This window comes from Lactuca serriola, chromosome 8 (assembly GCF_051521515.1).
Source record: "Lactuca serriola cultivar US96UC23 chromosome 8, Lser_US96UC23_V15, whole genome shotgun sequence".
In the NCBI taxonomy this organism is placed as follows: domain Eukaryota; kingdom Viridiplantae; phylum Streptophyta; class Magnoliopsida; order Asterales; family Asteraceae; genus Lactuca; species Lactuca serriola.
In genome coordinates, this window is record NC_136415.1 from 34,246,742 (window position 1) to 34,318,830 (window position 72,089).

Sequence of the window (72,089 nt, forward strand, 5' to 3'; positions counted from 1 at the left end):
TACTTGCTGTCTACTCAACACTAGCATGTAATTTTCATACATAGAAGCACATAAAGCAGGCACATAAGGCATCACTCCTAGATCCTTAGTCCTAATCTAGCATGTTGTTCTACAAAAGCTGATAAACATAACATAAACTTGTATGGGTACTTTGGGGAATACTTACTTGAGCTTGGCCGGTCGCACACATCACACACTTAGTTCTTTCTCAAAACTCTTTTCTCAATTTTTTTTGAAAACATTTTCTTTTAGAAAATCTTTTAATCCCTCGATTTGAGTTTAGACACCCCCGAAGGTGTGTCCGAATCCCTCAAACCAGGGCTCTGATACCAACTTGTTGTTGGAATAGTGTCTAAGGCTGCAACTATATTAGGCAAGTATTTGACCCAGTTGTGCATGGTCCTTTTGGGTTGCCTTCACCATAGCAACTTGATAGGATGATTTATTAAGAGAGAGTAAATATTATTAATATATATTATGAGAATAATATATAAAGAATAATATATTGTTATTTGATTAATATAAGTCATAGAATTAATTGGAATTAATTCGGTGACTTAAAGAGATTAATTAAATAAGAGGGTATAAACTGTCAATTGTTTGATAGTTAAACTTTAGACTGTAAATCCATATAGATATGGATTGGACGGATTCTAAGAGCTAAAGGATAGCTCAAATCGTCCAAGAGTTATCTAAGGAATGGATTTGGATAGCCTTAAGAGAAGATTATCCAATTAGGGTTTAGGTTGTAACCCTTAAGGAGTCTACAAGTATAAATAGACCCTATGGCTAAGGGAAATCGGCACTTCATCTAAAGAATAGAAACCATGGCCTATTTCCTTCCCTCTCCTCTCTCCCAAATCATCCTCGTTGCTATTTGGTGTTTGTAAGCCATTAGAGGAGTGACAATTATGACTCTAGAAGCTCCAAGACAACAAGATCAACAAGGAATTCAAAGGTATGATTCTAGATCTGTTTTATCATTGTTCTTATTCCTAAATAGTCATTAGAAGTCTTGGATTCAAAGCATGTTTAATTAGAAAGCCTAGATCCAAGCATTAGGGTTTTGCATGCGCACATAGGAGAGTTCTTATGGCTAAAACCCATCAGTGGTATCAGAGCCTAGCTTGGTTTTCATTAAATTGTTGCTTAATTGTCTGAAACTAAACTGCAAAATTCGATTTTTTGTGTTTCTGAGTCATGGACTCGGCGAGTTCCAAAGTGGACTCGGCGAGTTGGCTTGACTCGGTGAGTCCCTTTGTGCACTCGGCGAGTCCAAGCGTCAGGAATGGCCAGATTCGGGATTTCTTCATAATTATCTTATGGAAACTTACCTTAATCATATTAGATCAATCCTAATCCAATTTTTTGATATATATGACTATAATCTTGATCTAATTAAAGATATTTATCAACTAATAAAATATTTAATTTCCTTATATGATAATTAATTAATTATTTTGATTATTTTGGTAATTATCTTGAAAGAAATCTTGAATAAATCAAATATAGATAATTAAGAAATTAATTGTTAATTGAAATTATTTGTTATTTGATCCTCCATGTTTTAAATGTTTAAAACTTGTCCTCAAGTTTTGAAATTTATATTTTGTGATTAAAAGTATTAATTTAGACAATTTAAATTTCAAACCCTAGATTTTAAAAGGTTTAAAATACAACCCTATACTAATATAATATTACAAGAATAATATATATATATATATATATATATATATATATATATATGTATGTATGTATATATATGTATGTATGTATGTATAACTAAATGCTAGTCTTACCGTTAGTAGGCCTCATTCACGAAGCCGATCTATAAGGTTGCGGCCTATAAAATGGCGCTTAATGGGTGTACACTCACACCCACCGCTTGCTTGATCGGTGGAGGGTCGTTAGTCGAACGGATAGGATAGGGCAACCTCATCCTCTCATTAAAAGTATAATAAGTAATACAAAGTAACTACACATATTTTTAAAATTTCCCAATCTTAGTTACTTTAGGAAAAGTGAATTGATGCAATCCCATAAAATTACACTTTGCACCCTTGCTAAGAAGTTAGTGGAGCGTGTGTGGTTTACCGGCACACTAATTGGTTCTAAGCAAAGGTGGCAAAGGGTGATTCATTGTTTATCATAGTTCGGTGGAGCGTGTGTGGTTTACCGGCACATCGAATAGGTGATCGTTACAATGAAGGCACCATGTGAATTTGCATGGTAATTCACACCCGCTTTGTGATCCTCGATATCCCAGTCACAAACAAGAGGGGCATATCGAGATTTAAACATGCCATTGAATAGTTTCAATGAATCTCATCCGAACCTAGGAATTCTCAAAACATTTAGGACTAATAGTTAGGTTGTGTGGTAGAGAATTAGTGAATCGTCATTCACTTACCTTCAATTTATTTGCATGTTAGATTATGGCATCCCTTTTCTAGTATGTAAATGTTATTGTTGGATCCTAGCCCTAATTTTTCTTATTGGGTGATAATTAGGGATTCATATTCTAATCTATCTTTGTCCTTTCTATTTGTAGATGTCGAACGCAAACAACGCTGCTGCTAGTTCTTTCACGTTGATGAGCCTTTGCCAAAAGGTCACCTTCGATGGAACGAACTTTAGCGAATGGATAAGATACATTCGCACCATTGCTCGCTATGAGGATAAGGAGTATGTCCTCAATAAGAAGCTCGAGAAAATCAACCCTGAAATCGCTACTCCGGCTGAAATTACCGCTTTTAAAACTCATGAGCGAGATGCAACGAAGGTACATTGCATCATGATAGCCACCATGAACTCCGAATTCCAAAAGTCCTATGAGGACATGTACCCGTACGAGATGCATCAACACTTATTGGAGAGATACCACCAGAACGCGAGACAAGAGCGTTATGAGATTTTCACTAACATGATCTCCACTAAGATGGGTCATGGAGAATCTCTTACCGTGCACCTGCAAAAGATGCAAAGGTATGTCGACCGCCTTCGCAAGTTAAATGTTGACTTTGGGGAAGACTTGGCGATCGACATGGTGCTTCACTCTTTGCCTCCGATGTACAATCAATTTAGGATTACCTACCACATGAACAACGAGGAGGTCACCCTAAGCAAACTCCAAGGTCTCTTGAGGGTCGCTGAGAGCAACTTCAAAGACAAGTCTGTTGCACCAACTCCCAATCCACCTGCTGCTCCTGTCTTGGCTATTGGTCAAGGAAAGGGAAAGAAGAGGAAGGCTTCGTCTAAGAACTATCGCAAGGTTAAAGCCCGAGATGGTGCCCCTTCTAGTGGGACCAAAGTTGATCGCGCGAAGCCCTGCCCTAACCCGAAGGAGGAAGAGTGCCACCACTGCCACAAGATAGGACATTGGAAGAGAAGCTGCCCAGAGTACCTGCAAGCCATCAAGGAAGGAAAGATCAAGCCATCTTTCACAGGTATATACACAATTAAATCTAATGATTCTAATCATGCTATTTCTTGGGTTCTTGATACCGGTTGTGGTTATCACATGTGTTCTAATGTGCAGGGACTAAGAAGAAGTAGGGATGTGGAGCAAGGAAGGATCAATCTAATCATGGGGAACAGAAGATCGTCGCATGTGACCAAGATTGGAGTGTATTCTTTAGTGCTTAGGAATAATTTATGTTTAGATTTGAACAATTGTTGCTATTCGCCAGAAATGGCTAGAAACATCATTTCATTTCATGGTTTATATAGACAAGGTTTTAGATTTTCTTTTAATAATGAGAATGGTTCTATTTTAGCTTATCTAAATGGTGTCTTTTACTTTGAAACTATACCATGTAATGGAATTTATGAAACTGTTATGATTATTGATAACTTAGGAAATGATGTTTTAAATATAGATTCTTCCACTAGTATGGATAAAGCATCCTTGTGGCATTGTCGTCTTGGACATGTCAACAAGAAACGCATAGCCCAACTCCAAAAGGATGGAGTGTTGGAGTCATTCAACCTTAGGGAAGATGACACGTGCGAATCTTGTTTACTTGGAAAGATGACTAAGTCACCCTTCACGAGTACGTGTGAAAGGGGTGAGGGTCTATTGGACCTAATACATACCGATGTATGTGGACCGTTTAGATCAACCACGAAGGATGGGAACCGCTTCTACGTGACCTTTACCGATGATTATAGTAGATATGGGTATATCTATTTAATCAAGCAAAAGTCAGAAACCTTTGAAAAGTTCAAAGAGTTCAAGAATGAAGTGGAGAATCAATTGGGCAGGAAAATCAAGATGCTTCGATCCGATCGAGGAGGAGAGTACCTAATTCCACGATTATCTCAAGGAGTGAGGAATAGTTTCGCAATTGACGCCTCCTAGGACACCGCAGTTGAATGGTGTGGCAGAAAGGCGTGATCGAACCTTATTGGATATCGTTCACTCTATCATGAGTCGTGCTTCACTACCTATCTCTTTTGGGGGGTATGCCTTAGAGACTGCCGCCCATATCCTTAACCGAGTCCCTACTAAGAAGGTTGCCAAAACACCTCACGAGATGTGGACAGGGAAAGCTCCCTCGTTGGCACATATCAAGGTTTGGGGCTGCGACGCTTTTGTAAGACGAGATACTCACGACAAGCTCGAACCTCGAAGTGAGCGATGTATTTTCATCGGCTACCTGCAGACATCCTTTGGATATCTATTCTATAGAACGAAGGACAATGTTGTCTTTGTTGCGAGGAGATGAGTTTTACGAGAGAGAGAACTCATAGGCCAAGGAGACAGTGGGAGGCAAATTGAGCTTGAAGAGATTCAAGAGTCGATAGATGAAGTAACCTCTACCGCTGGCGCTCAACCCGAGGAGGAAACTCCGGTTGAACCGATTGACGAATCCTTACCTCTTAGACGTTCCGATAGAGTTAGAGTTCATCCCCAATTTTATGGTTTTCATATTACTACCGAAGGGGACACATATATTAGTGATGGTACACTAATAAATCTTGATGAACCTAATAGCTATAAGGAAGCCATGGCAGGCCCGGAGTCTGCGAAATGGAAAGAGGCAATGGATAGCGAGATCCAATCCATGCATGATAACCATGTTTGGAATTTGGTTGATTATGTGCCCGGACGTAAGACCGTTGGGTGCAAATGGATCTTCAAGAAGAAGACCGACGTGGATGGAAACATACACATATATAAAGCGCGATTGGTTGCGAAGGGCTTTACTCAAACTCCCGGAGTTGACTATGATGAGACCTTCTCACAAGTTGCGAAGATTAAATCTATTAGAGTGATGCTAGTTATTGCCGCATTTCATGATTATGAGATTTGGCAAATGGATGTCAAGACCGCTTTCCTTAACGGAAAGTTGGCTGAGGATGTTTACATGGCTCAGCCAGAGGGGTTTGTGGATCCGAAGCATCCGAATAGAGTGTGTAAGCTTGAGAAGTCCATTTATGGACTTAAGCAAGCGTCTCGCATATGGAATCTTTGCTTCGATGAGAAAGTCAAAGAGTTTGGATTTGTACGAAGCGAAGACGAATCATGTGTATATGTCAAAGCCAGTGGGAGTATAGTATGCTTCCTCGTTCTATATGTCGATGACATATTACTCATAGGAAATGACATCCCGACTCTGCAGGAGGTTAAGTCCTGGCTCGGGAAGTGCTTCGCTATGAAGGACCTCGGAGAGGCTTCTTACATTTTGGGAATAAGGATAGTAAGAGAAAGAAGTAAGAGACTAATTGGACTTAGTCAGAATACTTACTTAGAGAAGGTACTAAAACGTTTTAGTATGGAAAACTCAAAGAAGGGAGAATTACCGATACAAAGTAATGCCAAGTTGAGTAAGACTCAAAGTCCGAGTACCGAAGCTGAGATAGCAGAAATGAGCCGAGTACCATATGCTTCCGCAGTTGGCTCAATCATGTACGCTATGACTTGTACTCGCCCTGATGTAGCCTTCACTTTGAGCATGGTTAGCATATATCAAGGGAATCCTGGCAGAGCACATTAGATTGCGGTGAAGAATATCCATAAGTACCTTCGGAGGATGAAGGAATGGTTCTTAGTCCTCGGAGGGAGTGATGACTTGAAGGTGCGAGGGTATAGTGACGCCGGCTTTCAGACCGACAGGGACAATTACCGTTCGCAGTCGGGCTGGGTCTTTACCCTAAATGGAGGAGCAGTGACATGGAAGAGTTCCAAGCAGGAAACCGTAGCTGATTCAACGTGCGAATTAGAGTACATTGCAGCGAGCGAAGCGTCGAAGGAGGCAATATGGCTGAAGAACTTCATCGGTGATCTTGGAGTTGTACCTGCCATAAAGGAGCCCATGGAGATTTTCTGTGATAATGAAGGAGCAGTTGCCTTGACCAAGGAACCGAGGGATCATGGTAGATCAAGACATATCGACAGAAAATATCACTTCATCACACATCGTGTAGAAGAAGGACAACTCGTAGTGAAGAGGATATCATCAGAAGATAACCCAGTAGATCCGCTTACGAAGGGACTGAGTAGGGTTAAGCACTTGCAGCATGCTAGGAGTATTGGGCTGAAGGATGATATTAGCATAAATTAGATAGATAGTATTAGAAACGTGTAATAGATAAATGTAATTAACATTTGATGATTAAATAAAGGAGTTTTATTTATGAGTAATGTTACTGTCTTATGTTAATTGTTTAACTATTTTTCATTTTTGCATGTTTTGACTTCCAGAATAATTGAATTTATTAAGAATAATCGAATTATTCAAAATGTCCACAATCGTTCGTATGTTGGAAGTAGATATGAATGAAGATTGTCGTGAATTGGTGCGTAGATTGTCTAAATGGTATTAGACATGGCAAAAGATTGCTACGACGTTCATGAGTGCTTATGAACTGGTTTTGAGCGTTGGAACAAACCCGTGCTTGCTGGAATCACCTTATGGAATATGATATAAAAGGGTGATCGCAAGACGATAATATCATATAGTCTTAAAACCTAGATATATGGTTTGTTATTTGTTAATTGATTATACATTGATAATGCGAAAACGCATCAGTAACTCGGTGTTATAAAACGCATTGTTGTGTATAGTTGGTTAATGAATAAGTAAATGCATATAAGTCGAAGTTTAATGATAACTTTTATCTAAGAAGGTAAAAGCGATATCTCAGCCGCTCGATGATTTGATTTGACTTATGTGCCAGGCCCGGTCAGAACTGAATTGATGTGTTCGATTAAGTTCTATGTCAAATAAATCAGAGATCGAGAAACCTAAATGCTTGACTAACCATTCCATAGGATTGTCAGCATGATATCTAACAGAGGACTGTACGATCCCTTATCTAAAGGACAAAATTGATTAGATCAGAGTTTGACAGCGTCTTTGAGAGCTACGATTGCAAACCGAATTGTACTTGTGCATATAGTTACTAGACTTATCCAAGTGGGAGACTGTTGGAATAGTGTCTAAGGCTGCAACTATATTAGGCAAGTATTTGACCCAGTTGTGCATGGTCCTTTTGGGTTGCCTTCACCATAGCAACTTGATAGGATGATTTATTAAGAGAGAGTAAATATTATTAATATATATTATGAGAATAATATATAAAGAATAATATATTGTTATTTGATTAATATAAGTCATAGAATTAATTGGAATTAATTTGGTGACTTAAAGAGATTAATTAAATAAGAGGGTATAAACTGTCAATTGTTTGATAGTTAAACTTTAGATTGTAAATCCATATAGATATAGATAGTTAAACTCTTGATCTACTCCACTTCCTTCTCAAATCCTTCAAGAACACACAAGAATGCTTCAAACTCTCAAGGAAATAAGCTTTGAACGGGGGTTGGGGGCTCTGAGGGTGAATGGGGCTGGCTTGGGGCGGAAATGAGAGATTAAATAGGGTGCAAACCCTTGGATATTAGGGTTTCATTGGACAGCACGGACTCGCCGAGTCCATAATATGGACTCGCCAAGTCGCCAACTTAACCGCGTCCCAAGTCTCGTCTCTACTCGACGAGTCGGGCCTCCAACTCGCCGAGTCCAAGACCAAAATACAAAAATACTTAGATAAATCTTGCATACTAGGAACCAGGTGCTACATTGAGGCTTGTGAGAGAGAGGTTATGAAACACAAAAATGGGCTAGGGCTTCACCTTGGAATGTATTGGGCAATTTTAGGGAGTTAGGGATTACATTTATAGTGTGGAATTCCTAGGTTTTCTAAGATGTAAACCCTAATTCACCATGACTCTTCACATTTCATAAGCCCTTTAGACTAAACCTTCATGGACTCTTATATAGGTTAAGTCCATCCCTAATCAACATGGATCATTAGCCTAAACTATAAGCATTACTGATTTACTTAATCAGTCCCCGTAAATTTAATCAATCTCTTTTGATCACTAAATTAATTCTTGATCAATACCAATTAAATAATATGATTTCTTAATTAATATATTATTCATATAATATATTAATAAATCACAAATAACCTCTTTCTCAAATATCCATCCTATCAAATTGCTCCGATGAAGGTAACTCAAAAGGACCATGCTACTATCGGGTCAAGTACATACCAGTTATAGTTATGGGCTTAGACACCTAATCCAACAGTCTCCCACTTGGATAAGTCTAATAACTATAACAGCCAATGCTACTTCAAAATCCGATTAGAAATCGTAGCTCTCAAAAAAGTTGTTGTCGAATTCTGAGCTAGTCAATGACGTGTCCTTTAGATAAGGGATCATATAATCCTCTGTTCTTCAAGATATCTATGGACAAAGACATGGAATAAAGTCATACTCATTGTCCACTAGTTTGTTTCCCGATTTCTGATTTGTTTGACATAGACTACAATGTCTATTGTAAGAGTGTGTATTTTCCCAAATCTAACTATTATTAACCAAAATATAGTATTTACATTACCGTGCACCATATGAATGTTCACGAAGTGAATGTAATGGGGAAATAATAATGTACTGTAGTTTTATAATAAGTGACAACTGTTGTACTAACTACCTTTTACCAAATGAAATTTAAAGTAACATGTGATCAGCCTGTATCCTGCTACCGACTCAATAGTAAAACGACGATGTAAGATGCCGTAAGAAATGACATTTGGCACCCGTAGACTTGCAAGTCCCACTGTAGCGAGCAGCAAGGTGTAGGATAGTCAATCCAGTATAGATCTATACGCAAACTCATACGCTCCCCAATTAAGGAGATTCTGGACACAAAAACGGTCATGGTAGGTAGTGCCATGACCCGTTTAATGGCTCACATAATTGAATGTAATGTATATGTAATGTATGTGCTAGCTGTATTGTGTGTTCTTCCTCTGTCTAGCCTGTATGTTTGTTTCTCATCACTATGTATTATGTTTGTTTCTCATCACTATGTATTATGTTTGTTTCTCTATCTAGCATGTATAGACACATGAATGAACTAACTCGTGGTATGATTCCGCATTCTAGTAAACATATTAGTATCTTCCTAAACTACCCATATGGTAGCTTACTAGTAATATAACTGGTACGTATGAACATGGAAGTATACCCTTGCTACCCAAGGGTATTGAACTGACTGGAAAAACCTTTATGACTATATATGTACACATGATACATAACTAATATTTAAACGACCTTCGGAAGGATACCCGGTACCTTACCAGACCACATCCCAACGGAGAAAAGGAAATAAAGCGGCTAGCCTTCCTAAGTCCTTTAAACATTTCTTATGTAACTATACATACATAGGCATGCAATTGACAATATAAAAGCATAAATAAGTTTTGTAACACCTTTGAACATGATTACTATCTAAGAAAAGGTCGACTTGATGTCAGCCTATAAAACGAGTTGAAAGTATTTGTTTGATAAAACAGTTTAAGTATAAAGAAATATTTGTTTGAAATACAATTGTAAATGAGTTTGAAATGAAACATACAAGGTATAATGAACAGTTTAATAAGGAGTTTTAAACATATAAAATGTTTATGAAAATCATTTGAAGAAAACTGTTTGGTAAAACAGCTAATGAGTAGTAAATCATTTGAATACTGCTTATTAATTACATGTGATTGATATAATAACTAGCATGATTCTACTTGTATCCCCCCCCCCCCCATAAAAACATTTAAAACATTGATTAAGGGGTATGAACTCACCTGTAGTGAGTGGTACGGATGAACTGAAGATGTAGGACTGCTAGGTGTCAAGTGAAGTCTTGAACACACTTTATGATCCTAGTTAACATATAATATCACATATATGTATCCAATTAGCCTTTAAACAACTAATAAACAAGTCAAGACACCCTAGGACATGCTAAACACCTTATACAAGTGTTATAAGTCTCAAGGATTGCATCTAAGTGTTGTAGGGAAAGGCTAGTGTGTTTGGGGTTCAAGGAAAACTCCATTAAGGAGTTTATGGTTTTGTGGTATTAACCAAAAGGGTTTATGGTCGTAAACCCTTGGGTTTACGGTCGTAAGCTCACCCTCTTTGTGACCATTTGTTGTTTGAAGCCTTCTAAGCTAATCCAAGCATTCCTACTTCATGTTTAAGCCTTAGGAAGTGTTTTGTGACATCTATACACTCCTAAATGGAGTTTATGGTCCATGGACCATTTCTCCATGAGTTTACTACCGTAAACTCCTATGGACTAAGGTATTTTGATGTTTTCAAGTCCCAAGCATAACAAGGAATAAATCTAGACTAGTTTCCTAAGCTTGTGAAGGGACTAGGGCCACTTTTACACCTCTTTGGGGTGTTTACGGTTTTGGGAGATCCCCAAACCGTAAACACATATAAATGAGGGATTTTGGTGGTTTACATGTGCTATACACATCAAGGAAGGATTCTAAGTTAATACCCAAGGCTTAGGATAAGATAAAGCACACTTTGGCACACTTTAGCACCTTTATTTGGGGTTCACGGTCCAAGAACTCCTTGGACCGTAAACTCCATGATCTTGGTGTTTTTGGGACATTTTCTTGATGTATGATAAGTTAATAAGTTGTTCGATACACTAGGGTTGGAGTACTTACTAGTTAGAAGCTTGAAAAGGTGCTAAGGGCCCAAGAACACTAGTGTGTGTTCTTGGTGTTTTGGAAATCTAGTCAAAACACATAAATGGATGGATGAAAAGATGTACAATCACTAGATTAAGTGATATACTAACTTGAAAGAGCTAGAAACACTTACTAGATTGTAGATATTGAACAAAAACTTGGATGATACTTGAGAGAGTTTTGGAGTTTACTCTTCAGTTTACAAATGAGAAATGAAGTGTTTTGGGGAATAAACTCATGCTTAAGCGTGAGTTTACGGTTTTTTTTGGGGTAAATTAAGGCCCAAACATAAAAGTTTGGCCGTGAACTTCTAAGCTATGTGGTATTCGCGGTTTTGAAATTTCAAGACTCGAGGCGGCACATCGGTCACCCGATCGTTTAAAGAATAATTATTATAATAGTCAAACTAACTTTAAATTTGTTCAAAACAATTAGAAATTAAATTGACTTATAATATGAAGTGATTGACTTTTACGGTTTGACTGAATGAAAATTTCGGGTTGTCACAATACCGGCAGAAGCGCCTCATAGAAAATGCCTCAATTCTGGAAGCTACGCCTAAGTGATAATATTAACAGTTGCGCTTGACCACTGTGTCATTGGCAACAATGGACTTCATGTTTTTTCCTTAGGATGATCCTTAGGAATGAAAGAACAAGGATTAGCCGATCCTTAGGGTAAATCCTTAAGAAGATAATGGGAATGGGTAATTGGGTGGATTTTTTGATGTTTAAATATAATAATTATATTATTGTGGGTTAAGAACCCTATGTACTCATCAGGTTTCCCAACCTGACCCACTCCAGCTTATTTGTATCACATGTGTCGATACGAAGCTACTTTACACTGAGAGATTTAAAAGAGATGTAGATCACTAGTGTAAATAAATGTAAGTCATGTTTATGCTTATGTTCCTGTATTGACGATGACATCCCAGTATTTGCGGAAAAGTTACATTTTAGTCCCAAGATTTTTTTTTTGAACGAAAAAGTCCCGAAAACCGGCAAAAATTTGCAGTTTGACCCTTTTTGACCGGTTGAAACCGGTACCAAATTAATTTGGGACTATTTCATAAACTAATCCAAAATATTGGGATTTTTCTGTAAACGAAAAATATTAGGACTTTTCTGTAAACAAAAATATTAGGAGTTTTCTACAAACAGAACCCTTATTATTATTATTATTATTATTATTATTATTATTATTATTATTATTATTATTATTATTATTATTATTATATAAATAAGAATACTATTTTTTGAACTTGTTATTATTAATATTGTTATTAATGCATATAAATGCATTAAATGAAAAACTAATATTAATGACATTGTTTAAGGGTTGAGGTGAAGGAGATGGTGATGCTTTTAGCATTGAAATCGTGAATGTCTACTTGTATATTTTTACTTTGTATATGGCCATTTCATATTTGTTATTATTGTTTTCAATTTAGAATATTAATACTTAACAATTTGAAAGAAGTTGCATATTAATAGTTTAATCTCACTTTGTATATAAAATTGTTTAAGGTAGAAGAATTACTTTCCAAATCCAACAAATCCACTACAAACATCTGCATAGGTTACCCATATCAAAATTCAAAAGTATTAATAACAATATTTTGTTTAATAAAAAGTAATAGGAATAATTCAAAAGTGTTAATCAAAATTCAAAAGTATTAATCCAAAAAACATGTCCTATTACATTTTATTAAACAAGATATTGTAATTAATATTTTTGAATTTTGATATGGGCTACCTATGTAGATGTTTGTAGTGGATCTGTTGAATTTGAAAAATAATCCATCCACCTTAAACATTTTTATATACAAAGTGAGAAATCCTTCTAGCTTAAACTATTTATAAATAATTTTACAAATATGTAACTTCTTTTAAATTGTTACGTATTATTATTCTGAATTGAAAACAATAACAACAAATGTGAAATGACCATAACAAAGTAAAAATATACAAGCAAACATTTATGATTTCAATGCTAAAAGCATCAACATCTCCTCCACATTCACCCTTAAACAATGTCATTAATATTATTATTTTTTTCACTTAAATTCATTTATATGTATTAGTAATAATATTAATACTAACAAGTTCAAAAAATAGTATTCTTATTTATATTTCTTTAATAATAATAATAATAATAATAATAATAATAATAATAATAATGGTTCTGTTTGTAGAAAAGTCCTAATATTTTTGTTTACAGAAAAGTCCTAATATATTTTGTTTACAGAAAAGTCCCAATATTTTGGATTAGTTTACGAAATAGTCCCAAATTAATTTGGTACCGGTTTCAACCGGTCAAAAAGGGTCAAACTGTAAATTTTTGCCGGTTTTCGGGACTTTTTCGTTCAAAAAAAAAATCTTAGGACTAAAGTGTAACTTTTCCGTAAATATTGGGACTTTTATGAAGATTTCCATATATATATATATATATATATATATATATATATATATATATATATATATATATATATATATATATATATATATATATATATATATTAATGAGAATATCAAATAAAGTTCTAAAGAATTTACTCATCTTTTATAAACATCTAATTATTTATAAAAATTTCTAATTTTGTAAAATAAAGTTATCTTAACAATACTTTCTATATAAATCTCTTCTTCAAAATTCATAGCAATGTATAAAGAACAACTTTATCATTTGACATTTTTGTTGAAAATAAAAATATGTCCATAACGATTTAAAAAAAGGTGTCATTTTTTTATAAAATTGACCACGCTTAAATATTTTAAAAAATAGTCTTAGAAGTATTACCTTTTTAGATTATTAGTTCAATTAATCTAAACCTGACACCCCATAATAATTCTCCACATTAAGGGGCTGTTTGGCAGGATCTGAATTTTTAAGAGGTCTGAATTTCTAAGAGGATCTGAAATTTTAAGAGCTGAATGTTTAACATGCTGTTTGGTTGGGACCTCTGAATTGTTCTGCTGAATTATTAAAATGACCATTTTACCCTTCTGTTTTATTTTTTATTAAATTCAACTGTTTATTTAGAAAATAACCTAATAAAAATTCTTAATTATGTATTAAAAAAATATATAAACACCATATCAAATCCAAATTTAGCATAAATCAAAATTAAACACAAATCCAAATCAAACATAAATATTTTTAAATCCACAATATCATACTAAAATCCAAATAAAATCCTACAAATTTAATTTCACCCCAATTGATTCGCAATCTGGTCACGTAAATTATCCATGTATTCATTTCCTTGTGAACCCCATTCCATATCGTGTACGTTTTCGCCATCATTTTGTCCCCCTTGTGGTTGAGCATTGTTCTCCTCGAACGTCATAAATAACTCATCAAGAATATCGCATTTCCTTATGAAATTGTGGACTGCAAAACAAGCAACGACTATATCTCTTTGCACTGAAAAAGGAAAAGGATTCATTCGCTTTAGGATTGGGAATCTCGCCTTCAAGACACCGTAAGCACGTTCAATAACATTTCTGAGTTGCGCATGTGCATGATTGAATTTTTCTTCCTTAGTTAACGGACGTCGCCGTCGATAGTCGGCTAACCAATACCTCATGTTGCGATAAGGAGTCATAAATCCATGAGTGTTGGTGTATGCAGCATCGCAAAGGTAATATTTATCTGTACACATGAGTAAAGGAAGTATTATATATAGAAATTTAATATCGTATTTTAGAATAATCTTAAAAAGAATTAAAAACCTGGAGGAGGGAACGGAAAGCCTGAAGTCGGGTTACATGCAACTTCTTTCAAAACTCGCGAATCATGTGTTATACCCTCCCAACCGGCCCATACGAATGTGAACATCATATCAAAATCACAAATTCCTAAAACATTTTGAAAGCATTCACCTTTTCCTCTTCCCCTATAGCGAGTTTGTTGATCAGCAGGCACGACTGCATGTATAAGAGTTCCATCTAGCGCACCTATTGCTTCAGGAAAGATTTCTTTTAGCTTACGATGCCTCTCTAAGGAATTCACAGTTGCATTAGAATTCGTTGGCACTATAACTTCTTTTGCAAAAATCATCATTGCATTTAGCACCTCATGAAAGCATCTATGAACTGTTTCTGTGGAGTGTTGAAACCTTCGTTTGATAATCCTGAACCGTTTATTATGTGCTATAGTTGTCAAGAACATAGCCATCTTTTCTTCAACGCTAATATGCCTACTACTTTGCAACCAATTGTTTCGTCTAAAATGATTGCATAAAAGTACATATGCTTCACGTGAAAGACGCATCAAGTCATGACATTGTGTAGAAGTTCCATGTAACAATTCTTGTGTATGTTGATGATCACTCATTTCCGAATCATTATCAATTGCCCTTCCAATTCTGTTGGATGCTAGATTCAACCAATAGCAACATAGTAACATGAAAAATGCAATTTCTTCATTCGAATCCATAAGCAATCTGTTATTTTGAAAATACATAACAATTATATTAACAACATATAGCATAAAAATTCATCAAGCCATTAATATCAAATAATCTAAAACATCAAGTCATTAATGTCAAGTAATCCAAAAAAACCATCTAGTTCAAACCAAACATCAAGTAATCCAAAAAAAAAAAAACCATCTAGTTCAGACCAAACATCTAGTTATCCAAAAAAGCCCATCAAAACATTCAAAAAATCTACTTAGCGAAACATTCCATAATGTGCTCCAACAGTCTTGACCCAATTCTCACAAATAGTTGGATCAATGGTTAACCACACACGCCTCTTATCCGCACTTTCACCAAAAAGAGCAACAGCAGTAGTGTATCTTGGATCAAATATTCCTCATCCTAACTTCTCCAATTTTTCCATACACGCATCCAAATTTGAAGAAGAATGCTTTTCCATAAATATTTTAGCAACTGCGGCAATATCTTCACCGATTTCAAGCAATCTTGAGTTGGATGCATCTTTACCCTTATCTTTACCCTTGTCTTTACTTTTATTTTGACTCTTTGCCGTATCTGTAGTCTTTTGTTTTTTTGATTGAGCGGATGACTCGTCACTGACACCTACAGTTTTTTGTTGAGTGCAATCGATGTCATCAAAGTCATGCAAACTATAGTGGCTTGATTCTTGAGTAGGACGGGGAAGGGTAGAAGTTGGTCCCCAACTATTTATGCCTGTCGCAGTTGCACCTTCAAACAATTGTGTGCAAAGGTCGGGGTAGGGTAATGGCGTACGTCTCAAAGAATCCACATGTTTGTTTGACTGTTTGAAAAAAAATATTTTATTACTTAAACATGATAATATGTTTTTTTATAACTAAACAAAATACCTTTGATTCTAATTCCCATTCTTCTTTGGAAAGGTTGAAGGTATTGGTTGTTGAATTGTACACGTTGCCGGTTTTGTTTTTTAACTTCAAAAAAGCACCAAACTTTGACTTTAGGTAGTCATAGCGGTTCTTCATTTGTTTTTGGTCCGCAATAAAGTTGTGTTCAATTTTTAATGTTTCAGCTACATTCCTCCAAGATAATGCTTTCAAACTACTCCCTTCCCGCCCATTCACCGTAACTTCACGTAAACAAGCTTCTAGAAACGTTTTTTCTACACCTTCAACCTTCCAACTAATCATATCCTTCTTTTCTCCTATTTCTTTGATCAATTCAACAAAAAAATGCATGTTTTAATAACAAGTTAAGCAATTTAAAAACACATTTTCAACAACAATTTAAGCAACATAAAGGCACCTTATCAACAACTATTTCAACAAAACAAGTGTATAATGTCATGATATAAGCAAGAATATATATGATTTCACTATAACATCAAACACAAATATGGATATTTCTTTATAACAGCAACAAAACTAATGCACATTTCAAACAAATATTTCAACAAAACAAGTGTACAATTCAATAAACAACTATAACATCAAACATAAATATAAATATTTCATGATAACAACAACAAAAATAATGCATATTTTCAACAACTACAACATTTCAACATAATACTCAACTATAAAAACAGTTTAGAAATTGGTATATAAAACCGGTTGTTGTTGAATCACTCAAACTACCACTAATGAAAATACCTTCTTATATGTGAATTTGGATTGTTTTGTCCCATAATTAGGATTTATTTAAACACATTCAACCCACCAAGAAGTGCTTCAACACTTCTCTATATCATATAAAAAAATTTATTTAGATATGATTCATCATGTTTATATATATATATATATATATATATATATATTCAGTTCCAGAACTTAATTCAAAGGCACACCAAGAATTCCTTGAATCAAAAACCATTTTCAGAACCATCTTATAAATTCACGATGAATGTTTAACAGAGCATTCATTCCAAAAACCATAATCAAATTCAAAGCCACCGATCATAGAGAAGAGGAAGAACACCCATTCCAAAAACCCTAATCGAGTTCTCAGCCAACAAAATTGAGCATATAACAGGAAGAAGAGGAGGCAAACACCCATACCTGTTGCGGTCGATGAGTCAATGGAGACGGAAGAGATAACCACCGCCGGGAGCAGCGACGCTCGGCCGTCGTCGACGATTGCGCCGGAGTGATAGCAGTGTCAACGATTCTTCGAAACAGATGGGAAGAATGGAGGGAGGCGCATATGCGAAGTGAAGAAGGAAGAATAGACGGTCGATGAGTCGATGTGTTTAGGGTAAATTAGGACTTCATTTAATATCTGAAAAAATAAGAGGCATCTTTTAGATTAAGAGGTAAAAAATAATACTCAAACAAACACTCTGAATCTGAAATTTTAAGACATTACCTCTTAATTTTGCAATTAAGAGGTAAACAAACGGGACCTAAACAAGACAGTATTTAACCTCTACAACCTTTTGTATTAATATTGATCGGAGTTGGGATTCTTCATAATCATCGATCCAATGAAGTCCCTTAAACAAGAGTATTCAAATTCCATTTCATATGTATAATTGAAGTTTTTATTTGTGAATCATCATAATATTATCATTACTAATAACATTTAATACAAAGTAAACTTATTAGTAAATTAGGGTTTTATGTTGGTTAACGTCAAAAGAAAAGAGTTTGACACTGAGTACATGTCACATACAAGAAACGAACACATAATTTTGTTTTTAGGGATGTAAGCTTAGAAAGAACCATGAAATCACGTTAGGGTGCACAAATGTAATTTCTTCTAAAAATACAATCATAAGTTTTCTAGACTCAAATACGTTTAATTACAACATTCCATAATCAACCATCAAATAGGATACCTTGCCAAAATCATATTAAGTAAGATCCAACAGCCAACTGAGTTGACAGGGTAAATGAAAAAAACTCAGTTGATTGTGTTTCTAGTGCGGTCCAAAACTCAATCAATTTCATTACTTTTCAATTCTAGGTGATTTGCGGTCTTTTTGGTATTTTTTTTTTCGTGACTTACTAGAATAGCAAAGTACATTTCCTCGAGTTTGGTTATGGCAAAACACAATCAGTGAACTGAAACAACAAAGTTGAAGATCATCAATCGTTTATCTTAATCAATGGTTTGAACTCTTGATCATAAAACCTAATCATAATCATAAATAAGGGGTTTACTTAAGTGATCTGTGTTCGTAGGCTATGGTTTCTGTGACTCAAGAACTCCAAACATTAGCTCTAATCTATTTCTCTCCATAATCCTGTCTTGAAATCGTGACTCGTGAGGAGAACCTTAGGGGGTTCCTCCATTTTGTAAGCCACAACATTGTATAATTCTATTGACTCTTCTATCCTAATTAGGAGAAATTGTTTGATTGTCACCTTTAGTCACTATACTTGGACTTGGGTGAAAAATCCTCTAATTCCACTTAAATTTCAATACTAAGGGAATTTATTAAATAATGGAAACTTAATTTTATTAACACCATGTACCTATTACATAAAAGTTTCAAAAACTGCCTCCAGCCTTTTTATTTGAAGTAATCTGAAATACCCTATTGAATTTAAATTTCATATTTAATAATTAAATAATAAGGAACAAATATAACTAAGGTTAAAAATATGCAACTCCAATTTGCGGGTGTAGTAATCAAGGCCAACGGCTTTGTACAAAGCGTAATGGACTTCTTATTAGACAGGACTCCATCCTCATAACTCTTATATGTTATCATACAGTACTTGGTTTAGAGATTGGTCATGCAATACTTTATACCATATACACGCCCTTTCATGTTCTTGAACACCTGTAGGAAGATATAAGTTTGGATTTTGTTCTACCATTTCCTAAGCTCAACGACATAAATATTTGGTTATTATGTATTAGAAGCTTTTTCGAAGATGGCACATTTCATCCCTTAAGGTAGGGGCGGTCCATGGTGGCACCGGCAACCCCTAACTTTTCCGGCCGCAGTGGAAATTTTTTCGAAAATTTAAATTTTATTTTATTTTTTCTACTACCATACAACTCCTAACTCTCTTGTGCAACCCCTACTGTAAAATCCTGCATCCGTCCCTGCCTTAAGGAGGAGGGAGTCGTTCCCTCCCAACCCACCGAACCCACTGCCACATCAATTTTGTCTCTTCTTTTTCTTCATCTTTCCGAACCCACAACACACAGAATCCTATCTTTTTGAACCCATTCAATCCATTCGGTTAAAAAAAATACAAAACAAGTAAGGTACAAGTTTTAAAACACATGGTACAAGAGAAAATAAGAAAGAGAAAATAAGAAAGAGATGATGAAGTGAGTTAGTGAAACCAATCAACTGACTCATTGAAGCGGGAGTAATACCGCGGATAACTATATTGCTAATTAAGATTTTACAGTTGATTGTTTTGTATTTTTTTTTTAATTGAGTGGGTTCAAAAGGATAGGATTTCCGTGTGTTGTGAGTTTGGAAATATGAAGAAAAATAAAAGAAAAAATATGTGACAGTGGGATTAGTGGATCCCACCTCTCTTAGCCGAGACTAAAGTATGACAGCTGTACTTCACCAAAGTGGTGAAATTTCACAATGTATTCTTTTTCAGTCATTTGTGGGCCAAGGTCGGGTCCAAGATGACATTAGTAGATCCCATCACTCATAAACCAAGCTGACCTTCATCTGCCTACCCTGTTAAAATCAAGAAACATTGAATTCACAAATAAAATAAAATAAAAAATGCAAAGCAAATCAAAATATGAAATCACCAGTAAGGTAGATAGGCAAACAAGCTTATTAATATCTTTAAAGTAATTCCACTTAAGAAAAGGATGTCCATTGTCTCCTATTATATTTTCCAACTTAACCATATCCATATTACATATACTCTCTCAAGTCTATAACTTTACTCATAACTACTTTAAACAAACCCCCAACCTTATTAAATCTCTTAATCCATATCTCTATCGATCATTTATATATATATTTTATAAAAAAAAAAAAAAAAAAAAAAAAAAAAAAAAAAAAGGCAATCCAAGAAAAAAAAAAAAAAAAAAAAACGCTTTCTCTATATCTCTTTCATTCAGATGCCAGCACTGCCATCGGTCTTGTGGACCTTAAGATTAATAAAGAAGCCGGTGTTACCCAAAAGAAACAGAGCAAGGATACCAATAGCAGCCAATGCCAGTTTCACCCACTGATGCCACCTCTTCCTGTTTCTAATTGAAGCTGGTGGTGGGACCGGTTTTGGTTTCAGCTGCTTTGAAAAGAAATGAGCTGGCGGTTTCTGTGCCGCCTTTTTCTTTTTCATCACACTGTTACTGTTACTGTTGATGTCCTCTTTAGTTGTAGCCTCGTTTGAGCTTTCTGAACTTGCAGCTTCTTCTCCATTCACACTCCCATCTCCACCCGCCTTCTTCTTTTCCTTCTTTCTCATCCGCTTCTCCCTCTCCTACACAGCCATTAATTATCAAATTAAAGTTTTATGAAAATCATTTATTATTTATTTAAATATATATACCTTTTCTTTTTGCTCGGCTTCCTTGCGGGCCCGCAACTCGGCCCTGAGTTGGGCCTTTTCAGCGATACGTTTCTTCCTTTCTAATGCTTCGGTTGCTTTAGCTTTTTCCTCCAACCTTCGTTGCTCTTTCAGTTTAGCTTCAATCTCTTGTTTCCTCAAATCCTCAGCTTTTCTAGCCAATTCCATTTCCTCTTTTCTCGCTTCTTCCTCCTTTTTCTTATTATTGTCGGCTGCTGACATCATGTCACTTTCACTTTCCTTTTTAACATCTTTGCTTTTCAATGTCTGATTCTTTTCCACCGTTACATTCTCGATGGGTTTACTATCTTCGGAATAGGAAAGTGAAACCACGGTTTCTTGTTTCACGGTTGGAATAACCGACACCGGCTTTGCGTCCGTTGGAATGGAAACCAGATTCCTGTCGACTGTTTCATTGGGCGGTTGGACGTGTGACACGTCATCAGGACCGAGTGAGTTTCCATCAAAATATTTCTGTCTTCGGGTTGCATTCATATTGCACCTGTTGACATAATCATTTCTGAACTCATCATTGTTGTTCCATTGTTCCATAAATGCCTCCACCTACAGTGAATCAGAATCACGTGTTAAGAACCGACGAAGATCGAATGAAATGACATATGTACCCCTTTGTAACGGATACAATAAATGAAATAGATTACTTAAACAACCTGATTCGCACACAAACGATGAAGTGAGTCTTTATCTCCACGTGATGCGAAATCTCTTGCTGCCATTACATCTTCCTTGTACAGGCGGAAGTTTTTGTTCTGCATACACAACCAACCAAAATTTATTATTTTTCACAATAATTATTCAAGAATAATACATTAAATTAAATGTATAATGAGTAATGCAAATTCATATTTCTGTCACAGGTGATTGATGTTTCCTTAGGGTCCATGTTAGATAACTAAATGCATAAATATGATCAAAGTTTCATGTCTAAATGTAAATTCACAAAAAACCATTAACATTACTTTAGTTGTATACTTGAAAAGGTAATATTGATCCGTATCAAACAAGTTTCCACAAAGAGAAAAGCTATCACATGTTTTGTTGTTCATAGATATGAAATAGTAGGGGCAAATAAGTAAATATACCTCTCAAAATCCTTTTACAAGTCGATGCAAATGTAACAGCCAGATTAGATATAGCTAAAAATACCTCAAGCAAAAAAACAATATATCATCTAGTATGCACCCTAAATTCGGCATATGAAATCATCAACAACTCTACTAGCAAAAGAAATCTTATTCTTCTGCCTACGACACGCTTTCGAGCATAATAAGTTCTAGGGTCTTCTAATGAGTTGACTCAGATGAGTCAAATCCTAACTTGCTAATTTATTTCCGTCGAAATAAGGAAGAATTTAGTACGCGGTCGGTTATAGAGAAGAATGGTAGGATACACATATGTCTCTATACTCTAATATCACATAATGGTTTCTTAATTTGGTGATTTTATTTATTTATTTATTTGTGGATTAGACTGGTGATTAAGAAAGTTTATGCATATTAATTTCTAGATCAATCGTGCGGTCGTAAATACACATGATACATGTTTTACTAATCACAAGGTACAACAATCTAGTTATGTGCACTTATAAACTACTTATTTACCATATTAAGATGTCATTTCACAACTATTACAAAGCTAATTGACATACAAAGATGTGCCTTAACCTTAACAGCTTATTTATTTATGTTCACTACAGATCTGTAAGATGCAAAATTTCAACAAACCTTGTCATATGATTGTTTCTTCAAACTATTTAAATGAGCATATGCTTTTTGACGAACATCATCCGCAGCTCTGAACTGATCTTGCAGTTCTCTTTCCTTTGTGCTTAGCTCATCATACTTCGTTCCCACTGCTGCAGTAGCTGCTTCAGCTTTTGTTAGCTTTACTTTTAAAGCGTCAAGTTCCTTCCTTAAAGTCTGCAGATAAATAATTAAAAAAAAAATTTCAAGGATTGAGGACATGATAAATGTTGAATGATATGATACACGCATACCCTCATATGTTCCTCAGTTTGATCTTTTTGGTCCATAGCCTGTTGAATTTCATCTTGGCTCCCCATATTCGAGGCTAGTTGTTCTCTAAGAGTCCTAAGCTGTTTAATCTCACGAATGAGGTTTTTCTCATCTTTTAAAGACAATGTTTCATGTTGTATCATGTGCTCCATATTGTATATCTGATTCAAGAACATACATTCATCAGAACTTAACAGATGTCATCAATGTTTGGATTTGGAAGAGGGAGGAGTGAAACATACCCTGTGATTAATATCTCCAACAGACTCTGCATTCTTCAAGCGGTTGATGACAGCCTGAACAGAGTCTATTTCCTGTCGCTTTAATCTAACTAACCGTCTTGCAGCTGTTTCCTCTTGTTTTGCTGTATTAAATGCCTCATTAATGGCTCTCAACCTTGCCTGTGAAAATAGAATGAATCAATGAAATGAAAATTATGAATTTTATTATGAAATTAAAGTTCCAAGATTTCTTACACGTTTGCTTTGAATTTCAACTCGGATTGCATCTCGGAGGCGTGTCTTCTCATCAACTTGCAACTGAGCACTTCTAATCTGATCTTTAAACATTTCATCCTCGAATCTTGGAATCCTTATTAAGAAATTATATGGTAGAACCTCAGCTTCTTCTTCTTCTTCTTCATTCTGTGCATCAGGAGCATCACTTACAGAATCCTCTACAGAAGATGTAGGAATCTCATCCTTTTGAATGCCATTCATGTCTTCGGTTTCTGGACAAGACATTTTGTCATCCACATTTTGTTCAGAATTGTCGCTATCAATACCAGAAGCAGGTTTGGTCTCCCCATTTATGACATCTGGCACAGCAATGATATCACTATTAGGCATATTAGGAACTGTTTCATGACGCCCAATTGAGCCAAATTCAATCACAGCTCCAGAGTTCACATATGCTTCAGGGATTCTTGATGTGGAATCATCTTCAACAGGAGTGTCCTCAACTTTTGTTTCTTTTTCTTCATTATCATCAGGGACATCAGCATTTTCAATCACAGATCCATTCTCTGTAACCAGATGAGCTGCAATATCAACCTCCGTTTCTACTACTGTCAACTCAACAGGATTAGAAAGCAAAGCACTGTCCCTGTCAACAAGCAACTCACCATTATTGCATTGTGATTCCATAGAGTCAGTGGAAGGCAAGATTTTAACATTTTCAGCACTTTCATCTGGTTGGAAGCCTTCTTGAGTTTCATCAACACAATTGTTGACTTCAATTTGTGAAACTGTATCCTCATGAGTGATGGGCTCAATGCTAGTTTCTGTCTCCAATGGTGCTTCAGCCTCAATGGTGGACTCTGCTGTGTTATCCTCCTGGTTTATATCATCTTGAACATTGTCTATAACCTCTATTTGTGATTCCTGAATCTCATCTTCTAACTTGACATGTTCCTTCATCTCTTGAATGTTCGTCTCCAATTCAACAGGTTCTGTAACTTTAACTAGTGTTTCTGAGCTTCCCTCCACTTGTTTCTCAAGTGTCTCTTCTGATTTTTTCTCCTCAGCATCAAGCTTTAAAGGTACATCTTCATCAGCCACTGTTTGAGAAATCTGAGTTTCTTCCATCTCCAGAATCCCATCTGACTTCTCAACTTGTCCATTGATTAGAGTATCAGCACCCTCAGATAACACAAGTCCTGAATCTGGATTCTCTTCGGGTTCTGCTTCTGACTCAATCACTGTCTCTTCAGCTTTATTGGTCTCAGATATGCAGGGAGCTGACACCAACTCACTCTGTTGCTCAGCTTCTATCCCATTGCAGACAATATTTGGTTCAGCTTCTACATTGACCTCTGAGTCAACAATTGACAAGTCCTGATGCTCTTCTGACTTTCCATCGGACTCCCAAACTTTTGTAGTGGTATCTACTTCCTCAGTATGATTACCTTTAGATTCTGACACATCAACTGATACTGGAGATTCTTGATTGTCAACTGAACTGTCAATGGAGTCTAACCCGTTGACTGGAACTTGACATTCTTGTTCATTGATTGGCCTTTCAGATTCTGGCTCATCAGCTATAACTTGACATACCAAATCTTCAGACGGCTTACCAGGCCCATCAACTGTTACTTGATCTTCTAGTTCCTGTGGTGGACTTTTAGAAGATTCTGACTCATCAGCTGTTACTTGAAATTCCAAATCTTCAGCTAGCTTACCAGGCCCATCAACTGCTACTTGACCTTCTAGTTCTTGGGGTGGACTTTCATAAGATTCTGATAGATCAGCTGTTACTTGACTTTCCAAATCTTCAGATGGCTTACTAGACACATCAATTGTTACTTGACCTTCTGCTGTATCCATCAGATTGCTATCAAACTCCTGCCCATCATTAACCACCACTTCACAGTCTGTGTTCCTAACTGGATTGGCAGTACAGAATGACTCATCTGTTGTGTTGATTAGATCAGGCGTGGACACAGACTGAGTGGTTGTCACTTGAGATTCCAAGTCCTTCATAGACTCTGACTCAATAACTGTCACTTGGGAACTCTCTATTGGGTTTAGAGTGGACTCAGGATCAACAGTAATTCCAGAAACAATATCATCCGTTTGGGCTTCAACATTTGTGATCCCATTAGCATCATACATTTCAGTGCTCTTAACAACTTGATCTTCTTCCCCTGTGTTCTTGCCAAGATGGCCATTAACATCCTGAGCAATGCCATTACTCTCCAGCGGCACAAGAGGATCAATAGTGGATCCATTCTCGAGATTCACTTCATCTTTATCAGCTTTAACATCAGGATCCCCTACTGTTGCAGACCCATTAACGATGCCATTAGTTTCCATCACCAACGGATCAATAGGTATTTCCCCGTTTTCTAAACCTAATTTTTCTTTCTGAAATTGGTCAACTTCATCAGCCGAATCAGATTTAGGAGAGATAGCATCTACATTATTACCCCCCTTATCAGCAGGATCACCAGTAACCGCCTCAATACTACCGTTGACAAATACATAGGAAGAATCATCAGTATCGTCCTTCCCATGCCCACCGACATTGCTGTTCCCATTGCCACCGACATTACCGTCAACAGTAGCCGCATCACCGACTTCGTTCAGATCACTCGTATGCAAGCCAGCTATACACTTCTCCTCAATTTCAACCTTCCGAACGACATCGTTACAAACTACCTCAGTACCAGCCGTCATTGTCAAACGATCGCAAATCCTACAAATTCAAATTACACAAAATCAAACATCACGAGCACCGCAATTCTGATCACAACTACAATTCAAACATATCAAATCCCAAAACCACAAAAACCAATGCATAAATCAGAGGATCCGGATTGTACTTACCGGTAATAGATTCGGATTCGGATTCGATGTGATCCAGATGCGGAAAATCAGATCGAACATAAACCGAATCAGAATCTACCAGATCGAGTGCTTCGACGGCACTGAGTCAAAACGGACGTTGAGATTACAGACTAGGTTGGGGTTTATGAGAATGCCGAATTATTCGAAAGAGTAGAGAGGTCAAGGGGAGGAGGAGAATGGGGCGGGAGATCTCCCTCTCTCTCTCTCTAGATTCTCTCTCTATAATTTCACACACACACACAGTTGCTGAAACGGAACAGCTGGCGGGGAAAAAGAAAAACCTTTTGGCCCTGTTTGTTCACGTCTCTCTCACCAATTCGAACTCGTATTTATGATTAAATCCAACTGTTTTTTTCCTAGGTATCTCTTTTTATCTGAAATCTTTAATTCATAATTTCAAAATTCACCCTTCTAAAAATATCCCTGTACATTTTAGTCCCTTTAGTTGTTACTATTTCTCATACACCTCTTAATAACATTTAATAACTTTATACTTATCAAGATATACGTTATTTTTTATCTTAATTACATTATCTTCCTAAAAAATGGATAGCTGAGGAGTTTTACAGGATGAAAACTAAATATTTAAAGTTAAAAAAAGAAGAAAAAAAACTTTATTTGAACGATTTATAAGTGAAGGGTTGCAATGTGTAATTATGGGTGTATGGTGAGGAAGTCTTGAAGAATCACAAATCTTGAGTGAAACAAATATTCTATATGGAGTATATCCAAACTTTAAAAGGATAAATTGCATAGGTTTGCTATGATATCATTTATAATAGCACCTAAACAAAGAAAAAGATAATTACTTGCCTACTTAATTTCTAAATTTAAGAATTATTCTTCTAGTAATAATGATAATAATAACAAACGTTCTTTTAAATTAGTTATTAAAGTACAATAATAAATATATTTAGTAATTTGATGTCTACAAAAGCAAAGCCTACTCATATTTGATGGTAAAACTTTATCATCAAAATCAATTTATTTATACTATTATTCATATAGTTTAGTTATTTGAATTTGCAAAAATATAACTATGCTAGAAATGAATTAACTTAGCTATATTTTTATTATTTTTTTCCTAATATAAGTATGAAAACTTAAGTAATTATTTAAAACTATTTTAACTATTAATATAAGGAAATAGACAAGCGACATACAAATAAATCATCAAATTAAATAAAATATTTTGATACGTAGAAGAGGATCATCATAGTATTTAATAAAGACAATAAATAATTTTATGTTATAGGCTTGTATAAGCCTACAAGATATTTGTCATTAATGTTCTTCATATAGGTTTAATATTATGTTTCTATATGCTACCTTTTTATTATAGAATAGTAGCTAAATTAGTAAATTCTATAAAAACGATTGATTCTTTTTAACAAAAAATAATAATAATAATAATAAATTTAAGCAGTTGAGAGTTTTTTTTGTTTTTCTAAAAAAACTATTACAAAGTTTTTCGGTGATTATAATTATCAGAAAATAGTTTGGTTATTTTCAATATTTGTCATATGAAATAACCGGTTAATGTCATATCAATTTTTAAGAATTATTTTAAAGTTATTGATGAAAACTAATTAAAAGAATTAAATGGAATTTAATATTTATATGAATACTTTCTGAATAACCGTAAAACGTAAACTATACTCTTTACTGTTTCATTGTAACAAATTTAGATTTTTTTTCCCCTATTTAACTAAATTACTAAGAACGTGAAAAGTGATAAGTTTCATCATAGATAGTTATCCTTTATATAAATTTAAAAATATTAAGATTATGCTATAGATGAGTAACAAAGTATTATAATAATAATATGATTCCTTCTTTTTTACACTTATCATGATCATAATGGTTTTCCGTTACGAAGCAATAGAGAAAAGTCAAAGTCAAAGAGTGAGAGGCAACAACACAATGTGCGGATGATGCCGTGTGATGGAGTGCAATTCACCCAAACAAAACCAGGAGCACTAGCTGTCAATTGTCATATCCTCCCATGTGATGACGTCATTTCTTACGCAACAAAAACTCTTGTGGCCCCCACTCACCCCACCCCCTCTTTCCGCGTCCAAGGCTTTATCACGAGTTTTCTCTTCCTTCCTTATTTCATACCCATTTCATGGACCCTCCTCACCCTCTAAACGGAAAAGAAAAAAAAAAAAAAAAAAAAAAAGAATTGGGCTTGATTTTGAATACTTCGATATTTAAAAGAGACGGTTTCAAACTTTCTATATATAATATTATAATATTATTCTTTTGTTATTTTAAGTTTTCAATTGTTACATCACTTTATATATAAAAAATATCCTAATCTTTAGATTATATAGATTTTCAGTACTAACTTTATATTATTTAAACCGAATAAATTACACTTATTTTGAAAATTATTTTTTGGATAACTCGCGTTTTGTTGGTCACAGTTTTTTTATATTTTGTTTATTTTATCAAATCAAATTTACTTATAATTTTTCAGACTTCAAAATTATATTTTTGAATGAAATTTTTATATGAAACAAACACATAAATATATTTTGTTTATCACTATGCCATAAATAAATAAATAAAAACATTTTAGATTGATTTGGTGTAATCTCACGAATATTTATTCTAATATGATGTTAAAAAATCTTGAATTAGATAATATACAGAACAATTCATCATTCACTGCGATTTCCCGCTTTATTGAAATATAGGAGATGGTTCTTCCTTGAAATCATATGTTAACACACCAAAATACAGCGTACAACATCTTTTGATCAATTTCTAACCGAAATCCTATGGCTTTTTTAACACTAACTTTCCATATAAAAATGTGAGTTTCTTATTAGATAGATCATAAATTGGTTGATTTATTCTTAAGATATGGTTTAGTTAATATGTATCCCCCTCTAACCATATATATATATATATATATATATATATATATATATATATATATATATATATATATATATATATATATAGGTTCAGGTTCATTTGAGACCATTCTAATTTTGTGAGACCGTGAGACCAAATCTAAAAATAATTTTAAAATGCAAAATAAATGGAAAAATCCAAAAATTCTTTTTTTAAATGTTATTTTCGGAACTTGAATTAACTAAAAAAAATATTAAAAAAATATAAAAAAATAAAAAAAATATAAAAAAATCCGTTTTTTTTTTGAAAAATACGTGAAATATTCTAAATAGAATATTTCACTGACATATTCTAAAAAATAATTTTAAAATGCAAAATAAATGGAAAAATCTAAGAATTCTTTTTTTAAATATTATTTTCGGAACTTGAATTAACTAAAAAAAATAAAAAAAAATTCTATTTTTTTTGAAAAATACGTGAAATATTCTAAATAGAATATTACACTGTACATATTCTAAAAATAATTTTAAAATGCAAAATAAATGGAAAAATCAAAAAATTCTTTTTTTAAATATTATTTTCGGAACATGAATTAACTAAAAAAAATAAAAATAAAATAAAAATAAAATAAAAAAAATAAACAAATGTGTCTCACGGTCTCACAAAATATAAGTGGTCTCAAATGAACCTAACCGTATATATATATATATATATATATATATATATATATATATATATATATATATATATATATAGGGTGAGGTTCAATAGAAAACCATAATTAACCAAGGAACCAATCTTTTTTTCAACTTTTAGAACTTTTTTTATCAAAAAAAAAAACTAAAAATACAGAAATTCGTAACTTTTTATTCTTTTTCCAATGATATAAAATTCGATTTTTTTTACGTCAAATTCACAATGTGAATCTTCAAAAATTCACAACGTGAATCCGGACTCACACGGTGATTCCGAAAAATATTTTTCACATTTACAATGTTAATATATGAATTTAGATATGTTTAGATTTTTTTTTTCGATAAAGAATAAACTTTAGAAATTGAAAAAAAGATTTGGTTCCTTGAAGAACCCATAATTATGGTTCTCTATTGAACTTTTCCGTGTGTGTCTATATATATATATATATATATATATATATATATATATATATATATATATATATATATATATATATATAGAGAGAGAGAGAGAGGTTTAGGTTCTATGGAAAACAAAAAAACCCTAAAACTCATAAAAATGCATAAAAAAATACTTAGAGATCATATATTTTTTTTTTGAATTTTTTTATAAAAAATCGCAGGTTTTTATTAAAATTCGCAACAAAAAAAAGTTAAAAAATCAATTTTTTTTTGTAAAAAATAAAAAATCAAATTTTTATTGTAAAAAAAAAATCAAAATTTTTTTCACCGATTTTGTATAAAAAACTATGATTTTTTTCAAAAAAAAAAAGTTGTGATGTTTAAGTATTTTTTTATTCATTTTTATGATTTTTAGGATTTTTTTTTTGTTTTCCAAATAATATATATATATATATATATATATATATATATAGAGAGAGAGAGAGAGAGAGAGAGAGAAAGACTTAGGTTCAAATGTTTTCACTATCTATTGTGTGCATGTATGATTAATTCTGGACCAACCATTTTACTTATTTTAAGAAAGTAACTAATGCATATTAAATGTTGTAGATGTAATTAATATCCATTATATCTTCAACATGTAATATGCATTAATTACTTTCTTAAAATAACTAAAATGATTGGTCCATAATCAATCATACATGCACACAATAGATAGTGAAAATAAAATAACCTAACCCTATATATCCCTATTCTAATAAAAGAATAAGTTTAATCTTCTATTGACAAGTGTCATACAATTAGAACATCTCATTAATGTTATATATCCATTATCATGCCATTTGTCAACCTATTAATTATTCATTTCAAATTTCAAATTTTAAATTTTTTCACTCTAATTACATTAAACTAATTATTGATTCTTTTATTTAAATTTCAAATTTTAAATTTTCCCACTCTAATTATATTAAATTGATAACATTATATTGAAAAATAAAATAAATTTAATACATATTATAAGATGATATAACTTTATGTATTTATTTAAATCAACGATTATAATTTTATATAATTAAAAAATTTTCTCTTAAATAATAATTTATTTAAAATAATTAATTAATAGTTTTGACTTTTTATATGAAAGTTTAATTAATTTTATAACCGTGGTTCTCACGGGTTATAAACTAGTATATATATATATATATATATATATATATATATATATATATATATATATATATATATATATATATATATATATATATATATATATATATATATATATATATATATATATAGGGAAGAGTTATATGGAAAATGAATGATTAAGGCAACATATATTTGAACCAATGAAAACATGACAACACATCACTTCCACAATAACTTCCACAATACATTACTTGTGAAGAAAGAAATGGACACGTGTCATTTGATTATTAGTTCCGGTAGTTGTTGCCCTAGTTATTTGTTTTCCATATAACTCATTCCTATATATATATATATATATATATATATATATATATATATATATATATATATATATATATATATATATATATATATATATATATATATATATCATAAATGCATAATAAAGTTAATAACAAATATTCTTAGGAGAATCAATCAATCGAACGATCTAATATGTTATTTACATAAAGTTATGTATATAATCATTTATGTATTTATATTCATTATTATTTATTACTCCGTATATTATAAGTCAAAGCGCTATTACCACCTTAGACTATTTCATGCAATGAATGTAAACATAGATATAGAAAAAGAGATACTTTAATATAAGCCAACCTTTTAAATTTGTAAAACAAGTCAACCTTTTAATTTATGTTTTTATACCATCAAAAGTACTTTTGATGAAATTATATGCAATTTATAAACCTACTTCATAATACTTTATTAAAGTTTAAATATTATTATTAAAATAAATAAATATACCAACATAAATAGGTCTATTATATTTTTTAGAAGGGTGTAACATTCAATCAAACAGAAGAAAATAGCAAGCTCTAGCAAATACAAACAACTTGTTGGAATTAAGGTTTTGTTTAATCTTTTATTTTTTAATTTATAACTTTGGTAATGCTAATGGATAAACAAATTAATGGTTATGTTCACACCATAGATTTCATATCGGTAATCGTAAAAACTATCATTAATTTAAATCAGAGATAACAGATTAATATTCGAAATTATTAAAACGAGTGGACACAGGAGTCGACATACCTTGTGTTGCTCACACCTGCAAAATAAAAATCAAAATTATTTAGTATATATTAAATTCGTTATATTTTATAGGAAATAAAAAAGCTCAATAGAAAACATCTCGATAATTGTATTTCAGTTTATACATTATAAATCAAATAAACTTAAAAAACACATGTTAAAATCGTCGGATCTCAAAATATTGGAATAAAAAGCAAAACAATTTCCAAAAGATCGAATCTCATTTCTATTAAATCATTGAAATTGAAGATTTCAGCACACCTTTAAACAGACAAGAGTTGGCTCATCAACAACCACAATTCGATTGAAACCTTCTTAAAATACTGCAAAAAGAAAAAAATAAATAAATAAATAAGAATACTTAAAATTTTGTTTGTGAGACGAAAATGAAATCGGAGGAAGGCGTGAGAACCTGCCCAATTTTGCTACTGAACTAGAGGCTGAATCAATGTTTTGATGCAAATGAGAAGAGAAAATGCATATAGTAAGAAAAAGACAAATGTTGTTATTAAGAATTTAAGGGGAAAAAAGTCAACCTATAAATGAGAGTTTGTTGGGAGTAATATATGTAACAACATATTAATTTGGGTTATATTTAGGTTTGATGGGCCATGAAGAATAGTATATAGTATATAAAAATAAATGAGTTGAAGAATTTATATGATAGTCGATATGTTCCACCGACTCGTTTGCCACATGCAATTTTGACAATTTTAGCAAAGCCATGACCAATATATAAAAATAAATGAGTTAGAAGAATTTATATGTTAGTCGATATGTTCCACCGACTCGTTAGATGGTATTAAACCAAGTGATTATAAATTATAAATAATGAATATTTATCGTTAGATGGTATTAAACCAAGTGATTATAAATTATAAATAATGAATATTTACGGTGTACTCGAATTTGATAAATTATATATATAAGTATATAACAGATGAGAAATTAAATATTATTTTATAGTTTCTTTTTATTTATCTTTTTATCCATATGAAATTATGACATATGTTATATTTGGATAAAATTAATAATATTTTAATAGCATCATCATTTCAAATAAGTAAGAAGATATGTATGAAAAAAATATAAGGATATTTAATTTCTCATAAAAAAATATCTTAAGTTAATTAAAATCGAGGATTGGCTCCAATATATCATGGGCCCTATGCAACCAAAATTTAAGACAGAAACTTTAAACTCACAGTAGTCAATAAATATGAATGTAAGGTTGGATAAAGGCTTGAAACAAATCTTCTCGACACCACAATGGCCTTCCTTCTTCTTGAAGCATCACAAAACACAAATGGAACCTCAAAAAGACAAAGGGGAGAGACTAGGTTACAAGACAAGAAATGAGTTCTAAAAAGTGTCACTAGTAACTTAGACCAGAACACTATGTATAGTGCCCTCAACATACTACAAAATATATAGAGAGACATCAACACAACATACTGAACATATGTGATCTTTGAAATACATACATATATTGAAGGTGCTTAACCTTCGATATAAAGTACAAACAAGCTATTCGATATAGACACTGTGGGACAAAGACTTCAACATCAAATATCTTCGCAACAACTTGTACTCTATAATTAAAGTAATATTTCTTCATATGTGTTTTGAGCTAATAAAGATTTATCATATACACGTTAAGTGGACAAATATTATGAGTATATTTGTAGAAAATCTTAATACAAAACTTATCATTAAGCAATATAATAACATTAAAAATAAAAGATTCCTAGCATCCCTTCATAAATCAAGCCCATCCTCACTCCTCTCATCCATGTTCTTAAGTTTGTATGGCTTTGGGGTATTGTGCTCTTTAAAGACTTTATTTTGAAGCTTTGCAACTAAAAAGATCAACCTTTATCAACCTTCTGGACCCTTGTGTCTAACATCCCAAAAATTCATAGTAAAATATTCATTTTTAAAGCATTAACCCATACAACAAATTGTTCCTAAAACCATTAAAGGTGAAATATGGTATTTAAACATCATAGTAAGAATCACAAATAACCGATGCGGAATAAACTTTGGGGATGTTGTGTAGTCACGCCGATCATTTCCATTTGGAACTAGAAGTACCTAAAACCAAAAACATGAAATCGTAAGCACAAATCTTAGTGAGTTCCCTAAAATACCACATACTATACATATCATCGGGCCTACCCCACACATTGGGACCAACCCATAATAATGGGCGTAGCCCTTCCTAATCAATGTGTCGAGCCCAGGATACAAATGAGCCTAGCCTGACATACAATTGGCCTAACCCAACATATAATGGGTGTATCCTACTCATGCAAATGGGCCCAAACCAACACATCAATGCAAGAGTCACAAAGACAACTAGCATCATACATAACACATTTCAGTGGGCCAACATTGGTGCCTTCAACCCACAGGTACAGTGAGGAGACTCGCCTGACTCACAAAGTTGACAAGAACTCAACTCAACTGACCCGCAACAGGTGCTACCACTCTCATATAAAAACACGCAATGTAACGACCCAAATTTCTCTACTATTAATGAGAATAGTATCCCTTCAAGTTTATTTATTGAACTAACCATTTCTTTTGTTTAACGTTAAGTTATGGGGGTCAAAGTGTAAGAAAATGATACTTGATGATATATATATATATATATATATATATATATATATATATATATATATATATATATATATATATATATAGGTCATGGAGTCATTTTCTCACATTTTAGGGGCCAAGAATGAAAGTTGTCAAGTATTTAAGAAGGCTAAACCCTAAAATACGGGAATCATATCATTTTGCAGCCACTAAACCTTAAGTATTAGCCTCCAAGTGTAACATCCCAAAATTTAGAGCCAAAATTTTCATTTTTAATTAGGTAGCTTATAAAAACAGTAGTCTGAAAACATCAATAGTGTCATCCAAATCATAATCAAACCCAAGTATCAAAAACCACAACATGTCATAGGAAAATAATATCATAGTACAATCCCCCAAGAACCTCATAATGCGGAAAAATCATAGTGTGATGTGCTGCAATCATGCCGACTCCTTTCCTTCTGAAGAAGAAGTACTTGAAACCAAAAATAAAAACTGTAAGCATGAAGCTTAGTGAGTTTCCCCATCATACCACATAATCACATACTACCAGGCATATCTGGGTGCCCGGCCTACCCTGTTAGGCATATATGGGTGCCCGACCTACCCTGTCAAGCATATCCAGGTCCTCAACCTACCCTGGCAGGCATATATGGGTGCCCGACCTACCCTCCAGTGTATTCCAACCGGTTACGTGGTATATTTCACCCCATACCACTACCACATAATAACATAGCACAAACATACTTTCAGGTATATATGGGTGCCCGGGCTACCCTCCGGTGTATTCCAATCGGTTACAGGGTCTATTTCACCCCTACCACTACCACATAATAACATAGCATACAATCACATAAATCTCAATAGATATTGGCATACCAGATAATTACCACAAAGACAATCATCTTTACTATAAACAACTACTAGTAGGCCGACATTGGTGCCTTTGACCCATTTATGAAACCTACTCAAGCTAACTCACCTCGGATACTAGAAAACAATTAAAAATCCTCAGATACTGGAAAATAGATGAAAATCCTCGGCTCCGAATATCAACCCAACCCAAGCTCCTAAACATAAAAGATTTCCTTCAAGTACCCTTTCATACTCATAACCCCTTATGGGTCAACTTTGGTCAGAGTCAAAGTCAAAGTGTAACATTCCAAAAATCATGACCAAAAATTTCATTTTAAATTTTTAAATAAAACCATAGTTATCAAAATCATCTCATCAAAACATAAGTAATAGTATCTTTTATCAAAACATCTATCAAATATATCAGAGTAAACATCACTGGCTAAAGTATCATGGTGTGTGCAATGCAGTCATCCCGAGCTCTTCCCCTTGCTACCGGAAGTACCTGAAACCAAAAAATGAAAACTGTAAGCATGAAGCTTAGCGAGTCTCCCCAAACTACCACATACCATACACATAATCACATAATCTCATATAAAAATATCGTGGGCCCCGCCCCTTGATGGAATTGTCATCGCTCATACCAATCCATAACGACAAGGCATGTACTAGTGTATCCAATGTCGGAGTAGCAAATGCAGCAAAACCAGGGGCAATGTTATGGGTGAGAGTCACGCCTCACTTAATGCATTAGATCGTGTCGGTCACGTTAGTAGCAAATGGGATACTTACCTTGGTGTTATTGATGAATATATAGACCCATAAATAGGATGTATTACAATAACAATTACAAATATGAATAAGATGAAAGTTATAGTTAATGATGAAAATGAAGATTAATATTATTTAATAATATAAACACCCAACACTGCATGGATGACCTGTTCCTACGCTGTGTTTGGGCAAAAATTCGCGATTTTTCGAAGATTTCCGTCTCAACATGGCGTGTTGCTACCCCAACACGGCATGTTGCTTTAGCAGTTACTAAAAACAAATCATTTTTAAACTCAGTCAAAAAAGGTTCTCTAACCCTAAAAGGCAAAAATTGTTTCACTTTTCACCCACTATCCCCAAACACGTTGAGTTTCCTTCAGGCATCCTCAATCTCCAATCCCTTCGGTTTTGCTTCATTTTCTTCAAGAAATGTAAGATATTTATCCCCTAAATCTGTTAAAGTTACGGTTTTTCTAGGTTTTTTGTCGATTTTCATGTTAAACCGGATTTTTGAAACTTTTCCATAAATTTCTAGGTTTCAATTTTTAACAAATTAGGGAATTTTAACTGGATTTTCTTGTGTTTATGTGCATAATATTGTGTTCTAAGTAAACCCCTTAACTTGTTTGATGTTAATTTGGTCAATATGTGTTCAAAGTAAAAGTTGTTAGCCGAATTGATCATGGAACATGGTTGTTGTTCATACAACACGACGTGTTAGATGTTCAGAGAGCCCAGTTTTTGCTGACTATTTTATTTTAACTTCTTTTGGATTTTGGTTTTCTCTTTTGTTGTTCAAATGTATAGAAAGATGAGCAGAGGATAGAGAAGCCAACAAGATCCACAAGGACATGGTGATTTCCCATGGTACGATTTTTCGAAGGTTGTTTCTCCAGGTGTTCTAGCGGAATGGAGGAACAAGCTAGAGAAATTAAAGACAATATAGTTTTACATCACTAATGAAGTGAGTTGGGGATGGCTTGAGCAAGTCGGGCTTGTTGAGGAAATGAACCCATATTCGACTAAGGTGTTCATGGGTGATGGGGTAAGGATTACGTGCACCGGTCGGAGGAGGTTGTTCCAGTTGCAAAAATCGGTATATAAGGAACTTTGTTTGGAGTTTTATGCTACCGTTCGATTTAGAGGAAGAATTGATCCTTTTGATACGGGCAACCTTGTGTTTTGCTTGGGAGGGGAGTGAAGAGAGTGTAGTGTGGTGGAGTTGGCTTGGAGATTGGACTTATACAATTGATCAGATGCGATGTTAGAGGGCTTTGATGTCTTTTTAGACACTTGTCACACGTAACTTCCGGAAGGTGCTAATGGGGAGAATTGGTGGACCACCATCGCCAATGGTGTTCACATACCATCGGTGGCCTGAGAAGGTGACATATGGTCACCTATTCACCTCTTGATTCACCATTTCATTTCAAGCACTATCAACATGAGGAAGGATTCGTATAAGGTCCCCAATCTTGATATATATTTCTTATGGGGCATTCTAACTTTCGGGGTTTTCTACAACATACCCCATTGTTTGGCAACGTTTATGGCGGAGAGGGCGGCTAAGGATAGAAAAGGGGCGCCGATTTGTGGTGGCATGTTGGTAACAAAATTGGCTAGGTCTTATGGATTGTTTGAGATAGGGGCCAGGAGTTTCTTAACTATGATGTGAACATGTCCCATCAATACTCTTCTCTACAAAAAATCAAGGATTGTGTAGGATAACAGAGGGAATAATTTCTCTATTCCTAATGATGATGAGGTGGTACAACCGAAGCAGGTAGGGAGATGGGTGAGGCCATGACCCGAAGTCGTTGATGTGGAGTCGCCGATGATTTCCATGCAGGATGAGATGCCCATGGATTTGTATAACCGGGCAATGAAGCAATACCAAGACAATATTGGTCGGGGCTTAACTATCAAGACATGTACACCGATCTCCCTTTTCAACATATGCAAATATCAAGGCTGGATGGGTATCCCACTTCTTATCCTTACATTCTGAATTGGAATTAACTGTGGGGAAACATGCAAGGTGGAGCCGGTGGGAGTGGAACCGGGAGAGAAGATGAAGATTAACTATCTTTTTTTCTTAATTTGTGTTTGAAGTGTTTGAAGACAATTTTTATTTGTGTTGTTTTATTTTGTATGTGCTTGGTTTGTTTGTTTTTAAACTTCTAGTTTGTTAGGGGTAATGTAGGAATTTTAATTTAGTGTTTGTTTTCCTTGTTATTATGTGGTTATTGTTTTTGATTTCTGCAGAAGTCAGGTTGAGAATTGAGCGATTATTTAAAACGTGAGAGGAAGCAAGTGAGGGGTCAGGTCTTTGACAAGAAAATAGAAGATTTTGAACGAAAATTTTGAGTTCGGTAATTTTAATTGCAAGAAGGGGGCATGTTACACAAGAATGTGAAAGGTATATTGCATTAATACCCTTTTGGACCAAGGAATCTTCGTTGAAGCAGAAAAGAGTAAAATCACGAACTGACCGTCAAACACGCCGTGGTCATAACACAATCCGACGTGTTCAAGTGAAAAAACGCGATTTCTGTATAATCATAAATTTAACACAACGTGTTTCCCTTACCAACTCGGTGTGTTTCAGCTTCAGTCAATTTTTTGAGTCATTGATCCGCGCCTACTCAAGGCAGTCATTGTCCACATTCTTTGAATTCATTCCAAGGCGTTCCAAGATGCTTTTTTCCAGTTATTTTGCGAGATGTCAATCACACGAGACATATTGACAAGCAAGAGCATGGATGAGTTGTTCCCATGCCAAAGTCAGCTGAAGAAGGAACATAAAGAAGAAAATCAACCTCGCCACTTCTATCCTATGGGAGTTCGTTCGTTTTCTCCATTTTTACTTGTTCTTTATTTTTGCATAGCATGCAATTGGGACATTGCATAAAATAATCATGGGGCAGGGGTTGGTTTAAATAGTTATATTAGAATCCAGGAATAATTTTGAAAAAATTGCATAAAAAAATTGCTAGGATAATTTGGAAAATTATGGTAAAAGTTATTAGGATTCCATGCTAGTATTATGTTTGATGATGTAATGCGAACCTAAATGTTTAGTTGAGTCAATATACGTTTTAGTGCATTTGTGGCCTTCTTATCCTAGTGAAATCATGGAACAAAAACATAACTTTGCTTAGTTTGAGGGACATAACATGTTTAGCATCGTGTACTTGAAATGTATCCAAAACACCTTAAGTAGTCATTGCACATGAGACTAATACCTTTAATCAATAAAGATTGAAGTTAAATCCCCTTGCAGAAGCATAAGTTTTTCTAGGATTTTTAGAATTGAGTGAAAAAAAAGGGTGTTGCAATGTTTGAAAGAATCTACAAGTTATGAAGACATGAAGAAGAACTACAAATTATCAAAGATTCAAAGAAAAAGTTGTTATTTTATTTTATTTGTAATTTTATTTTCTAGGTTATTTTCCATATGTATACTTGAGGTTTAACCAAGTATACCTTGAGGTTAAGAAAGTTATTTGCGGATGGATTTGGAGGGATGCATAAAATGAGCGTAGTTCGGAAAAACTGGGTGGGTGTTTATGAAGATTGTGAGTATTTAGGATTAGGGAGGTTCTTAGGGAAAAAAATAGACATGAATGCATGCGTTGCGGTCTTGGCATAATGTTTGGGTTCAATTTGGATTGTCTTATGTGGTATTAGTGTGCTAAAATTCAGTTTTGCTTGGGGGGTATGCAAAAGTCACGTGTGGGGTATTTTGATATTTGCATATTTAATCATATTATTCACGCATTATCTTAATATTTTATGTTGTATTTGTTTCAAATAAATAACAAAAGGTACTTAATTAGTTTAAAATTTCAATTGTAGCAACAAAGACATGCTCGGAAGGAAAAAGAAACGAAATTAACAATTGGAAGCTTGGATCTTGGATTTTGAAGAAAAAGATGAAATAAAGAAGAACACGACGTGTTATCTCTGAACACAAAGTGTTGAGATGAAAAATCCCGATGGAATCGTGCCTTGCAGTACATGTGTATTTAATGAAGAACACGACGTGTTGGGCCCTTAGACATGTCATGTTGCACTGTTTTTCAGAATCTATTTAAGGATCGTTTCTGTTCGAAACCCTAACGTATGTTGGAGGTTTTTAGCAATTTTTTGAGGCCATAAACATCCCCAAGGAGCTGTGGATTATAAAATTCGACTTGAAGCTTTATTTTGAAGAGATCTAAGGCAAAATTACGTCTTATTTACTTAATTCTCTTGTTTACATCATGTTTTCAATGTTGAATTTCATTTTTATGATTATTTATGCTAAATTCATGGGCTAAACACCATACTTTAGTTTAGAGTAGAGGATCTTATGATTATGGTTTGATTTTGTGGCTTTGGATTATGTTTAATTGATTATTCATCATGCTAAGTTTGTTAAAAGAACCTTATGTGTTAATGACAATTATTTTCTGTTAATTAATAAGTTTATTGAGATTGCAAGAACATCTTCTTGATTGCATGGCTCTTATGATTTTGTTACCATCAAGATTATAAGCTAGTGTTGTGAACATAACCTAGGGTTAACTACAAAATAAGTAAGTTAATGTGTGAGCTATATATTATGACCAACCATATATGAGTTAACTGATCCAACCAATTTAATTAACCACCATTACAAATCTTACATGATTCAAACTTAATACTAAGAAACTTGTTAATTTGATCAACTGATCACTGCTAGAATTGATTGTTTGCTAAAGGATTAGTAATAACGAACATGAACCTAATCATATTAGAAATCGATAATTGATAATACATTAATCCATTGCACTTTCCACGAAATCAACCATAGGAATAAGTGATTTGAATCTAAACGGAAGCCTCTTTAATATACTTGAATCAAGTCGTCTTTTGTCCTTCGATTAGTTGTTAATTGCTTCTTTGTTAAGTGCTTAATTGATTGTCTAAGTTTCTAGTCTTGCAAAACTAGAGAAAAAAAACCTTTCTTTAATAATTGTTTTAATTAGTTAACATCTTCCTTAATAAATGAAGGTTTTTTTGCCACATGTCAATCTCTCATTAATTTTGACACTTGTCATTTTATGGTATTTTTTAAATAAATATTATCCACTTGTCAGTTTTTGGTTTGTTTCAATTTTTAAAATTAAAGTCATATACTTATATATGTAAAGTATTAAATATGATATACATGATATTAAATTGCAATAAATATGTATCTTCTTTATTTTAAAGTTATACATTAAAAAATATTTTATGTTTAATCTTTTTTTAAATCAACCCGTGTAATACATGGGTTTCACACCTAGTTAGTAATAGTTTAATTGTTTTTACCTTTCCATGTGTTCGATACCTCACTTGCCTGCACTAAACTACTATCCAATTAGGTACAGTGCCTATCGTGTGTTGGTTTTTGTTTAAGTTAGTTAGAATTAAAACTAGTACATTTCACACGTATCACCTTACGTCGTGACCAACCCTTGGTCACGTCGTAAGAGCTCACACAACCTAATTCTAACTCGACTCACTCCATTGAGTCGACTCAGACACAAATAACTTACTGAGCTGACCTCACGTCGTTAGCCCCAAAAAGGTTATGCAGAAACACAATCTAACATTCTCACGATGTGACACGCTATTTCTCACGTCGTGATGACAATCTGAAGACAAAATCCAAAGATTTAAGTCCTTAATCCATTAAGGCTTTCATTCTAACTTTTCCAGAAGCCAAAGGGGACTCCAAAGATCCGTAAAAATGATTATTTGATGAACATGCGTTCCTCATGCATGTCCTCCATCCATTCTAGGTCAAAATGAAGTGATTAAACCAAAATCTTCATGCATGGGACCAATAATCAACCAAGTTCTAGATCTAAACATAATCATACTCCAAGGACCCTTAGAATGCAGAAAGTTGCCAACATTATGTATTCCTTCCATTCAAAGTTGCTTAAACATGAAAGAAACAGGACAACAACTTAGATCTAACCACATTAAGCAATATAATTTGAGTATTTTCCACTTACAAAGGTCCAGAAACAAAATGAGATGATGTTTCCTTGCAAGCTCCACCAATAGAACACCTTATCCTCCTTCTTCTCTTCTTCTTCTTCAAGTCAATAAATGATCCAAAAGGCCAAAAATCAACCAAGGAATTAGGGATAGTTTTTTTAGGCCCACGATGTGGTAGCGCGCTGCAACACATCTACTTTGGTCTGGACGTGGCCACAGTGCGGTTAAGAACTCGCACGACGCAGTGACCGTTGATCATTGACTTTTTAACCAGTTTGACTTTTGATCAAACTTTGGTAGAATCGAGTATTTGGCTAATGAATGGTATTAGTTTAGCTTTCGGTAGCTTGGGTTAGTTGTTTTGTTGCTGAAGTAGCTATTGAGCTTATGTTGAGTAGTTCATGTGAGTCTTCTCACTATGTTGTGTAGAATGCTAGATTGTCTTTTTGACTCTTACATGTATGTTAGGCATGACCCGTTATGTATGTTGGGAGGGGCCCATTATACAAGTTGGGTGGGGCCCGTTATGTATGTTGGTCAGGGCCCGTTACGTTGGGCGGAAGCCGTAGTTGTATGTGGTATCTTAGGGAACTTAATATGTTTTGTGTTTATGGTTTTGAGTTTAAATGTTGCAGGTACTTTATCAAAACATGGAAGATCATAACGTGATTGCACCACATCCACTTGAGTTTCCGCACTACCATTTTTTGATACTTTAATGTACTGTTTTGAAAACTACATTTGAAACTATGATGATCTTTTTTATGGAATGGCATTTGGTTGGTTTGATATATGTAAAAATGAAAATTTTACTCTATATTTTAGGGAGGTTGCACTAGGGTTACAAGGGAATGCTCAATGATGGTGGAGGTTGGTGAAATAACAAAACCCTACAAGTTAGTTCCCTTAAATAGGGTCCAAATCTCGAGATCTAGGGTTTGGCCCATCAGACCCATCACGCAACGAACCTCATTAAATGTCGTGCCGCTACCTTTAAACCATGTGTTGCTACATAGCACAAACCCCAAAACTTAATTAACTTGAAAATTAAAGGATTAAGAATTATAACCAGGAAAACAAATGTTACACATTTCACGTTCCAACTTCCATAAGTTTTTTTTAACTCCAGTTAAGCTCCAAATACGCTCCAAGCTGCGTACGAAAACCTCCATAATATTGCGCCACTTCAAATTACCTAAAATAGACATCTAAATATGAGCAGTACGAACATTTTACTGAAAAACATAAGTTGTCCATTAACTATATTAAAACTTACACAAATACAGAAAATATGATGCAATACATTACTAAAAAGCAAAAATAACGGAAAAAGATGCATAAAATGACATCTAAAAGTGTACGCTCAGATTAATAATTTAGAGACTATAAGAAATAACATGTACATGTTAGAAGGTCCTTAATCCTTTTTTTGATACATGATTAATGTTGCCTCGATTTTCGTTAAACTTAATACCTATTTTGTGAACTTTAAGACTGTTATTTCTCCAAACTTAAACTTTAATATATTTTGGAATTTAAAAATAAATATTTTAAAAATGTTAATTTAAAATACTATAATGAAAGGTGTTTCAATTCTCTAACTCCGTGATTTAGTACCATATTTAGCCTATGTTTACCACGGATAATAATGAAAAAGCTTTGTTGTTTTGAGAGTACATGGCATAAGAATTGGGCTTGTATTATTGTTATGCATTGCATCTTTTACACTATTTTATTTATGTTGTGATTGAGTTTTATGATTTAATAATGTAAATTACACACACATAGTAGATGTGTGTCCGTGCAAAACGGCAACAATAAATAATTCTTTTAGCGAATAATTTTTCTTATGGTAAAATAATTATTAGATTTTATTATTAGTTATTATTTATAAAAAAATTATCATTTTTAAATAAAATATTTATGTTAGACCTTATATTTATATTATATGTTTATACATTTGATGTAGATTAATTAATAACATTGTTTAGTTTAAAAAATATAAATTAACTTATATACATAAATTTAATATTAAAAAATTGTTATTTCGCTCCAAATTAAATTTCTTAATAACCTTAACTTTTGACAAGTATTGATGATTTATTTATGTATAATTGATTTGTACAAAAAACTTTATACCTTATAACTCTTAAAATTTAATATATGATATATATATATATATATATATATATATATATATATATATATATATATATATATATATATGGGAGAGTTCAATTGAGAAAAAAAAGGTTGAGAATAGGGGGAATCATTCTCGGTCAATCATTTATTTTTGCCGCAAAATCTTCCAACGTACCGGCGGAAATGGGAAACCAATGTACATGTGTTTTCCAACATAACATATTTCCTTAAACTATGCTAATCATTACCTTAATATATACAAAAACATAGTTTTTTCGTTTTTTTTTTTAATTTTTATAAGCTATTTTTATCAAAAAATGATTTTAAATATACCAAAATTCATGATTTTTTATTCTCTACAAATAGACATCCATATTGATATAGTTTTAAGATAAAATAAATTTTTTTTTTTTTATATTTTCAGCTATCGTTATTCATAAGTGAATAAAAATGAATCAGGTTTTTACTACAGTACATTTGTTATTCAGTTATGAATAAAAAGTATGATTATTATTATTTTTTTTTACAATTTAAGTATCATTCATATATGAATATAGCATATAATAAACATAGTATATTCATATTTAAATATTAGACGATGCATTCACTTATGAATATTACATAGTATATTCACTTGTGAATATTAGATGGTATATTCACTTATGAATATTAGATAATATTTTCATATATGAATATTACATAGTATTACATGGTATATCACATGTGAATATTACATAGTATATTCATTTGTGAATATTAGATGATATATTCACATATGAATATTACACAGTATATTCACATATGAATATTACACAGTATATTCGCATATGAATATTAAAAGGTATTTTCACAAACATATATAACTTTTATATGTTATTCACATATGAATAACATACAGACTTGTATATTTGTTTTTTTGTTTTAATAATCATATACTGAGAAAACATATTCATATATGAATATAACGTGGTAATTTAGTTCATGCATTTCATCAAATAGTTGGAGTGCATACAATTTAACTTTTTTTAAAAATGTTAAAAACATGATATTTTGACCATTTAAATCTTACAAAAGAGTAGATTGATAGAGAATTATATGAAATTTTTCAAAAAAAAAAAAACGATTTGATATTTTTCTAACCTCAATTTTCAAGTTTTATTTGATAATCGATGTTGAATGAATGATATGAAGTGGATTTTTGTTGATTATCGATGATGTTGATCTAATAACGCTGGGAGTATAATTAATCATAGATGTTGACGATCTGATCGTATTCAAGCACAATTGAAGGTTGAATTAAAAGAACCAAAAACGAATTTTTGTTGTTAACTGTTGAATCGTGTTGATTATTGACGAAGATCGATGATTGATTAGCACTGGATGATGTTGATGATGGTTTAATTGAAGAAATCTGAATGATTGTTGAAAGTTGGAGAATAAATTTGGATGATGAACGATGAATGAGTTTGAACTACAGATACGTATTTGAGATTGAAGGTTGTTCTCATATTTACAAGTTTATCACCGTGTCTTTTTATGCTTGAATAAAATGAGTGGCTGAGAATGATTCCCCCATTCTCAACCTTTTTTATTTTCTCAATTGAACCCACCTCTCTCTCTCTCTCTCTCTCTTTATATATATATATATATATATATATATATATATATATATATGTTTCGTTATGTTTGACCTGCTAGCTATACTCCTTAATATATATATATATATATATATATATGCTTCGTTATGTTTGACCTGCTAGCTATACTCCTTAATATGTGCTCAGGTTTGAAGTTTAAGTTGAAGACTTGGATAATTTAGAGCTTAAGAATATTAATAAGACTTTTGAGTTATGAGTTATGATGTTGAAATAATGTTTTTACTTTGACTATGTCTTTTGATTTCGTTGTTGGGTGTACATTTTAATCTTTCAAAATAACGAAATTGTAAAGACTTAAATGGTGGTATTTTATCCACAAAAATGTTTTCGTAAATATCTTCTAATCATAGATGAAATGACCATTTTAGATTACCCATATGAAAAATGTTTTGAATAATGACAAACCAAATGTTGAGTTTGCATGTTCTTGTTAGATAAAACTTATTCCATTTATTTTCATTTGACAAGTGCAATATTCAAAGAGAATGAAATATTTTTTTTACATTTTATTTCTATCTATTTTTTTATTTTGATCCAGACAAGTATCAAAACTAAAGAATGTGATCAAAAGAGAAAATTAATGATATCCATATGTCATTATTCTATATATAAACAGAAACAAAATGTAGAAATATATTTAATTTTTCGTATTCAAATGCTTGGAGATTTGTTTATTGCCGGTCTAATATCGGAATCAAGATACCGAGAAATACACAAGGTTAGTGATTTTATTCTTTTTGTGTATACAATATCAATTTTTTTACTTGACACACATTGAAAGACAACTATTACATGATGTTTTGCTTACTAATTGTCAATTCGACTTATCAAATCACTTCAATTTATCAAATCAATAATGGAGTACACTTCAAGCAATAAAAGTAATGATGCACAAGATCACTCATCCATCATATGTGGTTTACATCTTATTGTCTAACAATGACATATTGCAATTCGATGTACATTTAGAAGATTAATTAGTGATATATGTACCTTCTATTATTAATGATCTCAACTTGAATGCATCGAGACTTACCAAGTTTGATAGAAAATTAGGATATTTTTCTATAGTTAGAGATCGTTTGTGGGTATTTGGGTTTTCATACATATTCAATGAGTTAAAATCGATGTTAGTAATTACAATGCCGATTCACATGAATGCTGAGATTATCGAAACAATCTCCTTAATTTTTTTTAAAGGAAATACGATTAAGTATGTTGTTCCGGCACATCGTTTCTCAAGAAGTATTTTCATTTCATTTAGATTTTGAGATGGTGACTGTGCCAAGTAGAAATATATTTTAATCGTCAACTCATGTTTTATTTTGTTTAATGATATTAATTTTTTTAGGTTACTTTATCATTTTTTTATTGTGTCGACTTTTTATAACTTTATATGATTTTTTATACGTTCTTCCGCGTTTAACGCGGGTCATAATCTAGTTCTATATATAAACAGAAACAAAATGTAGAAATATATTTAATTTTTCATATTCAAATGCTTGGAGATTTGTTTATTGCCGGTCTCAAGTGATAAGGTTGGATGATGACTTTTTTTAATAACTATAAGGGATGAACTTGGTAAGTTGTTATTCTTTTGATTCATAATTTTATGATTGTTTACGACAACAGTTTTTTTTTATTTTTTATTTTTTATTTTTTATTTTTCATTTTTTATGTCTTGCGTTGCTTTCATAGCATGTGATGAAAAATACTATGATAAAGAAGATGGTTGACTTTAAAGATGTAATTAAATGATATTGATGTTCTAACTTAGATTTGGATTTTATGTTTTAACTATCAAGTTTATAATTCATGTTTTCAAACTTTTATAACTCGTGAACTAGTAGAAGGAGATGCACATTATAACTATTTGTCTATTTTATTTTGATGGTTTTAAATCCGAAGTTACACTTACAATCTTGTAAAATGGAAAATGAGATTCATGAGATTTCAGTTTGAACAACTTTGACAAAAAATATGTTGTTTTTATCGCATACAATACATTTTTTAAAATATAAAACTTTGTTTACTTTGGTTATAATTCAATTTAGTATATTAATCTATATACCACTTATTAGACTGGATCGTGGTGGTCCATTTGCATTTTTGCATGCTCAATCCCCCTCGCGCATGATTGAATTTTTGGACCTCTTCTTTACATTTGTCGCATTGTGGTTTCTAATTTATTTCATAAAACATGATACATACAATAAATCATTAAAATAATATAGTAAATAAGAAATACTATCAGACTATTTTCGTCATCACCAAATTTGATTAAACATTTAGCTATGTCATGGATTTAGTGACGATTTACTATGTTCTGAATTTATAATACAATAAAATGTTTGATACCAATATTTCAGAAAAGGTAAAAAAACAAGCTTTCGTTGAAATTGATGAGGTTGGTAAAACTTTTCATTAATAATTTAATATTTAAAATATATTTTATTATAAGTGCCTCACATTCTATCTTTATTTTTTTGAACGACAATAAATATACTTAAAAAAAGGCTCTTAGAAGCAAGTGAATCATAAGGGCCCAACAGAAAGTTTTTAGACGTTACAAGTTAAAGAAAAAGTGAAATAATCCATACATCCCCATTGACATAACTCACAACTCAGCTTTGCCCTATACTTTATCCAAGAAAAAACGTTAGAAAATAGAAACCAAATCTTCGAATACCATTTTGTGGGAACGTTTTTTGTTGCTGAACCTTATATCATTTCTAGCTTTCCAAATGAACTTCCAAATGAACCAAAGTCCCAACAAAAATAATCGCCCACAATAATTTATTAGATTTTGTTCGTACCCGATATCTCGATTCTCACTTGCTTCCAATAATAAATTAATATCCAAGGGCTCTTGCACAATACCTATACACAAAGTCATGTTTCACCATATTTCAGAAGTCGATGGCAAAAGAGCAATTGCAGAAGAGATGCCTAACATCCTGCGTATCAATAGTCGTGACAGTCTTTATCTACGCGTGAACACCGGCCCCAAGGGGCCGTATGTGTGTTGTGAGTGAAGGTCTTCAAATCTTCTGTAAATGGTGTTGGTTGAGAGGAACTTTGATGAGGGGACCATGACTTTTGGCATATTCACGTGTATGGATACCTCTTAGCTTTATAAAATAGATTGAGTTAAGAATATAGAAAGAATTTCAAAATTATTTAGACAAATAGATGATCCCAAAAATTACTCAACCTAACCACTACCAAGTTAAAAATATGCATCATGTAGGTTGTCAATTAGTTGAGTATCACATCTTGTGCCTTTTGAGGTTGACTACAAGTTAAATAAAACGACAAAGTGGGGGATTATAATCAACATTATAGCATCTCTTAAGGAATAATGTTAAAAAATAATAATTTGTTTTTTTATATGTTTTGTTTTGTTTACGCTTTTATTTTTTCATATATATATATATATATATATATATATATATATATATATATATATATATATATATATTAAACATATTGCCTGTTTCTTGAAAATTAAGAGGTATAATACCTATAACATCATATACAATAATATTAAGCTTATAATCACATATACACGGTATTACCTTATCGAAGATGTTAACCTAATCTTCTCTACACACAACAACCGTCATCAGAAAATCGAAACCATATTCTTTCAGTCTCCTTCCTACACACAACACTACTCACCAAATCAAAGAAAATCTCTACTGTCTCTCTCTTGGTGTCGTTGCTGAATGTCTCAGCGCCTCCACCGTCGCCACCTGACCTCGGATGGAACGCCACAGGATCTTCGAAGGAGCACAGAAGTAAATGGGACCATGAGACAGCGTTATCATTTATTATCTTCGGCGGAGTATAATTGGTGATGTTTATTGATTTTTTTTGGCATTATCGTTTTCGCATGAATAGTAACCTGGTCGCTTTTCTTTTGGTTCTTCTTGGCACAGGTAATTGTTCATTAAATTTAGGCAATCAGTCTTAGGGTTTATAAGGGTCATGTTGATTTTGTATAATTAAATTGTTGTGTGCTCTATTTTGTTTTGGCTCCGGTTAGCAGGCATCATCTTTGTTTACGGCAGCTTAGTCGTCGGAGTTCACGGAAAATGATGTAATGCCATCGTGCTTGGCTTAATCTTCTGTGAGTTATAATAAACAAGTTAAGTAATTTGTTAACTATATTTTCAGTTGAATGTGAACACCTTCCTAATTTATGATGTTCGTGTTTACTCTCTCTCTCTCTCTCTCTCTCTCTCTAAGAAGTGAACCCTGCCTCGTGTCGCCTTCAATCACCCAACGCTGCTATGGGCGAAACCCAAACTTTTCACAACAAAGTTTAATGTGCCACGAAGAAAAGATATGGAGAAATTGAAGACAATTATGACTACAGAACATATGAAAGTGACTTTTACTCTGAATTTTTATACCAGTCGGAGGTAAATCCATGTCTCTTCTGTTCGATTCATCTAATAATCGATTTTTTTTGTTCATATGTTTTTACTGTTCATGGGTTATCTTTTATGCAGGTTCATTAACGATCATATTGGTTTTGTATAACCATCTGTTAGTTTATTTATATGTGTGTATAGACAAATTTCATTTCTAAAGTTGGGGATTCTCAATGTCAAGAGCAACTAATTTATTGTAGAAGTCTGTCCACCCTATCCTCTGGGTAAAGCATCATATGGAATCGCTAAAGATAGGTACACATAAAAGGTACATATTTTTGGAGACACTGAAATTTATGTGTGCAATTCTCACAAACAATTCCTGATATGCTTTTCATTTTTTTTCTTCTGTAATATGGTCTTCTGTGCACCTCTGTCTGGGGCAGTTGAGTCGCAGCTTTGGGGATTCACCTATTAGTAAGCGAATTATGTTTGATGTATTTTCATGTTGTTGAAGCTTGTACTTCCTTTTTTTCATATATTATTTAACTATTATGCTTAAAGTAGTTGCTTTTATATGTTAGGAAAAGTTAAATGACGATGAATTGCTAACTAATGTTTTCTGATGATGCCAAACAATTATTTGATGAAATGCCAAAGTAGGTCATTCATATGTATAAAGACACACCTTCAATGTTAGTATTAGCGGTGAAACAAACATTCTACTAAGTACAACTATTTGATATTTTTGGTTGTGAATTCATCTTTATCATCTAGGTTCAAGGATTGTGTGATGAACAACCTGCTAGCTTCTAAGACGAAGGTATTACAAACCTATTTCCATTGTGTATTAGTAGTTAGTACCATGGTTATAGTTTTGCAATCTGTTTTAGGGTTTATTTAGGTTGGATTTATTGTATGATAATTAGGGGTTGTATGTTGAATCCATTACCCTGTCTCTAACATTGTTTACATGTTCACATGTATCTGGGACAGCTGGTATTGCCGATCTCTCTTCTCACCTGCTTTAAGATTTGTTCTTGGAGGTAGGGGTGACAATTTATGACACGACACGACAAAAATACATGACAAGAAACGAAATTGGGACGAAACTAAAATTTAAATTCGTGTTCGTGTCGTGTTCGTGTTAACTATAAAAAACACGATGTCGTGTCGTGCTCGTGTTCAAAATTTGACACGAAATTGACACGATTTAGCAGTTCTTTATCGTGTTTTTTCGTGTTTGTCGTGTTTTTCATGTTATATTTGATAAAGTATTCATTAAATAAACTATTTTTTAGTATATGATATATTTTTCGTGTCGTGTCGTGTTTGTCGTTTTTTAATTTGTTCGTTTTCGTGTTAGTTATAAAAAAACACGACATCGTGTCGTGTCGTGTTCGTGTTACATAAAACCTTGTCGTGTCGTGTCGTATCAGACAGAAACACGAAACGATAGCACGATTTGCCACCCCTACTTGGAGGTGAGTCACTTTTTGTTTTCCCATAACCTAATTTGACTGGTCACTTGTTTATTTTTGCTATTTGTTTCGTTTTTTAGTTATGTAAGCTTTGATGTGTGGACAAAGGGAATACTCGAATAGGTATTGGGTGTTAAAAGGTCTTTGATTGGGTATCAATTACTTTGTAACACCGTGAAAATTTACAACCAATTTAAACTTTTCAAAAACAACTCATATTCATTAAGTTATGACAAAAAGGTTTTCAGTTCATTTATTATCAGAGTATCCCAGAAACATCAACATAAAACTGAGGAGCGGTACGATCACGCCTTCGCCTTGCCACGGTCTCCTGAAGTACCTGAAACAATACACTGAAATTGTAAGCCCGAAGCTTAGTGAGTTACCCCCAAAATACCAACCATAATACCCCACACATATCATATCATATCATAAACAGAACAACCATGCATATCGAGTCTATAGTGCGATTGGTCCGCCTGCACCAAGCCTTCAGTCCATCAGGTCCACTCTCTCTCCGAGTCTACAATATGACTGGTCCGGCTGCACCGGGCCTTCAGTTCACCTGATCCACTGTCTGAGTCTACAGTATGACTGGTCCGCCCGCACCGGGCCTTCGGTCCGTCTGGTCCACTCTCCGAGCCTCGGCACGTCTGGTCCGCCCTCTTGGGGCCTTCAGCCTATCCGGACCGCTCATCGGGCCTTCAGTCTAACCGGTCCGCCCTGGGTATGTTGGCCTACAGCACAAAGTAGGACCCGCCTCAACCCAACCCCAGTCCAACAACAATGTGCACATAAACATATAATCATATAACATCTCACAACTAATCAAACCGATCCAACATATCATATAGCATAACAACACCCTAACCAGGATACCAACCTAACAGGTCACTAGCATAGCATCATCCTAACTACCAGGATGCAGGCATAGAAAAGCAATAACATAACAACAACTACTTGGATTCCCATCCGATAAAGGGCCGGCCTTGGTGCCTTAGACCCTGTTGATATAGTGAGGATAACTCGCTTGCAACTGCCGACTTGAAGAAATAAGATCACGCTGCTCCGACCACCAGCACGAATTCCACCACTGAATATTACCAATTAACCAAATCCAATAAACACCAATAATTACCAAAATACCCTTGGAAGTCAAACTGGTCAACCCTTGGTCCAAGTTAAAGTCAACCTTCCTAGTTAACCCTACTCGCCGAGTCAACCTGTTCACTCGTCGTGTTCCTGTGCTCAGAAACTCCTATGCCACGACTCAACTCGTTGAGTCGCCCCAAGACTCGTCGAGTCCAACAAGCTCTGAGTCCCTTCCTGCTCAACTCACTGAGTCATCCCTCGACTCACCGATTCACAGCTCAACTAGAAAAGGTTAGGATTCCACGACCAGACTCGCCGAGTCCAATGTAATCTTCAACAGACTCGCCGAGTTGTTCTTCCAACTCGTCGAGTCCATGCACATATTCATACAACTCGTCGAGCACACCCATGTGACTCGTCGAGTCTCTTCAGTTCTCATTCCATACAGAGGCTTTTCAAGCCATGCAGGGACTCCAATCCATACATCCACTCTTCTACAGCCTAACCCTCACATAAAGTTGTAAACTTTACGTGAAAGCAAAGAGATATATGCCCAAAATACTTCTAGGGCTAGGGTTTAAGACAAAGGGCTTCACCAATTACTCTTAGACAGGAACTTTATGACCTTTTGGGCCATCACAAGTCTAGATCTGAAGTAGCAACTTCAAATCTAAGCCTCAAACTCGAGATAGCTCCCAAACAAGCTAATGAATCCCAAATCAACCACCATTCATGAATCAATAATGAAATAGCTTAAGGAGGAGGTTCCTTACCCCTGAAATGTGCCCAAACAAAAGTAGATTCCAGATCTACCCAAGCCCCTTAATGATGGCCTCTAAATCCCCAAGCTTCTTACACCAAATTTCTCTTCCAAGTTATAATTCTTCATCAATGGAGTCACACACACGAGATGAGGGTTTCTGGATCTCAAATGGGTAGCAAAGAGGCTGAAGGTGGGTTATAATGTGCTTTATATAGGGCACGATCCCGGATTAGGGTTTTTCTCCCTTCAGCACCAACTCGCCGAGTCCAGCTGCCGACTCGCCGAGTTGGTCATTTAACATGTGACCAGAACCGTGACTCGACTTGCTGAGTCTATCCATCGAATCGCCGAGTCGACCTTCCTTATTTACACTAAGAACCCTGAAGTTGCACTTCTGAACTCGGGGTGTTACATACTTTTTAGGTTTTCATTTGTATATTTCATTGAGATTGTTTTTTAGGTTCAATAAATTACGCATAAATTTTATGTTCAAATCATTTAAATCAAAGGTACGTTTGTTGTTTGTAATTTGGGTATTACAGTTGCTGAAAATTAGAAACTAACGTGTTGTAGGATGCTGGAAACTTGATAAATTATAGTCATATGTGGAATTCATGACCACTTTAGCATAATTATTACATATCCAACTAGAACCAAGTCTTCTTTTCATAAATTGATCCATATTGAAAATGGAGTTCAAACCTAAAGAAGTTGACTGGTTGGAAACTTTAATGATTTTGTTTTTATCTAGGCTTTCATCTCATTAAATTTAATTTGCTTCTGTCGTATCCTCATACCACGTCTCATACTTGGCTCAGGGGTAGCTGAATTGTTGTGGTAATTCCCTTGCTATTGTTGAATCAGTTGCTGAGTTTATAGCTTTTTACTTTGGAAAGAGTTTTAATAAATAATTTATTCATTAGTTTGATTTTTAATTTTTTTTAATCTGATAGCTCTTGAATTCACTTTAAGTTGTGAAATTTTCTGCTTATTTAAATGATTTTCAGAGAACAAGGGAGGATGTAAAAAGTTGTAATCATGGTCCAATTTGTTTGTTTATATCTCAAGAAAAAATGGCAGTTCATACAAAACTAAGGGCCTTGTAATGCATCATTTGCAAAAATTGTTAAGACAACTTTGTTACTTCACTAATTGTAGTTGCTTGGTGATTATTAATACTGTGTTGTCTTCATCTCTCTGTTCATTTCACCATATCCCTGTTCAGCGTGTATACAAGACATAACTTATTTATCAACCATAAGAAGGAACAATATAAACCAATTATATATAATTGGTACTAAGTCCATGTCCAACAAACTAAACTACACTTGAGTGTAGGGGGTGAGATGGTCTTCAGTTTATTGCATCAGATAAAAGATCTTGAGAGATGGGTGAAGGAGATGAAGGAAGCTTGGTCATGATCTTACCGAGTTAAAGATGCTAAGAAAGGAAAGGCGACTAATGAGGATCCTACTATAAAGAGACTTTCAAAGATGGAGAATTCTTTGAGGAAAGAAAGTGGGCAAGTATATAGGGAAAATCAAAAGTAGACGTTTTGAAAAATTCTTTTCACATGGTATATATTTTGTTGCTCATTTATTTGTTTGTCATATATATATATATATATATATATATATATATATATATATATATATATATATATATATATATATATATATATATATATAGATGCTATCGATCTTCAAATCACTTGTAAATAAAAAAAGACTTTTTCTGTAATTTTATTTATAGAAGCTGAATCTCCAATATCTTAGTCACAAGTTGCTAAACAATAATCATCTTACAGATAGAAAATATGCTAAACATTAATCATCTTACAGACAAAAAATAAAAAGTATAGAATGACAAAATTAAAGACAATCAAATCAATTAGAATAACAAATTTGGAAGGATGGCCGTATGAATGTTATGCTATACACTAAACTAATATAATAGTGCAGGAATCGATGTGATAAAAGTGAAAAAAAATAAAAATAATATGGAGAGAATACGGATAGTCATTCATAAAGATCCAAACGAAACCACAGATAGAAAATGTAAAATTCCCAAACTGCCCATATTGAGCAAGGTAAAATAAAAATCTTCATAAAACACGTACCAATTACCATCCTACTATTTTCATTGATAAACAATTTCGGATTAAAAAAAATAGATTTTCGTTAAATCAAACTCCAATTCAATAAGATAATAACATATATATATATATATATATATATATATATATATATATATATATATATATATATATATATTTTAATAAAGACAAATCATTTTTTAACAAACTAATAAATTCATTTCAAACTTGACAAATTCCAATATCAAATTTCATAATAATTGATAATCGTTTTAAATGATTTATTCAAAACTATCCAAACAATAAGATTAATATTAAAATATAAATAAATATCTATTTAAAGTTTAAACTAATACTTTTATATTTTAGTCCAATAAATATTTTTGGAAAATGACAATTGTTACGAAATTGACATTTTTTTTATCAATATTAATTGAGAATGACTATTGTTACACAAAATAACAATATATTTTTTTAACCCAAAATAGATCTGTACGTTTTTATTTAACCAAAACGACATTTGTTTATATCCAAATTAACTACAAATTATGAAATTGTTTATTTTAGCATCTTACTTATATTTTCTATTTTTATCGTCTAATTATAAGAAATTATGTACAAACCTTTTTTGATGGTAGTTCCCTTGGACATCGATTAGTCACTTGACCTCAGTCCATAACCTAGACCTAGACCTATTAATGGTCTCCACCTAAGTGTCATTTATCCGTTATTGTGACAAAACAACAAACTAAATCATAATTATACTGAAAAAAAAAACGAAGATTTAATCGGATTTGTAATCAATAATGTACATTTTTATAAAAAATAACAATGTACATTTATTTTTAATCCATAACAACATTTTCATTTTTAAACAAAAAACATCAACATGCTTCTATTTTTAATTCAAAACAACAAATAAAAATGGACATTTCCGTATGACAAATAAATAGCGAAAAGAAACGATTCGTCGAAAAGTAACTTATGTTCCTTGAAATATAACGTGTTTCCGAATGAAAATAATTTCCAAAACTAATTATTCGCATCTCCAACTTTATCCAGAAGATATCACGTATCAATAAAAAATATTCGTGAAGTCTAACGAACAATTCAACAGCAATGAAGTTTATACATCAAATGTTTTGTATAAAAATGTTGCACGAATAACAATATACAATCAATCACGTGTTCATACACATTTGTAAACAAGCAAAACACTTCATCTTTATTCTTACTGACTCTACAACTAATTTCTGAGAAATTTTATTTGCATTCGTCGCTTAGCTCGAGTAAACGGCTAGTATGTATATATATATATATATATATATATATATATATATATATATATATATATATATATATATATATATATATTAAAATTTTCATACTTTGTTGACAAAAACACTTTGTCATTTTTGAATTAGTATCAACATGATGTATTGATGTAGAATATACGAAATGGAAATAACTTGAAACAATATTGCAACATTCAAGAACCTACAAAGAACAATAGATTTTCTTAGGGGGGTTACTAATCTCCACTTGTTATATACGTGTTAAAAACTCAACTCAACATATCAACAAAATAATCCTACATCATATTTATAATCATAGGATATCTGAAGCAATAAGGTAACAACTAAATGTGTAAAAAGGAATTGAACACCTAAATTTCTTTCAAAAATACAATAAACGTGGCCCAAACTCGAGCCCATGTTACATGCCTGACCCGCTCCATATTATAACTGAACCTGGATTAGGAAGCATGGTATCCCACTTCTTGATATTATCCTCACGGGTCTTCAAAGAAAATACCACAAATTCCTATCTTTAACTTCGATTTTTTCATCATTCATTTATGGGTGACAAGATCTACTAATAGTAACTTGAACTCCAAATTAGCCCATAATATGCACCAAAAGTGACTGCTAAATTTTAGATTTCGGTCCGATGTGATCATTTTGGGAAGCTCGTGCAATTTCATGGTGAAGTACAAGTGTGCTACTTGACTCGCGTCAAATTTCCTAGCGCAAAGATTAAATATGTCATTTTGAAAAATGGTCTACTGCCACCATCATGAAGTTAATTGATAATTAGAAATGATTTAACGCAAAGAATGCATTCGGCTAGATATCAAATGGCGACCATGGTTTTATTTTTTGTTTTGAAGAAACAAACATATATGAAAGGTGAACTTGGAAGAATGACTAATGAAGTGAAATAAGAATGTGTATTATCCCTATTTATATACTTGATAAGAATATGGTCGTAGTGGAAAAGTGAAGAAGTGGATTTGAAGGATTTAAACATAAGTAAGACCAATGGAGTGGGTGACAAAAACATTGGGTATTTGCTTGGCATGTCATACAAACACCAACCCATCAAAAGGTGATATGGAAAAACGGCAAACTCAAATGGCAAGAGAGAGAGAGAGAGAGAGAGAGAGAGAGAGAGAGAGAGAGAGAGAGAGAGAGAGAGAGAGAGAGAGAGAGAGAGAGAGAGAGAGAGAGAGAGAGAGAGAGAATGTGTTTATTTCTTTTTTTTACCAAGTTGACCGGCCTTAAAAATGTTATGACATTCATGTTGTGTGACAAAAATGACATGACAATCATTTTGTTGTTTCAAAGATGATGTGACGGCATGACATGATATACCCCACTCCTTTCGGTCTAAAGAAAAGATTATATGAATTGGTTGAAGTTAAGATTGGATTTTAATATGAATTAACAAACATTATTTTTAATGGTGAACCATGATCATTTAGGTGCTGTTTGTTTTTTGTAAAAATTTCTTTAAACCTCTTATTGTTGCGCGGCGCAGCACACACACAACACTTTTAATCTTAAAGTTGTTTGTTTTTTAGAAGTCTTCAGAGTAAAAAACATATGCGCGTGTTCTGTTTGACGCAACACTTGTATTGTCTCTTCCAACCTCTTTTTTTTTTCTTGCTGAAATCTTGATTATATGTTGTTGAAATATTATTTTACCAATTTTTCATTTTTTTGTTTATTCTTGTTGATTTTTTTTAGTTTTATATATTAAATAATAATAATTTCTTGATGAAATATCATTATTTTTTACTAAAATATCTTTATTTTTTTGTTGAAATATCATTATTTGTTGTTAAAATATCATAAATTATTAAATTTTTTGTATTAAAAAACTATTTTCGATTTATAAAATCATTTTATTTTAATTTTTTAATATCTGCAGCAGCGTGCAGATGTTAAAAAAACAAACACGCTTCTTATTACAGTCTGCAGCCATTTGATTCGCAGACTTCATGAACTTTTACTTCAAAAAAACAAACACCACCTTAGATAACACCTTAAGTTTAGTATATAACCAATTCCAATATGTATTTAAGCTTGAAGAAGTCATCATCTTTAGCCTTTTTTACGATTTCAGAAAACAAAATTATTCTAAAAGATATGTAACTATAACACCTATATTTTAAGGCTAAATATTTAATCCATCTAGTGAATTTACATATAAAAAATATATTTAAACTAAATTAAATTAAATCAATGGATTTAAAAATTCAAAATTTGTTAATTTAAGATAATTTAGTAAAAGTTAAATTAATTAATTAGACTTCAACATTGAAAATATATGGATTAACAAACAAGATTGATAATGGTGATGAAGAATCATTTAGACAATACTTTAGTCAAAGATATTACCGATTCCAATGCCCATTTAAGTTTGAAGAATCATTAGTCTTTGCATTATGATTATGGGGATGGAACATCCTGAAATACACATAATTATCACATTTATATTTTGGGACTAGACATTTTCACCCTTAAGTAAATTTGGATATGACAAAATCTAAAACCAACCCATTTAACCAAAAAAGATACACAAACCAAATTGAAGTTTAATAACGTAAGTAACGATGGGCGGAGGTGGTTGGACGGAGGTGTAATGGAAGAAAACCCAAAATCACAACAGATTAATCCATAGAGATGAAGAGCTCAACAACTACTATGTAACAGGATTCCCAAATGGAACGAAGAAAGAAGAACTACGCAAAGCTTTCAGTGCTTTTGGGAAGGTGGTAGATGTATAATTTGGCGGTAAGAAACACATCTACAAGAAGAACTTTGCGTTTGTTCGATATGTGGAGGTGGAGGACGAAAAAGCTTTGGAGGAAAAACTACAGGGCATCAAGTGCAGGAACAAGGTATTGATAGTGAATATATCAAAACATCCACGTAAGATCTTCCCAATGAAAGGTCGGGAAGTGCAATACAATAGACCCAAATCGACAATAGGAGACACCGGCAACCAACCAAGACCATGGGGAAACAGAGACTCTAGAATAGGGCTGACAATTCTCGACACGACACGGGACACGACACGAAATAAATGGGTTTGTGTTGAGTTTTTCAACCCGCCAACCCGTTTATTAAACGGGTCATATATGAGTTTCTCAAAAAATAAACGGGTTGACCCGCCAACCCGTTTATATTCTTAATAAAAAAAATTATTTTATTTTTAAATGTATTTATGTATCAAGTATTAATATTTAATAAGTATTATATAATATATATATATATATATATATATATATATATATATATATATATATATATATATATATATCATTGATTCATAGCCCATTTGACAGTTTTGACATTTTTACTCGTGGTGGATGGTCTAAGGTCGTAAGTCGTAACCTATAAGGCCAAGTCTGTAACATGTTTCTATGAATGTTTTTACTTTTCATTTGGATGTTTAAGACTTAAATGTCTAAAATTCGGACCCACGAACCCAAATCTGACCCACGAACCCGCCAACATGTGAACCCATATAAATAAATGGGTTGGCGGGTCATATATGGGTTTATGTTCCAAACCCGCCAACCTGTGACCTGTATATTTAAATGGATCATGTTTGGGTTGGCATATTTTGACCCGACAACCCGAACACAACACGATTGCCAAGCCTACTCTAGAACCTTTGCACAGGCTCTGGCAGGGAACCGGGAATGGGTACTACCATCCAAGAAACCTCTAGTCGTGCTAAATACCAGAACGTACATGAGCAAGTGGATCAAGAAAAAGGTTTTGGTGGGGGAAGCACATAGTTTTGATCACATCGGCACGATGCATTTCACGAACGTTGTAAACGAAGAAACCAAATACCTCGGTGGACTGCGTGTGGCAATTAGGTTTAATAGTTTTGTCAGTGCAATGGAATTCCTTGTAGACAACACTAGATGGAAAGTTTGGTTTAAATGGCTCATTCGTGCGGATCAATAGGAACTACAATATGAATGTACTGCGTGGCTGAAAATATTGGGAGTTCCTTTAACATGGTGGTATGAAGACAATTTCTCCAACATAGCAAGACGTTATGGAAGGGTAGTAAGCCCCTTTGACAACATATCAAACATAAGGGATTAATCCATGGGGAAAGTGGGAGTAATTACTTCATAAAGAAAATGGATAAATGATGAGATAACAATCATATCCAACAGAGTAAAATATAGGGTTGGAACTGTAGAGTATACTAACGATTGGTCCCCGTTCAAACCTTTACCATTCGATAAAGTAGAAGTCTGACGACGAGCAAGATGAAGAAGGCGTATCTGAAACTTAGATGGATGACGACGAGCAAGAGGAAGGTGAAATTAGACCGGAGGTAGGTAATAAAGACGAACCAATGGGCGATGACAAATCTGACATATGCGGTGGTGCGCCTGACGATGATCATCATGAAACTGAAGTCTTGCCTGAACCAACGACGGTTGCTGGCAACATTGACAGTGACGTCGATAAACCAGAGATGTCACGTGCTACTGCTGGGGACTTGCCGAAAGAGGAAAAGTCGAATTTACCGGTGGGAGTGATAACGAGGAGAAAATTAATTATGAGAACCCTATTCCCAAAACGGTGGAGACGATTGAGAGTACCCAAACAATTAATGTTGTAAATTTAATACGTACAAGTGAGAATGCTGCACATGTGGAATTTGCCCCAAAACCAAGTCCTGAATGCACGATGGATATTGGGCACATTCAAAACCTTGTTCCCCTTGGATGCTTTGGCCCATTTCCTAATAACCCAAACTCACCCTTCTTCTTCTAAACACCAGCCTGTACCCGTAATACCAATCCAAAGAAAAACTCTAAACGTGGTGGGCCCACGACTAACAAACAGAAAAGAATCAAATCGACAAATCAGTCCAACAAACAATTACCACCATTCATTTGATTGTCACAGCAACTCATCCTCATCCTCATTCATTCACCGGACACCCCTATCCCCAATCAACAACCAATACCTCCGACCCCTGATCTTGATTGTACTACTGCAAATTTGGAGTAAGTGATTGTAAATCATTCACAGTCAACGAAAGTGCACAATGACGAAGCCCCGTTATGTGAGATCCTACAAACGGATGAGATTGGAAGTGCAATTGGATTCTAAATCGACGTGCAAGATCTTGTGCTTGTATCTGGTGTGGGTGAATTCGGCGAGCAAACTGGTCTACAATCAATTGCTTATCCATCAATGTAAGGGGAATCGAAGTGGAGGTGAAGACTAATTGAGTCAGGCGATTGAAACATCTACACAAAGCCAATTTTATCAGCATACAGAAGACCCAACTACTAGAGTTTGAAAAAGTAGAAATTAAAGATTGTTGGGGAAACCAAGAATACGACTATGATGGTGTAGATGTAACCGGAATATCTGGTGGTCTAATCTCCATATGGAATAGTAGATGCTTCAAAAAAGAGGTAATAAAAGCAAGAAATTATTTAATTATCGTTAGGGAGTGGATAGGAATAACTGGAGACACTATAATTACAAATATATATGGGCCACATAGGCACATAATTCATGCGAGCAAAGGAGGCTATGAGCGGAGTTGTTTGACATCAAACGTCTAAATCCGGGAAAGTGGGTTTTGTTCGGCGATTTTAACACAGTTAGACGACCTGAGGAAAGATTAATTCCACATATTGTCCTGCTACTGCTGATGCATTTAATTCTTTTATCCGTAATGTCGAGCTACACGACTTCAACATGGGCGGGGAGAGATACACGTACATGACAAGGGTGTAACGCCCGGGTTTCAGGGCTAAGCATATTTGTCAATGTAATAGTCTAGGTCAACTATTGTAACTCTTTTTGAAGTAATAAAGATGAAATATTTGAGTATTATGTGAATTATGTGTGTTTATGTGTTTATTTTTTAATTATAAATGTATAATTAATAAAGAATAAAAATAAGCGTCAAAATTAAAGTGTGAGATAAGCCCGATATCTTTACATAAAGTTGTAGTGGTCGAAACAAGGATTCCACGGATATAAGGAATGCCGAAATCCGAGTTATAACGAATAAGTTATGACCCGTCGAAGTTTCACGACGGAACCGGCGCGACACCGGGAAACGTAAATAGTGAACTTACGATAGAGCGACTTTTAGCCTTAGAAATCTAAATGAAAGTCGTAGAATATGTTAAACTGAGAGTGTCCATAAAAAGAACGCCCAAATCTGACTTCGTATGAAGATGTTATGAGATTTTAAACAGATCAATCCTGTCCCGGCCTGTTAAAAATATAACTTTAAAAATAAAATAAAAATTAGCCGACGGAGTCTAAACGAAAGTTGTAGAGTACGTCTCCACCTACGCGTGGATATAAAGAACGTCAAAAACGGAGTTCGTATGAACGAGTTACAAATTATAATAGCATATTTACGTATTAAAATAAAGTATAAATCATGTATACGTACACATATATATACATATGTATATATCATTAGAAAGGTATCGACGATGCGATCATTATAAGACTAATGTTGAGTTCTTTCGACATTAGTTTAGTACAAATATCATTAAATCCATTTAAAATAGTATTATAGAGGGGTGTTTAGTTGTTTATATAACTAAAAGGTCATTAAGTAATTATGGAGGGTAGTTTTTGAAAATTCAATTAGTATAAATAAGAGCCTTGGGCTCTCATATTTCTTGCATCATTCTCTTGATTCAAGATTCTTTCTCTCCTTATCCCCCGAGCATTTCGGTCCCTCGTGATTCAACTTCTCTTTCTGTAGTTTAGTATAGTAAGGTGAGTGCTGAAGCGTTGCACGAATCTTTCTTAGAAAGATTCAGCGACGAAGTTCTGGCCCTGCAGAGCCCGACTCCTAGCTAAAACCCCCTTGTAAGTAAGTTATGCTTACCTTATTTTAATATAGCTTATATTTAAAATTAGTATTGTTATTATGAACTTATAATAAATATTTGAGCTATTATTATAACTTATATAAGTGTCGTTATAATATTTTTTTTTAACTACTCGCGGTACGGGAAATCTGGTTTAAAGGGCCGCATAGGGTTGTTGGATTTCAGAAGTGCTATATGCCAAAATGGTCCTGCCCTCCGGTGTTTTATGTCTGGCCCCTGTCAGTACATAGTGGTTGGAAAATATTGTTTAACGCTTATATAATAATAATAATAATACTAAGACTAATAGTTGGTCACGGTAAATATTAGACTAAAATTTAGTGATAATAATGCTAGGTTTCGTCGAAGGAAAATAGAATCGTTAGAAGCAAGCGCTGCCCGATTTTGGAATCATCACTTTAACATGTGAGTGCATAGTTACTTTCAGCTTACACATAGATATGAAGTATTTTATATAAATTACGTGCTATGTGGTGCATATTATCTGAATACTTGCTATCTATGCCGAATGAACATTGTTATACATGTTTTCAATGATTTAAACTGTATATGTATTTTATATATACGAAAATGTTGGGGTAAAACATGGGTAGATGTAATAGGTGACGTGTGATAAAATGATGAGAGGCCTCGATGTTGGTGTTGTTGATTCTGTCATCCAGCGGAGTATGGATGGCGACCACGGACTCTTCTAGACAGTCCATTGGAACACTAGCAGGCTCGCAACCTGTAGGTGTTTGTGAACGATGTGTTCACCGGTGTACTCCATCCCCAACATGGTTGCCTTTAGGACATTTATTGCTGAGGAATCCCCTTAGCAGTAGTGTCCGTCTCGATAATGATCCTTAGGCTAGGTCCCTTATGATAGGTGTTTAGGGACGTAAAGTGAGGATAACGGGAACGGGTAATCGGGTTATTGTTGATTGATGAAATTAATAAACTTATTTATTGTGGGTTGAAAACCCTATGTGCTCACCAGGCTCCCAAGCCTGAACCACTCAGTTTTATGTATTACAGGTAGTGGCGCTTGAGCATAGATATGATGTTTGGACGAGGGATTACGGATATAGGCCTGTAGATATGAAATAATGTAGTAAGGCTTATGTTGTACTGTTTATGATTTTGATCTGTACGAACATGATATCCCAAGTGTTTTAATGAAATACATTTCTATGGAAATGCTTTTGATAAATCTTTATCATATTTTGTTTTGGGACAAATTCCGCAACACTTTTATTTAAAATGTTACTCTGATTTTTAAACGAAGCATAAATAAAATCGGTCTTTTCTGGCCGTGATTTTGGGGGTGTCACAAAGGGTGGATGCCAAATTAAGTAAACAAAACAGGTTCCTAGCATGCTCTGACTTCCTTGAGGCTTTCCCGTCATTAGTGGTTACTGCTCACCTACATGAATTATTTGATCACAGTTTGATCAGGATGATCTCTCGTATTACTGATTACGATCCCTCGCCCTTTAAACTCTTTAATTTGTGGTTGCTGAAAGAGGGGTTTGACAGCACAGTTAAGGAAGCTTGGGGCACATTTGTCGGATATGGTGAACCAGATGTGTACTTGGGGGGCAAATTAAAATATCTTAAGGATGAAATAAAAAAAATGGAAAAACAACATCGAGAAGAAAGAAACAGGAGATCCTTGATGTAAAAGCTACTATGGCACAAATAGAAACTATGGTTGAATTACAACCCCTTACAGAAGTGGAACTCGATGATAGAAATCATGGAATTTAAAAAATCATGGAACTAGAAAAGTTTTTTGTGTTGGATTTAAAACAAAAATCAAGGGTAAGATGGGCAGTTGAAGGGGAGGAAAACACCAAAAAATTTCACGGACACATAAACAACAAGAACAAGAGGGACAAAATTGAAGGTCTCATGGTAAATGGTGCTAGGATCTCAACGGTGGAAGAGGTTAAAAAAGAAACACTCAACTTCTTTAAACATAAGTTCATAGAAACCCACCAATCTGGGCCCAAACTAGTCAGTCCCTACTTCAAATCTATCTCGATGATGGAAGCCATCAAATTGGAAGCTCCTTTCACAATGGATGAAATTAAAGATGCGGTATGGGCTTTCGGAAACGACAAGGCCTCGGGGCCTGACGGGTACACCTTTAAGTTCATAAAAGCTTATTGGGATGTCCTTAAAGAAGATGTGTTCAAATTCGTTCTTCACTTTGATAAATTCGGTACTATTGCTCGTGGATGCAACTCGTCTTTTATTACACTCGCTCCCAAGATCAAAGATCCCTCCTCCCTATCATATTATCGCCCCATAAGTTTGATATGCTGCATGTACAAGATAATTTCCAAGGCTTTAGCCACAAGACTAAAAGCGGTAATTGGTGTTATTATTGGCGAGGTACAGTCTGCGTATGTCGAGGATATAAACATTCTTGATGGGGCATTGGTGATAAATGAAGTACACACATGGGCCATGAAAATGAAAAAAAAAGATTCTATTATTCAAGGTTGATTTCGATAAATCGTTTGTGTAACACCCCAAAAATACAAGCCAAACATTTTGTTCTAATAAAGTTATTATAAAACCAACATTATAAGAAAACATCTATAATAACATATCATGTCAAAACCAGTACGTCAATAACCAAAGCCCGTTATCATAAAAACCATATCAGAGTGTAATCCCAAAGATCTCATGTACGGAAGATATAGTGTGATGCGCTGCGCTCGAGCCGTCTCCTTTCCTTTGAAAACGAAGTACCTGAAACCAAAATGGAAAACCATAAGCACGAAGCTTAGTGAGTTCCCCCATCATACCACATACCATACAATTGCATACTATCAGGCATACCGGGGTGCCCGAACTACCCCATGCCAGACATATCTGGGTACCCGACCTACCCTGCTGAGCATACCGGGGTTCTCAACCTACCTCTGCTAGGCATACCGGGGTGCCTAACCTACCCCTGTCAGGCATATCTAGGTGCCCAGCCTACCCCTTTGGTCTTGTCGACCGATAACCGGGGACTATTTCACCCCTACTACTACCATATAATATCATATCATATATATCATAATATGTCTAGCATATTTGGGGTACTAAACTACCCCTTCGGCTCTATCGACCGGTAACTGGGGACTATTCCCCCTACTACCACTATCACATAACATCATATCATGCTAGCACATAAAACATATCAGATAATGGCCAACCAGACAATTATCTAACAAACAACTCCTACTAGTGGGCCGACATTGTGGCCTTAGACCCACTTCTACTGGAAGGTAGCTCACCTCACACTGCTGACGTCCCGTAGACATAATCACAGCTGTTGGATGATAGATTCCCGAACTGTCAATATCAAAACATCACCCAATTAATAATTAGGTTCCAATACATAACCATAAGTCCATGCTTGGGGTAAAAGACTAATTTACCCCAATCTTAGTTTGATCCAAGCCTAAGGCCCAATCCTAAGGCCCAACAACCAACTATGAGTCAAAGCCCAACATATGGACCAATTTTCCAAATTGGGCCCAAACCTTTACGTGGTCTCACTCTAAGGCCCAACCATTTATTCCAATCCAACATTTGACGTTCTAATGGCCCAATATCAAATAATCATTAAGGCCCAAACTATGGCCCATCTATGGCCCAATTTTCCAAATTGAGCCCAAACCCTCATATGGGCCTTACCTTAAGCCCATCAACATATTCTAGTCCATATGATTATTCTTGGATGGTCCATTAATAATCCAATTACCAAAGCCCAATGGAAAGGCCCAACTTAAGGCCCAAGTGAAATTAGGGTTTTCACATAAAATGATGATTAGGGTTAAGTTTTCCTACTTAACACTTTAAGGACATAATCCATTAAGTCCAATATCGACTTAGGTTGATTGCAAATGATTATTAATTAATATATAAAATTAGTGAATAATTCAAGTGCGGTCCCGATCAAATTCCCAAAATTAGGGTTTCACATAAAATAACAATTAAGGTTAAGTGTTTCTCACTTAACCCATTAAGGACTTAATCCATTAAGTCCATAACTCTACTAGATAAGTCATATGGTGTGATTCGACTTAATACAAAATTCCATTCCAATGGCCCAAATGTGGGTCCTGATAAGTCCAAGCCTAAAAATCCAATACTAGGGTTTTCTAAACCCTAATTAGGGTTTCCAACCCCATCTTAGCCCAATTGGCCTAACAGCTAGGTCTTTTGGTCAATTAAGGTTCATTAGGGTTTTAGTCCCTTTATCCAAACATCCCAAACGAGTCACAATACAAACGAGGCACACCGCCACCTAACACGGCTGTCGGTGGAGGCAGCCACCACCCTACGGTGGTGGTTTGAGTTTCGTTTCATTATTTCTCTTTCTAGTTACATTTTAAAATGCTAAACCCCAAATAATCACACACACACACACCAATACAAAAACATATACACAACAACCTAATGGTGGCCGACGGTGGTTTCTTTAGTTTCTTAGTCAAGCAGCAACGACACCGGTACACACTTGCTTGGAAATCTAGACGCAACCACGACTTGGTGGTGCGTGACGACAGTAGTGGCAGCCCTAACGGACACAATGGTGGCTAAAGGTGGTGTTGCAGCAACGAACTAGAGAGGAGAAGGGATGGGGAGGATGAGCGGAGACCACTGTGGAACGAATCAATGCTAACATCAAGAAGTAGAGAAAAGAGGTAGCGATCCAATAGTGAAGGAGCGGCGGTAGCGGGCTCGGCAGCGCATCAGCGGACGGTCTCGGAAGAAGGAAAAACACAACAGTAGCCTCGGTATCGGCCTTTAGGCCCGACATCGAAGTCGCATGGAGTCTCCGACGGTTTACTATTGCCTCACGGAGGCGGCGATTGGGACGAGCTGTGATAAGGTGAGGGTGGCGGCTGGTGCTTCATAGTATGGTTATGGTTTAGTGGCTGGTGTTGTTATGGTTATATACCCGGCCCCATAAATCTTGTCCCCATAATGACGCCTTTAGTCCCTACCTTCCTATTTTCTTTCAAAGTAGGTCCGAAATTTACCCTTGAAACCCTGCCTCTTGAACCCTTTACAAATTAAGTCCGAGTATTACAAAACATCCCCTCCCTCTACAAATCCTTTTCATATTTTGTCCAGAATTTACTCTTTAGTCTCTTCTTCCACAAATCCTTTCATATTAGGTCCAAATGATACCAAACACCCTTGTCTTCTAAAAATCTTTACAAAATAAATCCTGGAACTTACACTTTTAACCCCCGACTTCTAAAATTGTGACGGTTAACTCCTCGAGACCAACCCTTGTTACATAATCTGTGACATCCCCATTTTCACGGCCAGAAAAGACCGATTTTGTTCATGCTTTATAAAAATCAGAGTACCTCTTTTTTATAAAAATGTGTGAAATTTGTTCCCAGTGAAACATGATAAATTCGTTATCAAAGCATTTCCGAAGAAATGTATTTTTATTCATTTAAAACATTGGTATGTCATCGTCAATACAGAAACATAAGCATAAATAGAATTTACATTCGTTATCACTAGTGATATATATATATATATATATATATATATCTCCTTAATCTCTCAGTGTAATGTGACTTCATATCGACACCTGTGATATAAATAAACTAAGTGGGTCAGGTTGGGAAACCTGGTGAGTACATAGGGTTTTCAACCCACAATAATATAATTATTGTGTTTAATCATCAAATAGTTAACCCAATTATCCATCCCCATTATCTTCTTTAATCTTAAGGATCTACCTTAAGAATCAGCTATTTCTCGTTCATTCATTCCTAAGGATTTTCCTAAGGAATAGGTACGAAGTCCGTCGTTGTCAATGACACAGCTGTAAAGCACAACTGCTAGTTCTATCACTTAGGCGCAGCTGCCATAGTTGTGACATTCTATATGAGGCGCTTCTGCCGGTATTGTCCTTTAGACGCTACTGCCAAGGTTATAATGTTCTCTATTAGGCGTAGCTGCTGATACTATCGTTAGAGCGCAACTGCTAGGATGTTTATTGTAGATCAACAACATCTACAGGTTGTGGCGCAGCTGCCAGTGCTCATCTATAGGGTATTAGGTCCATTGCTACCAATGTTCACCTATAGGGCATTAGGTCCATACCACTAATATTCCTCTATTTCAGCTTTCACCCCTTGTCTTTCATCTACCCATGTTTTACCCAACATATTTTGTAGATATAAAAATATGTATACAGTTTAAAACATTTAAAACATGTATAAAAATCTCTCACCCAGCATAGACAACAAGTATTCAGACAATATGCACACATAGCACGCAATTTATATTAAATACTTCATATTTATGTGTAAGATGAAAGTAACTATGCACTCACCTGGTAAGGTGGTGAGTTGGTACTCGGACAACACTTCGTTACTCTTAAAACAATTATCCCTTGACGAAAACTAGTATCATTACCACTAGAGTTTAGTCTAGCGTTTGACGAGACTAATTTAATAGTATAGCTATTATTACTATTATATAAGCGTTAAACAATACTTATATAACCCATAATAATAGCCCAAATACTCCTTATAAGGTCCTAATAACATTACTATATTGAAACATAAGCTATACTAAAGATAGGGTAGACATAACTCACGTACAACTGGTTTTCTCGAAAACCGGGCTTCGTTGGAGCAGCGTTCCCGAGCTGAAAGGCTCTTCTTCTCGGAGCTGTTGAGCTCTCCGGGCTTCCGCCTCGTGTTAGGGAGGTTCCCTAGGCTTTTTGGGGGGTTTTAGGGCTTAGAGAGATGTTCTAGAGAGAGAAAGAAGTGGGGAACGGAGTGAGTAAAAAAGGCAGCCTCGAGCCTCTATTTATAGGCCTCCAGGGGCGTCACCACGTCGTGGTGCCTCTCACCACGTCTTGGTGTTGCGTAGGCTCCAAGTTTTCACCTGGTGTTGACACGTGGCATCGCACACAGGGTGGAAATCAGCTGATTTTCAAAAATTCAAAACTTTCGCATACGAGCTCCGTTTTCGACGTTCTTTATATCCACACGTAGGTAAAAATATGATCTACAACTTTGATTTTGACTCCGTCGGCTAATTCTCGACCGATCTTAAATTTAATAGTAGGAGGAGTTTAAACTATTAAATGAACGCGAAGAATTCGTAATTCTTTCATAGGGACTCCGTTTTCGTCTGTATTTTTACCCTTGAGTTCCTATTAATGAGATCTTCAACTCTCATTTAGGTCGCGTAAGCCAAAAACCGCTCGAACTAAAATTCAAGTTTCGAGTTGTGCACTGCTAAGCCGAATCTTAGAAAAATCATAACTTCTCATACGAAGTCAAATTTGGCCGTTCTTTCTATGGATGTTCTCGGTTTAACGTATACTACTACTTTGGTTTAGATCAATAAGGCTAAAAAGTCCTCCATCGTAAATTCACTATTTACGTTTCCCGGTGCCGTGTCGGTTTTGCCGTAAACCTTCGACGGAC

At 34.1% G+C, this 72,089-nt stretch overlaps 1 protein-coding gene across 1 annotated transcript; it reads right to left on the minus strand.

Moving 5' to 3' along the window:
• Positions 1 to 20,226: 20,226 nt before the first annotated feature.
• LOC145069789 (uncharacterized) lies at positions 20,227 to 26,685 on the minus strand. The gene is made up of 8 exons (XM_079016737.1): positions 26,351 to 26,685; positions 23,501 to 26,219; positions 23,267 to 23,425; positions 23,006 to 23,185; positions 22,734 to 22,928; positions 21,660 to 21,758; positions 20,971 to 21,552; positions 20,227 to 20,901 (listed from the first exon to the last, which is right to left on the minus strand). Exons 2-8 carry the CDS (start codon positions 26,198 to 26,200, stop codon positions 20,533 to 20,535), a joined length of 4,284 nt encoding a protein of 1,427 aa, XP_078872863.1. The 5' UTR covers positions 26,201 to 26,219; positions 26,351 to 26,685; the 3' UTR covers positions 20,227 to 20,532.
• Positions 26,686 to 72,089: the final 45,404 nt, after the last annotated feature.

Excerpts from the sequence above, each read along its gene's own strand:
- LOC145069789 (XM_079016737.1), bottom strand. The coding sequence starts at position 26,200 with ATGACGGCTGGTACTGAGGTAGTTTGTAACGATGTCGTTCGGAAGGTT. Across the intron at positions 22,929-23,005 it reads AAACTGAGGAACATATGAGG|ACTTTAAGGAAGGAACTTGA; the intron begins GTATGCGTGTAT and ends ATTTATCTGCAG. Across the intron at positions 21,553-21,659 it reads ATCGTTTGTGTGCGAATCAG|GTGGAGGCATTTATGGAACA; the intron begins GTTGTTTAAGTA and ends GATTCACTGTAG.